Raw genomic sequence first — 72,089 nt, forward strand, 5'->3', positions numbered from 1 at the left:
CACGTCGCGTGCTGCGGTATGCGGAAACACTAAAAGCACCATAGTAGAACACAGAAGAAGCTTCTATGTTGAAGTAATAGCCAGTAAGAAGATGTCTAATTGAAGTTTTAGTTGTCGATTATTCACTTTTTTGCCGGCTTTGGTTTCTTGGACATGACCTAGTACCTTAAGATTTTGCATGAAAGGAGGACTAGGAGCCGCGTTGCATGGGAGAATGTGAAAAGTGTTCATAAGTAGTAAAAACCTGAGAAATCCGTCCATTTTCGTCATTTGTTATCGAATTGACTTCAAGCCAGATCGTCACATTGGCCATTCTTCTCTCTCAAACGGTTACATTTATCGTCTGCAAAGCTATGTCGCGTGCTGCGATATGCCGAAACACTAAAAGCACCATAGTAGAACACAGAAGGAGCTTCTAAGTTGAAGTAATAGCCAGTAAGAAGTAGTAAAATTCAAGTTTTAGTTGTCGATTATTCACTTTTTAGCCGGCTTTGGTGGCTTGGACATGCGGTGGAACCTTAAGATTTTGCATGAAAGGAAGACTAGCAGCCGCGTTGCACGGGAGAATGTGAAAAGTGTTCATATGTAGTAAAAACCTGAGAAATCTGTCCGTTTTCTTCATTTGTTATCGAATCGACTTAAAGCCAGATCGTCTCATTGGCCCCTTTTCTCTCTGAGACGGTTACATTTATCGTCTGCGAAGCTATGTCGCGTGCTACGGTATGCGGAAACACTAAAAGCACCATAGCAGAACACAGAAGAAGCTTCTATGTTCAAGTAATAGTCAGTAAGAAGTAGGACAATTGAAGTTTTAATTGTCGATTATTCACTTTTTTGCCGGCTTTGGTGGCTTGGACATGACCTAGGACCTTAAGATTTTGCATGAAAGGAGGACTAGCAGCCGCGTTGCACACGAGAATGTGAAAAGTGTTCATAAGTAGTAAAATCCTGAGAAATCCGTCCATTTTCGTCATTTGTTATCGAATTGACTTCAAGCCAGATCGTCACATTTTCCATTCTTCTCTCTCAAACGGTTAAATTTAGGGTCTGCAAAGCTATGTCGCGTGCTGCGATATGCCGAAACACTAAATGCACCATAGTAGAACACAGAAGGAGCTTCTAAGTTGAAGTAATAGCCAGTAAGAAGTAGTACAATTCAAGTTTTAGTTGTCGATTATACACTTTTTAGCCGCCTTGGTGGCTTGGACATGACCTAGGACCTTAAGATTTTGCATGAAAGGATGACTAGCAGCCGCGTTGCACGGGAGAATGTGAAAAGTGTTCATATGTAGTAAAAACCTGAGAAATACGTCCGTTTTCGTCATTTGCTATCGAATCGACTTAAAGCCAGATCGTCACATTGGCCGCTTTTCTCTCTGAGACGGTTACATTTATTGTCTGCAAAGCTATGTCGCGTACTGCGGTATGCGGAGACACTAAAAGCACCATAGTAGAACATAGAAGAAGCTTCTAAGTTGAAGTAATATTCAGTAAGAAGTAGTACAATTCAAGTTTTAGTTATCGATTATTCACTTTTTAGCCGGCTTTGGTGGCTTGGACATGACCTAGGGCCTTAAGATTTTGCATGAAAAGAGGTCTAGCAGCCGCGTTGCATGGGAGAATGTGAAAAGTGTTCATATGTAGTAAAAACCTGAGAAATCCGTCCGTTTTCGTCATTTGTTATCGAATCGACTTAAGCCAGATCGTCTCATTTTCCGCTTTACTCTCTGAGACGGTTACATTTGTTGTCTTCAAAGCTATGTCGCGAGCTGCGGTATGCGGAGACACTAAAAGCACCATAGTACAACCCAGAAGAAGCTTCTAAGTTGAAGTAATAGCCAGTAAGAAGTAGTACTATTCAAGTTTTAGTTTTCGAATATTCAATTTTAGCCGGCTTTGGTGGCTTGGACATGGCCTAGGACCTTAAGATTTTGCATGCAAGGAGTACTTGCAGCCGCGTTGCACGGGAGAATGTGAAAAGTGTTCATATGTAGTAAAAACCTGAGAAATCCGTCCGTTTTCGTCATTTGTTATCGAATCGACTTAAAGCCAGATCGTCACTTTGCCGCTTTATTCTCTGAGACGGTTACATTTATCGTCTGCAACGCTATGTCGCGTGCTGCGGTGTGCGGAGACACTAAAAGCACCATAGTAGAACACAGAAGAAGCTTCTATGTTGAAGTAATAGCCAGTAAGAAGTAGTACAATTCAAGTTTTAGTTGTCGATTATTCACTTTTTAGCCGGCTTTGGAGGCTTGGACATGTGGTGGAACCTTAAGATTTTGCATGAAAGGATGACTAGCAGCCGCGTTGCATGGGAGAATGTGAAAAGTGTTCATATGTAGTAAAAACCTGAGAAATCAGTCCGTTTTCGTCATTTGTTATCGAATCGGCTTAAAGCCAGATCGTCACATTGGCCGCCTTTCTCTCTGAGACGGTTACATTTATCGTCTGCAAAGCTATGTCGAGTGCTGCGGTATGCGGAAACACAAAAAGCACCATAGTAGAACACAGAAGAAGCTTCTAAGTTGAAGAAACAGCCAGTAAGAAGTAGTACAATTCAAGTAGTCGATTATTCACTTTATAGCCGGCTTTGGTGGCTTGGACATGACCTAGGACCTTAAGATTTTCCATGGAAGGAGGACTTGCAGCCGCGTTGCACGGGAGAATGTGAAAAGTGTTCATATGTAGTAAAAACCTGAGAAATCCGTCCGTTTTCTTCATTTGTTATCGAATCGACTTAAAGCCAGATCGTCACATTGGCCGCTCTTCTCTCTGAAACGGTTATATTTATCGTCTGCAAAGCTATGTCGCGTGCTGCGGTATGCGGAAACACTAAAAGCACCATAGTAGAACACAGATGGAGCTTCTAAGTTGAAGTAATAGCCAGTAAGAAGTAGTAAAATTCAAGTTTTAGTTGTCGATTATTCACTTTTTAGCCGGCTTTGGTGGCTTGGACATGCGGTGGAACCTTAAGATTTTGCATGAAAGGAAGACTAGCAGCCGCGTTGCATGGGAGAATGTGAAAAGTGTTCATATGTAGTAAAAACCTGAGAAATCTGTCCGTTTTCTTCATTTGTTATCGAATCGACTTAAAGCCAGATCGTCTCATTGGCCCCTTTTCTCTCTGAGACGGTTACATTTATCGTCTGCAAAGCTATGTCGCGTGCTACGGTATGCCAAAACACTAAAAGCACCATAGTAGAACCGAGAAGAAGCTTCTAAGTTGAAGTAATAGCCAGTAAGAAGTAGTACAATTCAAGTTTTAGTTGTCGATTATTCACTTTTTAGCCAGCTTTGGTGGCTTGGACATGACCTAGCACCTTAAGATTTTCCATGAAAGGAGGACTAGCAGCCGCGTTGCACGGGAGAATGTGAAAGGTGTTCATATGTAGTAAAAACCTAAGAAATCCGTCCGTTTTCGCCATTTGTTATCGAATCGCCTTAAAGCCAGATCGTCGCATTGGCCGCTCTTCTCTCTGAAACGGTTACATTTATCGTCTACAAAGCTATGTCGCGTGCTGCGGTATGCGGAAACACTAAAAGCACCATAGCAGAACACAGAAGAAGCTTCTATGTTGAAGTAATAGCCAGTAAGAAGATGTCTAATTGAAGTTTTAGTTGTCGATTATTCACTTTTTTGCCGGCTTTGGTTTCTTGGACATGACCTAGTACCTTAAGATTTTGCATGAAAGGAGGACTAGGAGCCGCGTTGCATGGGAGAATGTGAAAAGTGTTCATAAGTAGTAAAAACCTGAGAAATCCGTCCATTTTCGTCATTTGTTATCGAATTGACTTCAAGCCAGATCGTCACATTGGCCATTCTTCTCTCTCAAACGGTTACATTTATCGTCTGCAAAGCTATGTCGCGTGCTGCGATATGCCGAAACACTAAAAGCACCATAGTAGAACACAGAAGGAGCTTCTAAGTTGAAGTAATAGCCAGTAAGAAGTAGTACAATTCAAGTTTTAATTGTCGATTATTCACTTTTTTGCCGGCTTTGGTGGCTTGGACATGACCTAGGACCTTAAGATTTTGCATGAAAGGAGGACTAGCAGCCGCGTTGCACACGAGAATGTGAAAAGTGTTCATAAGTAGTAAAATCCTGAGAAATCCGTCCATTTTCGTCATTTGTTATCGAATTGACTTCAAGCCAGATCGTCACATTTTCCATTCTTCTCTCTCAAACGGTTAAATTTAGGGTCTGCAAAGCTATGTCGCGTGCTGCGATATGCCGAAACACTAAAAGTACCATAGTAGAACACAGAAGGAGCTTCTAAGTTGAAGTAATAGCCAGTAAGAAGTAGTACAATTCAAGTTTTAGTTGTCGATTATACACTTTTTAGCCGCCTTGGTGGCTTGGACATGACCTAGGACCTTAAGATTTTGCATGAAAGGAGGACTAGCAGCCGCGTTGCACGGGAGAATGTGAAAAGTGTTCATATGTAGTAAAAACCTGAGAAATACGTCCGTTTTCGTCATTTGCTATCGAATCGACTTAAAGCCAGATCGTCACATTGGCCGCTTTTCTCTCTGAGACGGTTACATTTATTGTCTTCAAAGCTATGTCGCGAGCTGCGGTATGCGGAGACACTAAAAGCACCATAGTACAACCCAGAAGAAGCTTCTAAGTTGAAGTAATAGCCAGTAAGAAGTAGTACTATTCAAGTTTTAGTTTTCGAATATTCACTTTTTAGCCGGCTTTGGTGGCTTGGACATGGCCTAGGACCTTAAGATTTTGCATGCAAGGAGTACTTGCAGCCTCGTTGCACGGGAGAATGTGAAAAGTGTTCATATGTAGTAAAAACCTGAGAAATCCGTCCGTTTTCGTCATTTGTTATCGAATCGACTTAAAGCCAGATCGTCACATTTGCCGCTTTATTCTCTGAGACGGTTACATTTATCGTCTGCAACGCTATGTCGCGTGCTGCGGTGTGCGGAGACACTAAAAGCACCATAGTAGAACACAGAAGAAGCTTCTATGTTGAAGTAATAGCCAGTAAGAAGTAGTACAATTCAAGTTTTAGTTGTCGATTATTCACTTTTTAGCCGGCTTTGGAGGCTTGGACATGTGGTGGAACCTTAAGATTTTGCATGAAAGGATGACTAGCAGCCGCGTTGCATGGGAGAATGTGAAAAGTGTTCATATGTAGTAAAAACCTGAGAAATCAGTCCGTTTTCGTCATTTGTTATCGAATCGGCTTAAAGCCAGATCGTCACATTGGCCGCCTTTCTCTCTGAGACGGTTACATTTATCGTCTGCAAAGCTATGTCGAGTGCTGCGGTATGCGGAAACACAAAAAGCACCATAGTAGAACACAGAAGAAGCTTCTAAGTTGAAGAAACAGCCAGTAAGAAGTAGTACAATTCAAGTAGTCGATTATTCACTTTATAGCCGGCTTTGGTGGCTTGGACATGACCTAGGACCTTAAGATTTTCCATGGAAGGAGGACTTGCAGCCGCGTTGCACGGGAGAATGTGAAAAGTGTTCATATGTAGTAAAAACCTGAGAAATTTGTCCGTTTTCTTCATTTGTTATCGAATCGACTTAAAGCCAGATCGTCTCATTGGCCCCTTTTCTCTCTGAGACGGTTACATTTATCGTCTGCAAAGCTATGTCGCGTGCTACGGTATGCCAAAACACTAAAATCACCATAGTAGAACCGAGAAGAAGCTTCTAAGTTGAAGTAATAGCCAGTAAGAAGTAGTACAATTCAAGTTTTAGTTGTCGATTATTCACTTTTTAGCCAGCTTTGGTGGCTTGGACATGACCTAGGACCTTAAGATTTTCCATGGAAGGAGGACTTGCAGCCGCGTTGCACGGGAGAATGTGAAAAGTGTTCATATGTAGTAAAAACCTGAGAAATCCGCCCGTTTTCGTCATTTGTTATCGAATCGACTTAAAGCCAGATCGTCACATTTGCCGCTTTATTCTCTGAGACGGTTACATTTATCGTCTGCAACGCTATGTCGCGTGCTGCGGTGTGCGGAGACACTAAAAGCACCATAGTAGAACACAGAAGAAGCTTCTATGTTGAAGTAATAGCCAGTAAGAAGTAGTACAATTCAAGTTTTAGTTGTCGATTATTCACTTTTTAGCCGGCTTTGGAGGCTTGGACATGTGGTGGAACCTTAAGATTTTGCATGAAAGGATGACTAGCAGCCGCGTTGCATGGGAGAATGTGAAAAGTGTTCATATGTAGTAAAAACCTGAGAAATCAGTCCGTTTTCGTCATTTGTTATCGAATCGGCTTAAAGCCAGATCGTCACATTGGCCGCCTTTCTCTCTGAGACGGTTACATTTATCGTCTGCAAAGCTATGTCGAGTGCTGCGGTATGCGGAAACACAAAAAGCACCATAGTAGAACACAGAAGAAGCTTCTAAGTTGAAGAAACAGCCAGTAAGAAGTAGTACAATTCAAGTAGTCAATTATTCACTTTATAGCCGGCTTTGGTGGCTTGGACATGACCTAGGACCTTAAGATTTTCCATGGAAGGAGGACTTGCAGCCGCGTTGCACGGGAGAATGTGAAAAGTGTTCATATGTAGTAAAAACCTGAGAAATCCGTCCGTTTTCGTCATTTGTTATCGAATCGACTTAAAGCCAGATCGTCACATTGGCCGCTCTTCTCTCTGAAACGGTTATATTTATCGTCTGCAAAGCTATGTCGCGTGCTGCGGTATGCGGAAACACTAAAAGCACCATAGTAGAACACAGAAGAGGCTTCTAAGTCGAAGAAACAGCCAGTAAGATGTAGTACAATTCAAGTTTTAATTATCGATTATTCACTTTTTAGCCGGCTTTGGTGGCTTGGATATGACCTAGGACCTTAAGATTTTGCATGAAAGGAGGACTAGCAGCCGCGTTGCACGGGAGAATGTGAAAAGTGTTCATATGTAGTAAAAACCTGAGAAATCCGTCCGTTTCCGTCATTTGTTATCGAATCGACTTAAAGCCAGATCGTCACATAGGCCGCTTTTCTCTCTGAGACGGTTACATTTATTGTCTGCAAAGCTATGTCGCGTACTGCGGTATGCGGAGACACTAAAAGCACCATAGTAGAACATAGAAGAAGCTTCTAAGTTGAAGTAATATTCAGTAAGAAGTAGTACAATTCAAGTTTTAGTTATCGATTATTCACTTTTTAGCCGGCTTTGGTGGCTTGGACATGACCTAGGGCCTTAAGATTTTGCATGAAAAGAGGTCTAGCAGCCGCGTTGCATGGGAGAATGTGAAAAGTGTTCATATGTAGTAAAAACCTGAGAAATCCGTCCGTTTTCGTCATTTGTTATCGAATCGACTTAAGCCAGATCGTCACATTTTCCGCTTTACTCTCTGAGACGGTTACATTTGTTGTCTTCAAAGCTATGTCGCGAGCTGCGGTATGCGGAGACACTAAAAGCACCATAGTACAACCCAGAAGAAGCTTCTAAGTTGAAGTAATAGCCAGTAAGAAGTAGTACTATTCAAGTTTTAGTTTTCGAATATTCACTTTTTAGCCGGCTTTGGTGGCTTGGACATGGCCTAGGACCTTAAGATTTTGCATGCAAAGAGTACTTGCAGCCGCGTTGCACGGGAGAATGTGAAAAGTGTTCATATGTAGTAAAAACCTGAGAAATCCGTCCGTTTTCGTCATTTGTTATCGAATCGACTTAAAGCCAGATCGTCACATTTGCCGCTTTATTCTCTGAGACGGTTACATTTATCGTCTGCAACGCTATGTCGCGTGCTGCGGTGTGCGGAGACACTAAAAGCACCATAGTAGAACACAGAAGAAGCTTCTATGTTGAAGTAATAGCCAGTAAGAAGTAGTACAATTCAAGTTTTAGTTGTCGATTATTCACTTTTTAGCCGGCTTTGGAGGCTTGGACATGTGGTGGAACCTTAAGATTTTGCATGAAAGGATGACTAGCAGCCGCGTTGCATGGGAGAATGTGAAAAGTGTTCATATGTAGTAAAAACCTGAGAAATCAGTCCGTTTTCGTCATTTGTTATCGAATCGACTTAAAGCCAGATCGTCACATTGGCCGCCTTTCTCTCTGAGACGGTTACATTTATCGTCTGCAAAGCTATGTCGAGTGCTGCGGTATGCGGAAACACAAAAAGCACCATAGTAGAACACAGAAGAAGCTTCTAAGTTGAAGAAACAGCCAGTAAGAAGTAGTACAATTCAAGTAGTCGATTATTCACTTTATAGCCGGCTTTGGTGGCTTGGACATGACCTAGGACCTTAAGATTTTCCATGGAAGGAGGACTTGCAGCCGCGTTGCACGGGAGAATGTGAAATGTGTTCATATGTAGTAAAAACCTGAGAAATTTGTCCGTTTTCTTCATTTGTTATCGAATCGACTTAAAGCCAGATCGTCTCATTGGCCCCTTTTCTCTCTGAGACGGTTACATTTATCGTCTGCAAAGCTATGTCGCGTGCTACGGTATGCCAAAACACTAAAATCACCATAGTAGAACCGAGAAGAAGCTTCTAAGTTGAAGTAATAGCCAGTAAGAAGTAGTACAATACAAGTTTTAGTTGTCGATTATTCACTTTTTAGCCAGCTTTGGTGGCTTGGACATGACCTAGGACCTTAAGATTTTCCATGGAAGGAGGACTTGCAGCCGCGTTGCACGGGAGAATGTGAAAAGTGTTCATATGTAGTAAAAACCTAAGAAATCCGTCCGTTTTCGCCATTTGTTATCGAATCGCCTTAAAGCCAGATCGTCGCATTGGCCGCTCTTCTCTCTGAAACGGTTACATTTATCGTCTACAAAGCTATGTCGCGTGCTGCGGTATGCGGAAACACTAAAAGCACCATAGCAGAACACAGAAGAAGCTACTATGTTCAAGTAATAGTCAGTAAGAAGTAGTACAATTGAAGTTTTAATTGTCGATTATTCACTTTTTTGCCGGCTTTGGTGGCTTGGACATGACCTAGGACCTTAAGATTTTGCATGAAAGGAGGACTAGCAGCCGCGTTGCACACGAGAATGTGAAAAGTGTTCATAAGTAGTAAAATCCTGAGAAATCCGTCCATTTTCGTCATTTGTTATCGAATTGACTTCAAGCCAGATCGTCACATTTTCCATTCTTCTCTCTCAAACGGTTAAATTTAGGGTCTGCAAAGCTATGTCGCGTGCTGCGATATGCCGAAACACTAAAAGTACCATAGTAGAACACAGAAGGAGCTTCTAAGTTGAAGTAATAGCCAGTAAGAAGTAGTACAATTCAAGTTTTAGTTGTCGATTATACACTTTTTAGCCGCCTTGGTGGCTTGGACATGACCTAGGACCTTAAGATTTTGCATGAAAGGAGGACTAGCAGCCGCGTTGCACGGGAGAATGTGAAAAGTGTTCATATGTAGTAAAAACCTGAGAAATACGTCCGTTTTCGTCATTTGCTATCGAATCGACTTAAAGCCAGATCGTCACATTGGCCGCTTTTCTCTCTGAGACGGTTACATTTATTGTCTTCAAAGCTATGTCGCGAGCTGCGGTATGCGGAGACACTAAAAGCACCATAGTACAACCCAGAAGAAGCTTCTAAGTTGAAGTAATAGCCAGTAAGAAGTAGTACTATTCAAGTTTTAGTTTTCGAATATTCACTTTTTAGCCGGCTTTGGTGGCTTGGACATGGCCTAGGACCTTAAGATTTTGCATGCAAGGAGTACTTGCAGCCTCGTTGCACGGGAGAATGTGAAAAGTGTTCATATGTAGTAAAAACCTGAGAAATCCGTCCGTTTTCGTCATTTGTTATCGAATCGACTTAAAGCCAGATCGTCACATTTGCCGCTTTATTCTCTGAGACGGTTACATTTATCGTCTGCAACGCTATGTCGCGTGCTGCGGTGTGCGGAGACACTAAAAGCACCATAGTAGAACACAGAAGAAGCTTCTATGTTGAAGTAATAGCCAGTAAGAAGTAGTACAATTCAAGTTTTAGTTGTCGATTATTCACTTTTTAGCCGGCTTTGGAGGCTTGGACATGTGGTGGAACCTTAAGATTTTGCATGAAAGGATGACTAGCAGCCGCGTTGCATGGGAGAATGTGAAAAGTGTTCATATGTAGTAAAAACCTGAGAAATCAGTCCGTTTTCTTCATTTGTTATCGAATCGGCTTAAAGCCAGATCGTCACATTGGCCGCCTTTCTCTCTGAGACGGTTACATTTATCGTCTGCAAAGCTATGTCGAGTGCTGCGGTATGCGGAAACACAAAAAGCACCATAGTAGAACACAGAAGAAGCTTCTAAGTTGAAGAAACAGCCAGTAAGAAGTAGTACAATTCAAGTAGTCGATTATTCACTTTATAGCCGGCTTTGGTGGCTTGGACATGACCTAGGACCTTAAGATTTTCCATGGAAGGAGGACTTGCAGCCGCGTTGCACGGGAGAATGTGAAAAGTGTTCATATGTAGTAAAAACCTGAGAAATTTGTCCGTTTTCTTCATTTGTTATCGAATCGACTTAAAGCCAGATCGTCTCATTGGCCCCTTTTCTCTCTGAGACGGTTACATTTATCGTCTGCAAAGCTATGTCGCGTGCTACGGTATGCCAAAACACTAAAATCACCATAGTAGAACCGAGAAGAAGCTTCTAAGTTGAAGTAATAGCCAGTAAGAAGTAGTACAATTCAAGTTTTAGTTGTCGATTATTCACTTTTTAGCCAGCTTTGGTGGCTTGGACATGACCTAGGACCTTAAGATTTTCCATGGAAGGAGGACTTGCAGCCGCGTTGCACGGGAGAATGTGAAAAGTGTTCATATGTAGTAATAACCTGAGAAATCCGTCCGTTTTCGTCATTTGTTATCGAATCGACTTAAAGCCAGATCGTCACATTTGCCGCTTTATTCTCTGAGACGGTTACATTTATCGTCTGCAACGCTATGTCGCGTGCTGCGGTGTGCGGAGACACTAAAAGCACCATAGTAGAACACAGAAGAAGCTTCTATGTTGAAGTAATAGCCAGTAAGAAGTAGTACAATTCAAGTTTTAGTTGTCGATTATTCACTTTTTAGCCGGCTTTGGAGGCTTGGACATGTGGTGGAACCTTAAGTTTTTGCATGAAAGGATGACTAGCAGCCGCGTTGCATGGGAGAATGTGAAAAGTGTTCATATGTAGTAAAAACCTGAGAAATCAGTCCGTTTTCGTCATTTGTTATCGAATCGGCTTAAAGCCAGATCGTCACATTGGCCGCCTTTCTCTCTGAGACGGTTACATTTATCGTCTGCAAAGCTATGTCGAGTGCTGCGGTATGCGGAAACACAAAAAGCACCATAGTAGAACACAGAAGAAGCTTCTAAGTTGAAGAAACAGCCAGTAAGAAGTAGTACAATTCAAGTAGTCAATTATTCACTTTATAGCCGGCTTTGGTGGCTTGGACATGACCTAGGACCTTAAGATTTTCCATGGAAGGAGGACTTGCAGCCGCGTTGCACGGGAGAATGTGAAAAGTGTTCATATGTAGTAAAAACCTGAGAAATCCGTCCGTTTTCGTCATTTGTTATCGAATCGACTTAAAGCCAGATCGTCACATTGGCCGCTCTTCTCTCTGAAACGGTTATATTTATCGTCTGCAAAGCTATGTCGCGTGCTGCGGTATGCGGAAACACTAAAAGCACCATAGTAGAACACAGAAGAGGCTTCTAAGTCGAAAAAACAGCCAGTAAGATGTAGTACAATTCAAGTTTTAATTATCGATTATTCACTTTTTAGCCGGCTTTGGTGGCTTGGATATGACCTAGGACCTTAAGATTTTGCATGAAAGGAGGACTAGCAGCCGCGTTGCACGGGAGAATGTGAAAAGTGTTCATATGTAGTAAAAACCTGAGAAATCCGTCCGTTTCCGTCATTTGTTATCGAATCGACTTAAAGCCAGATCGTCACATAGGCCGCTTTTCTCTCTGAGACGGTTACATTTATTGTCTGCAAAGCTATGTCGCGTACTGCGGTATGCGGAGACACTAAAAGCACCATAGTAGAACATAGAAGAAGCTTCTAAGTTGAAGTAATATTCAGTAAGAAGTAGTACAATTCAAGTTTTAGTTATCGATTATTCACTTTTTAGCCGGCTTTGGTGGCTTGGACATGACCTAGGGCCTTAAGATTTTGCATGAAAAGAGGTCTAGCAGCCGCGTTGCATGGGAGAATGTGAAAAGTGTTCATATGTAGTAAAAACCTGAGAAATCCGTCCGTTTTCGTCATTTGTTATCGAATCGACTTAAGCCAGATCGTCACATTTTCCGCTTTACTCTCTGAGACGGTTACATTTGTTGTCTTCAAAGCTATGTCGCGAGCTGCGGTATGCGGAGACACTAAAAGCACCATAGTACAACCCAGAAGAAGCTTCTAAGTTGAAGTAATAGCCAGTAAGAAGTAGTACTATTCAAGTTTTAGTTTTCGAATATTCACTTTTTAGCCGGCTTTGGTGGCTTGGACATGGCCTAGGACCTTAAGATTTTGCATGCAAGGAGTACTTGCAGCCGCGTTGCACGGGAGAATGTGAAAAGTGTTCATATGTAGTAAAAACCTGAGAAATCCGTCCGTTTTCGTCATTTGTTATCGAATCGACTTAAAGCCAGATCGTCACATTTGCCGCTTTATTCTCTGAGACGGTTACATTTATCGTCTGCAACGCTATGTCGCGTGCTGCGGTGTGCGGAGACACTAAAAGCACCATAGTAGAACACAGAAGAAGCTTCTATGTTGAAGTAATAGCCAGTAAGAAGTAGTACAATTCAAGTTTTAGTTGTCGATTATTCACTTTTTAGCCGGCTTTGGAGGCTTGGACATGTGGTGGAACCTTAAGATTTTGCATGAAAGGATGACTAGCAGCCGCGTTGCATGGGAGAATGTGAAAAGTGTTCATATGTAGTAAAAACCTGAGAAATCAGTCCGTTTTCGTCATTTGTTATCGAATCGGCTTAAAGCCAGATCGTCACATTGGCCGCCTTTCTCTCTGAGACGGTTACATTTATCGTCTGCAAAGCTATGTCGAGTGCTGCGGTATGCGGAAACACAAAAAGCACCATAGTAGAACACAGAAGAAGCTTCTAAGTTGAAGAAACAGCCAGTAAGAAGTAGTACAATTCAAGTAGTCGATTATTCACTTTATAGCCGGCTTTGGTGGCTTGGACATGACCTAGGACCTTAAGATTTTCCATGGAAGGAGGACTTGCAGCCGCGTTGCACGGGAGAATGTGAAATGTGTTCATATGTAGTAAAAACCTGAGAAATTTGTCCGTTTTCTTCATTTGTTATCGAATCGACTTAAAGCCAGATCGTCTCATTGGCCCCTTTTCTCTCTGAGACGGTTACATTTATCGTCTGCAAAGCTATGTCGCGTGCTACGGTATGCCAAAACACTAAAATCACCATAGTAGAACCGAGAAGAAGCTTCTAAGTTGAAGTAATAGCCAGTAAGAAGTAGTACAATACAAGTTTTAGTTGTCGATTATTCAATTTTTAGCCAGCTTTGGTGGCTTGGACATGACCTAGGACCTTAAGATTTTCCATGGAAGGAGGCCTTGCAGCCGCGTTGCACGGGAGAATGTGAAAAGTGTTCATATGTAGTAAAAACCTGAGAAATCCGTCCGTTTTCGTCATTTGTTATCGAATCGACTTAAAGCCAGATCGTCACATTTGCCGCTTTATTCTCTGAGACGGTTACATTTATCGTCTGCAACGCTATGTCGCGTGCTGCGGTGTGCGGAGACACTAAAAGCACCATAGTAGAACACAGAAGAAGCTTCTATGTTGAAGTAATAGCCAGTAAATGTAGTACAATTCAAGTTTTAGTTGTCGATTATTCACTTTTTAGCCGGCTTTGGAGGCTTGGACATGTGGTGGAACCTTAAGATTTTGCATGAAAGGATGACTAGCAGCCGCGTTGCATGGGAGAATGTGAAAAGTGTTCATATGTAGTAAAAACCTGAGAAATCAGTCCGTTTTCGTCATTTGTTATCGAATCGGCTTAAAGCCAGATCGTCACATTGGCCGCCTTTCTCTCTGAGACGGTTACATTTATCGTCTGCAAAGCTATGTCGAGTGCTGCGGTATGCGGAAACACAAAAAGCACCATAGTAGAACACAGAAGAATCTTCTAAGTTGAAGAAACAGCCAGTAAGAAGTAGTACAATTCAAGTAGTCAATTATTCACTTTATAGCCGGCTTTGGTGGCTTGGACATGACCTAGGACCTTAAGATTTTCCATGGAAGGAGGACTTGCAGCCGCGTTGCACGGGAGAATGTGAAAAGTGTTCATATGTAGTAAAAACCTGAGAAATCCGTCCGTTTTCGTCATTTGTTATCGAATCGACTTAAAGCCAGATCGTCACATTGGCCGCTCTTCTCTCTGAAACGGTTATATTTATCGTCTGCAAAGCTATGTCGCGTGCTGCGGTATGCGGAAACACTAAAAGCACCATAGTAGAACACAGAAGAGGCTTCTAAGTCAAAGAAACAGCCAGTAAGATGTAGTACAATTCAAGTTTTAATTATCGATTATTCACTTTTTAGCCGGCTTTGGTGGCTTGGATATGACCTAGGACCTTAAGATTTTGCATGAAAGGAGGACTAGCAGCCGCGTTGCACGGGAGAATGTGAAAAGTGTTCATATGTAGTAAAAACCTGAGAAATCCGTCCGTTTCCGTCATTTGTTATCGAATCGACTTAAAGCCAGATCGTCACATAGGCCGCTTTTCTCTCTGAGACGGTTACATTTATCGTCTGCAAAGATTATTCGCGTGCTGCGGTATGCGGAGACTCTAAAAGCACCATAGTAGAACACAGAAGAAGCTTCTAAATTGAAGCAATAGCCAGTAAGAAGTAGTACAATACAAGTTTTAGTTGTCGATTATTCACTTTTTAGCCGGCTTTGGTGGCTTGGACATGACCTAGGTCCTTAAGATTTTGCATGAAAGGAGGACTAGCAGCCGCGTTGTATGGGAGAATGTTAAAAGTGTTCATATGTAGTAAAACCCTGAGAAATCCGTCCGTTTTCGTCATTTGTTATCGAATCGACTTAAAGCCAGATCGTCACATTTTCCGCTTTACTCTCTGAGACGGTTACATTTGTTGTCTTCAAAGCTATGTCGCGAGCTGCAGTATGCGGAGACACTAAAAGCACCATAGTAGAACACAGAAGAAGCTTCTAAGTTGAAGTAATAGCCAGTAAGAAGTAGTACAATTCAAGTTTTAGTTGTCGATTATTCACATTTTAGCCGGCTTTGGTGGCTTGGACATGACCTAGTACCTTAAGATTTTGCATGAAAGGAGGACTAGCAGCCGCGTTCCACGGGAGAATGTGAAAAGTGTTCATATGTAGTAAAAACCTGAGAAATCCGTCCTATTTCGTCATTTGTTATCGAATCGACTTAAAGCCAGATCGTCACATTGGCCGCTTTTCTCTCTGAGACGGTTACATTTATCGTCTGCAACGCTATGTCGCGTGCTGCGGTGTGCGGAGACACTAAAGGCACCATAGTAGAACACAGAAGAAGCTTCTATGTTGAAGTAATAGCCAGTAAGAAGTAGTACAATTCAAGTTTTAGTTGTCGATTATTCACATTTTAGCCGGCTTTGGTGGCTTGGACATGACCTAGGACCTTAAGATTTTGCATGCAAGGAGTACTTGCAGCCGCGTTGCACGGGAGAATGTGAAAAGTGTTCATATGTAGTAAAAACCTGAGAAATCCGTCCGTTTTCGTCATTTGTTATCGAATCGACTTAAAGCCAGATCGTCACATTGGCCGCTTTTCTCTCTGAAACGGTTACATTTATCGTCTGCAACGCTATGTCGCGTGCTGCGGTGTGCGGAGACACTAAAAGCACCATAGTAGAACACAGAAGAAGCTTCTATGTTGAAGTAATAGCCAGAAGAAGTAGTACAATTCAAGTTTTAGTTGTCGATTATTCACTTTTTAGCCGGCTTTTGTGGCTTGGACATTAGGTGGAACCTTAAGATTTTGCATGAAAGGAAGACTAGCAGCTGCGTTGCACGGGAGAATGTGAAAAGTGTTCATATGTAGTAAAAACCTGAGAAATCCGTCCGTTTTCGTAATTTGTTATCGAATCGACTTAAAGCCAGATCATCACATTGGCCGCTCTACTCTCTGAAACGGTTACATTTATCGTCTGCAAAGCTATGTCGCGTGCTGCTGTATGCGGAAACACAAAAAGCACCATAGTAGAACACAGAAGAAGCTTCTAAGTTGAAGTAATAGCCAGTAAGAAGTAGTACAATTCAAGTTTTTTTTGTCGATTATTCACTTTTTAGCCGGCTTTGGTGGCTTGGACATGACCTAGGACCATACGATTTTGCATGAAAGGAGGACTAGCAGCCGCGTTGCACGGGAGAATGTGAAATGTGTTCATATGTAATAAAAACCTGAGAAATCCGTCCGTTTTCGTCATTTGTTATCGAATCGACTTAAAGCCATATCGTCAGATTGGCCGCTTTTCTCTCTGAGACGGTTACATTTATCGTCTGCAAAGCTATGTCGCGTGCTGCGGTATGCGGAGACACTAAAAGCACCATAGTAGAACACAGAAGGAGCTTCTAAGTTGAAGCAATAGCCAGTAAGAAGTAGTACAATTCAAGTTTTAGTTGTCGATTATTCACTTTTTAGCCGGCTTTGGTGGATTGGACATTACCTAGGACGTTAAGAGTTTGCATGAAAGGAGGACTGGCAGCCGCGTTGCACAAGAAAATGTGAAATGTGTTCATATGTGGTAAAAACCTGAGAAATCCGTCCGCTTTCGTCATTTGTTATCGAATCGACTTAAAGCCAGATCGTCACATTGGCCGCTTTTCTCTCTGAAACGGTTACATTTATCGTCTGCAAAGCTATGCCGCGTGCTGCGGTATGCGGAAACACTAAAAGCACCATAGTAGAACACAGAAGAAGCTTCTAAGTTGAAGAAACAGAAAGTAAGAAGTAGTACAATTCAAGTTTTAGTTGTCGATTATTCACTTTATAGCCGGCTTTGGTGGCTTGGACATGAACTAGGACCTTAAGATTTTGCATGAAAGGAGGACTTTTAGCCGCGTTGCACGGGAGAATGTGAAAAGTGTTCATATGTAGTAAAAACCTGAGAAATCCGTCCGTTTTCGTCATTTGTTATCGAATCGACTTAAAGCCAGATCGTCACATTGGCCGTTCTTCTCTCTGAAACGGTTACATTTATCGTCTGAAATGCTATGTCGCGTGCTGCGGTATGCGGAAACACTAAAAGCACCATAGTAGAAAACAGAAGAAGCTTCTAAGTTGAAGAAACAGCCAGTAAGATGTAGTACAATTCAAGTTTTAATTATCGATTATTCACTTTTTAGCCGGCTTTGGTGGCTTGGATATGACCTAGGACCTTAAGATTTTGCATGAAAGGAGGACTACCAGCCGCGTTGCACGGGAGAATGTGAAAAGTGTTCATATGTAGTAAAAACCTGAGAAAACCGTCCGTTTCCGTCATTTGTTATCGAATCGACTTAAAGCCAGATCGTCACATTGGCCGCTTTTCTCTCTGAGACGGTTACACTTATCGTCTGCAAAGCTAAGTCGCGTGCTGCGGTATGCGGAGACACTAAAAGCACCATAGTAGAACACAGAAGAAGCTTCTAAGTTGAAGCAATAGCCAGTAAGAAGTAGTACAATTCAAGTTGTAGTTGTCGATTATTCACTTTTTAGCCGGCTTTGGTGGCTTGGACACCACCTAGGACCTTAAGATTTTGCATGAAAGGAGGACTTGCAGCTGCGTTGCACGGGAGAATGTGAAAAGTGTTCATATGTAGTAAAAACCTGAGAAATCCGTCCGTTTTTGTCATTTGTTATCGAATCGACTTAAAGCCAGATCGTCACGTTGGCCGCTCTTCTCTCTGAAACGGTTACATTTATCGTCTGCAAAGCTATGACGCGTGCTGCAGTATGCGGAAACACTAAAAGCACCACAGTACAACACAGAAGAAGCTTCTAAGTTGAAGTAATAGCCAGTAAGAAGTAGTACAATTCAAGTTTTAGTTGTCGATTATTCACTCTTTAGCCGGCTTTGGTGGCTTGGACATGACCAAGGACCTTAAGATTTTGCATGAAAGGAGGACTAGCAGCCGCGTTCCATGGGATACTGTGAAAAGTGTTCATATGTAGTAAAAACCTTAGAAATCCGTCCGTTTTCGTCATTTGTTATCGAATCGACTTAAAGCAAGATCGTCACATTGGCAGCTTTTCTCTCTGAGACGGTTACATTTATCGTCTGCAAAGCTATGTCGCGTGCTGCGGTGTGCGGAGACACTAAAAGCACCATAGTAGAACACAGAAGAAGCTTCTAAATTGAAGTAATAGCCAGTAAGAAGTAGAAAAATTCAAGTTTTAGTTGTCGATTATTCACTTTTTAGCCGGCTTTGGTGGCTTGGACGTGAACTAGGACCTTAAGATTTTGCATGAAAGGAGTACTTGCAGCCGCGTTGCACGGGAGAATGTGAAATATGTTCATATGTAGTAAAAACCTGAGAAATCCGTCCTTTTTCGTCATTTGTTATCGAATCGACTTGAAGCCAGATCGTCACATTGGCCGCTTTTCTCTCTGAGACGGTTACATTTATCGTCTGCCAAGGTATGTCGCGTGCTGCGGTATGCGGAGACACTAAAAGCACCATAGTAGAACACAGGAGAAGCTTCTAAGTTGAAGTAATAGCCAGTAAGACGTAGTACAATTCAAGTTTTAGTTGTCGATCATTCACTTTTTAGCTGGCTTTGGTGGCTTCGACATGACCTAGGACCTTAAGATTTTGCATGAAAGGAGGACTAGCAGCCGCGTTGCATGGGAGAATGTGAAAAGTGTTCATATGTAGTAAAAACCACAGAAATCCGTCCGTTTTCGTCATTTGTTATCGAATCGACTTAAAGCCAGATCGTCACATCGGCCGCTTTTCTCTATGAGACTGTTACATTTATCGTCTGCAAAGCTATGTAGCGTGCTGCCGTCTGCGGAGACCCTAAAAGCACCATAGGAGAACACAGAAGAAGCTTCTAAGTTGAAGTAATAGCCAGTAAGAAGTAGTACAATTGAAGTTTTAATTGTCGATTATTCACTTTTTAGCCAGCTATGGTGGCTCGGACATGACCTAGGACATTAAGATTTTGCATGAAAGGAGGACTAGCAGCCGCGTTGCACTGGAGAATGTGAAAAGTGTTCATATGTGGTAAAATCCTGAGAAATCCGTCCGTTTTCGTCATTTGTTATCGATTCGACTTAAAGCCAGATCGTCACATTGGCCGCTCTTCTCTCTGAAACGGTTACATTTATCGTCTACAGAGCTGTGTCGCGTGCTGCGGTATGCGGAAACACTAAAAGCACCATAGTAGAGCACAGAAGAAGCTTCTAAGTTGAAGTAATAGCCAGTAAGAAGTAGTACAATTGAAGTTTTAGTTGTCGATCATTCACTTTTTAGCTGGCTTTCGTGGCTTCGACATGACCTAGGACCTTAAGATTTTGCATGAAAGGAGGACTAGCAGCCGCGTTGCATGGGAGAATGTGAAAAGTGTTCATATGTAGTAAAAACCACAGAAATCCGTCCGTTTTCGTCATTTGTTATCGAATCGACTTAAAGCCAGATCGTCACATTGGTCGCTTTTCGCTCTGAGACGGTTACATTTATCGTCTGCAAAGCTATGTCGCGTGCTGCGGTATGCGGAGACACTAAAAGCACCTTAGTAGAACACAGAACAAGCTTCTAAGTTCAAGTAATAGCCAGTAAGAAGTAATACAATTCAAATTTTAGTTGTCGATTATTCACATTTTAGCCGGCTTTGGTGGCTTGCACATGACCTATGACCTTAAGATTTTGCATGAAAGGAGGACTAGCAGCCGCGTTGCATGGGAGAATGTGAAAAGTGTTCATATGTAGTAAAAACCTGAGAAATCCGTCCGTTTTCGTCATTTGTTATCTAATCGACTGAAAGCCAGATCGTCACATTGGCCGCTTTTCTCTCTGAAACGGTTACATTTATCGTCTGCAAAGCTATGCCGCGTGCTGCGGTATGCGGAAACACTAAAAGCACCATAGCAGAACACAGAAGAAGCTTCTAAGTTGAAGAAACAGAAAGTAAGAAGTAGTACAATTCAAGTTTTAGTTGTCGATTATTCACTTTATAGCCGGCTTTGATGGCTTGGACATGAACTAGGACCTTAAGATTTTGCATGAAAGGAGGACTTTTAGCCGCGTTGCACGGGAGAATGTGAAAAGTGTTCATATGTAGTAAAAACCTGAGAAATCCGTCCGTTTTCGTCATTTGTTATCGAATCGACTTAAAGCCAGATCGTCACATTGGCCGTTCTTCTCTCTGAAACGGTTACATTTATCGTCTGAAATGCTATGTCGCGTGCTGCGGTATGCGGAAACACTAAAAGCACCATATTAGAAAACAGAAGAAGCTTCTAAGTTGAAGAAACAGCCAGTAAGATGTAGTACAATTCAAGTTTTAATTATCGATTATTCACTTTTTAGCCGGCTTTGGTGGCTTGGATATGACCTAGGACCTTAAGATTTTGCATGAAAGGAGGACTAGCAGCCGCGTTGCACGGGAGAATGTGAAAAGTGTTCATATGTAGTAAAAACCTGAGAAAACCGTCCGTTTCCGTCATTTGTTATCGAATCGACTTAAAGCCAGATCGTCACATTGGCCGCTTTTCTCTCTGAGACGGTTACACTTATCGTCTGCAAAGCTAAGTCGCGTGCTGCGGTATGCGGAGACACTAAAAGCACCATAGTAGAACACAGAAGAAGCTTCTAAGTTGAAGCAATAGCCAGTAAGAAGTAGTACAATTCAAGTTGTAGTTTTCGATTATTCACTTTTTAGCCGGCTTTGGTGGCTTGGACACCACCTAGGACCTTAAGATTTTGCATGAAAGGAGGACTTGCAGCTGCGTTGCACGGGAGAATGTGAAAAGTGTTCATATGTAGTAAAAACCTGAGAAATCCGTCCGTTTTTGTCATTTGTTATCGAATCGACTTAAAGCCAGATCGTCACGTTGGCCGCTCTTCTCTCTGAAACGGTTACATTTATCGTCTGCAAAGCTATGACGCGTGCTGCAGTATGCGGAAACACTAAAAGCACCACAGTACAACACAGAAGAAGCTTCTAAGTTGAAGTAATAGCCAGTAAGAAGTAGTACAATTCAAGTTTTAGTTGTCGATTATTCACTTTTTAGCCGGCTTTTTTGGCATGGACATGACCTAGGACCTTAGGATTTTGCATGAAAGGAGGACTAGCAGCCGCGTTGCATGGTAGAATGTAATAAGTGTTCATAAGTAGTAAAAACCTGTGAAATCCGTCCGTTTTCGTCATTTGTTATCGAATCGACTTAAAGCCAGATCGTCACATTGGCCGCCTTTCCCTCTGAGACGGTTACATTTATCGTCTGCAAAGCTATGTCGCGTGCTGCGCTATGCGGAAACACTAAAAGCACCATAGTAGAACACAGAAGAAGCTTCTAAGTTGAAGAGACAGCCAGTAAGATGTAGTACAATTCAAGTTTTAACTATCGATTATTCACTTTTTAGCCGGCTTTGGTGGCTTGGATATCACCTAGGACCTTAAGATTTTGCATGAAAGGAGGACTAGCAGCCGTGTTGTATGGGAGAATGTGAAAAGTGTTCATATGTAGTAAAAACCTGAGAAATCAGTCCGTTTTCGTCATTTGTTATCGAATCGACTTAAAGCAAGATCGTCACATTGGCAGCTTTTCTCTCTGAGACGGTTACATTTATCGTCTGCAAAGCTATGTCGCGTGCTGCGGTGTGCGGAGACACTAAAAGCACCATAGTAGAACACAGAAGAAGCTTCTAAATTGAAGTAATAGCCAGTAAGAAGTAGAAAAATTCAAGTTTTAGTTGTCGATTATTCACTTTTTAGCCGGCTTTGGTGGCTTGGACATGAACTAGGACCTTAAGATTTTGCATGAAAGGAGTACTTGCAGCCGCGTTGCACGGGAGAATGTGAAATATGTTCATATGTAGTAAAAACCTGAGAAATCCGTCCTTTTTCGTCATTTGTTATCGAATCGACTTGAAGCCAGATCGTCACATTGGCCGCTTTTCTCTCTGAGACGGTTACATTTATCGTCTGCCAAGGTATGTCGCGTGCTGCGGTATGCGGAGACACTAAAAGCACCATAGTAGAACACAGGAGAAGCTTCTAAGTTGAAGTAATAGCCAGTAAGACGTAGTACAATTCAAGTTTTAGTTGTCGATCATTCACTTTTTAGCTGGCTTTGGTGGCTTCGACATGACCTAGGACCTTAAGATTTTGCATGAAAGGAGGACTAGCAGCCGCGTTGCATGGGAGAATGTGAAAAGTGTTCATATGTAGTAAAAACCACAGAAATCCGTCCGTTTTCGTCATTTGTTATCGAATCGACTTAAAGCCAGATCGTCACATTGGCCGCTTTTCTCTATGAGACTGTTACATTTATCGTCTGCAAAGCTATGTAGCGTGCTGCCGTCTGCGGAGACCCTAAAAGCACCATAGGAGAACAGAGAAGAAGCTTCTAAGTTGAAGTAATAGCCAGTAAGAAGTAGTACAATTGAAGTTTTAATTGTCGATTATTCACTTTTTAGCCAGCTATGGTGGCTCGGACATGACCTAGGACATTAAGATTTTGCATGAAAGGAGGACTAGCAGCCGCGTTGCACTGGAGAATGTGAAAAGTGTTCATATGTGGTAAAATCCTGAGAAATCCGTCCGTTTTCGTCATTTGTTATCGATTCGACTTAAAGCCAGATCGTCACATTGGCCGCTCTTCTCTCTGAAACGGTTACATTTATCGTCTACAGAGCTGTGTCGCGTGCTGCGGTATGCGGAAACACTAAAAGCACCATAGTAGAGCACAGAAGAAGCTTCTAAGTTGAAGTAATAGCCAGTAAGAAGTAGAACAATTGAAGTTTTAGTTGTCGATCATTCACTTTTTAGCTGGCTTTCGTGGCTTCGACATGACCTAGGACCTTAAGATTTTGCATGAAAGGAGGACTAGCAGCCGCGTTGCATGGGAGAATGTGAAAAGTGTTCATATGTAGTAAAAACCACAGAAATCCGTCCGTTTTCGTCGTTTGTTATCGAATCGACTTGAAGCCAGATCGTCACATTGGTCGCTTTTCGCTCTGAGACGGTTACATTTATCGTCTGCAAAGCTATGTCGCGTGCTGCGGTATGCGGAGACACTAAAAGCACCTTACTAGAACACAGAACAAGCTTCTAAGTTCAAGTAATAGCCAGTAAGAAGTAATACAATTCAAATTTTAGTTGTCGATTATTCACATTTTAGCCGGCTTTGGTGGCTTGCACATGACCTATGACCTTAAGATTTTGCATGAAAGGAGGACTAGCAGCCGCGTTGCATGGGAGAATGTGAAAAGTGTTCATATGTAGTAAAAACCTGAGAAATCCGTCCGTTTTCGTCATTTGTTATCTAATCGACTGAAAGCCAGATCGTCACATTGGCCGCTTTTCTCTCTGAAACGGTTACATTTATCGTCTGCAAAGCTATGCCGCGTGCTGCGGTATGCGGAAACACTAAAAGCACCATAGTAGAACACAGAAGAAGCTTCTAAGTTGAAGAAACAGAAAGTAAGAAGTAGTACAATTCAAGTTTTAGTTGTCGATTATTCACTTTATAGCCGGCTTTGGTGGCTTGGACATGAACTAGGACCTTAAGATTTTGCATGAAAGGAGGACTTTTAGCCGCGTTGCACGGGAGAATGTGAAAAGTGTTCATATGTAGTAAAAACCTGAGAAATCCGTCCGTTTTCGTCATTTGTTATCGAATCGACTTAAAGCCAGATCGTCACATTGGCCGTTCTTCTCTCTGAAACGGTTACATTTATCGTCTGAAATGATATGTCGCGTGCTGCGGTATGCGGAAACACTAAAAGCACCATAGTAGAAAACAGAAGAAGCTTCTAAGTTGAAGAAACAGCCAGTAAGATGTAGTACAATTCAAGTTTTAATTATCGATTATTCACTTTTTAGCCGGCTTTGGTGGCTTGGATATGACCTAGGACCTTAAGATTTTGCATGAAAGGAGGACTAGCAGCCGCGTTGCACGGGAGAATGTGAAAAGTGTTCATATGTAGTAAAAACCTGAGAAAACCGTCCGTTTCCGTCATTTGTTATCGAATCGACTTAAAGCCAGATCGTCACATTGGCCGCTTTTCTCTCTGAGACGGTTACACTTATCGTCTGCAAAGCTAAGTCGCGTGCTGCGGTATGCGGAGACACTAAAAGCACCATAGTAGAACACAGAAGAAGCTTCTAAGTTGAAGCAATAGCCAGTAAGAAGTAGTACAATTCAAGTTGTAGTTTTCGATTATTCACTTTTTAGCCGGCTTTGGTGGCTTGGACACCACCTAGGACCTTAAGATTTTGCATGAAAGGAGGACTTGCAGCTGCGTTGCACGGGAGAATGTGAAAAGTGTTCATATGTAGTAAAAACCTGAGAAATCCGTCCGTTTTTGTCATTTGTTATCGAATCGACTTAAAGCCAGATCGTCACGTTGGCCGCTCTTCTCTCTGAAACAGTTACATTTATCGTCTGCAAAGCTATGACGCGTGCTGCAGTATGCGGAAACACTAAAAGCACCACAGTACAACACAGAAGAAGCTTCTAAGTTGAAGTAATAGCCAGTAAGAAGTAGTACAATTCAAGTTTTAGTTGTCGATTATTCACTTTTTAGCCGGCTTTTTTGGCATGGACATGACCTAGGACCTTAGGATTTTGCATGAAAGGAGGACTAGCAGCCGCGTTGCATGGTAGAATGTAATAAGTGTTCATAAGTAGTAAAAACCTGTGAAATCCGTCCGTTTTCGTCATTTGTTATCGAATCGACTTAAAGCCAGATCGTCACATTGGCCGCCTTTCTCTCTGAGACGGTTACATTTATCGTCTGCAAAGCTATGTCGCGTGCTGCGCTATGCGGAAACACTAAAAGCACCATAGTAGAACACAGAAGAAGCTTCTAAGTTGAAGAGACAGCCAGTAAGATGTAGTACAATTCAAGTTTTAACTATCGATTATTCACTTTTTAGCCGGCTTTGGTGGCTTGGATATCACCTAGGACCTTAAGATTTTGCATGAAAGGAGGACTAGCAGCCGCGTTGTATGGGAGAATGTGAAAAGTGTTCATATGTAGTAAAAACCTGAGAAATCAGTCCGTTTTCGTCATTTGTTATCGAATCGACTTAAAGCCAGATCGTCACATTGGCCGAATTTCTCTCTGAGACAGTTACATTTATCGTCTGCAAAGCTATGTCGCGTGCTGCGGTATGCGGAGACACTTAAAGCACCATAGAAGAACACAGAAGAAGCTTCTAAGTTGAAGTAATAGCCTGTAAGAAGTAGTACAATTCAAGTTTTAGCTGTCGATTATTCACTTTTTAGCCGGCTATGGTGGCTTGGACATGACCTAGGACCTTAAGATTTTGCATGGAAGGAGTACTTGCAGCCGCGTTGCACGGGAGAATGTGAAATGTGTTCATATGTAGTAAAAACCTGATAAATCCGTCCGGTTTCGTCATTTGTTATCGAATCGACTTAAAGCTAGATCGTCACATTGGCCGCCCTTCTCTCTGAAACGGTTACATTTATCGTCTACAAAGCTATGTCGCGTGCTGCGGTATGCGGAAACACTAAAAGCACCATAGTAGAACACAGAAGAAGCTTCTATGTTGAAGTAATAGCCAGTAAGACGATGTACAATTGAAGTTTTAGTTGTCGATTATTCACTCTTTAGCCGGCTTTGGTGGCTTGGACATGACCAAGGACCTTAAGATTTTGCATGAAAGGAGGACTAGCAGCCGCGTTCCATGGGATACTGTGAAAAGTGTTCATATGTAGTAAAAACCTTAGAAATCCGTCCGTTTTCGTCATTTGTTATCGAATCGACTTAAAGCAAGATCGTCACATTGGCAGCTTTTCTCTCTGAGACGGTTACATTTATCGTCTGCAAAGCTATGTCGCGTGCTGCGGTGTGCGGAGACACTAAAAGCACCATAGTAGAACACAGAAGAAGCTTCTAAATTGAAGTAATAGCCAGTAAGAAGTAGAAAAATTCAAGTTTTAGTTGTCGATTATTCACTTTTTAGCCGGCTTTGGTGGCTTGGACATGAACTAGGACCTTAAGGTTTTGCATGAAAGGAGTACTTGCAGCCGCGTTGCACGGGAGAATGTGAAATATGTTCATATGTAGTAAAAACCTGAGAAATCCGTCCTTTTTGTCATTTGTTATCGAATCGACTTGAAGCCAGATCGTCACATTGGCCGCTTTTCTCTCTGAGACGGTTACATTTATCGTCTGCCAAGTTATGTCGCGTGCTGCGGTATGCGGAGACACTAAAAGCACCATAGTAGAACACAGGAGAAGCTTCTAAGTTGAAGTAATAGCCAGTAAGACGTAGTACAATTCAAGTTTTAGTTGTCGATCATTCACTTTTTAGCTGGCTTTGGTGGCTTCGACATGACCTAGGACCTTAAGATTTTGCATGAAAGGAGGACTAGCAGCCGCGTTGCATGGGAGAATGTGAAAAGTGTTCATATGTAGTAAAAACCACAGAAATCCGTCCGTTTTCGTCATTTGTTATCGAATCGACTTAAAGCCAGATCGTCACATTGGCCGCTTTTCTCTATGAGACTGTTACATTTATCGTCTGCAAAGCTATGTAGCGTGCTGCCGTCTGCGGAGACCCTAAAAGCACCATAGGAGAACACAGAAGAAGCTTCTAAGTTGAAGTAATAGCCAGTAAGAAGTAGTACAATTGAAGTTTTAATTGTCGATTATTCACTTTTTAGCCAGCTATGGTGGCTCGGACATGACCTAGGACATTAAGATTTTGCATGAAAGGAGGACTAGCAGCCGCGTTGCACTGGAGAATGTGAAAAGTGTTCATATGTGGTAAAATCCTGAGAAATCCGTCCGTTTTCGTCATTTGTTATCGATTCGACTTAAAGCCAGATCGTCACATTGGCCGCTCTTCTCTCCGAAACGGTTACATTTATCGTCTACAGAGCTGTGTCGCGTGCTGCGGTATGCGGAAACACTAAAAGCACCATAGTAGAGCACAGAAGAAGCTTCTAAGTTGAAGTAATAGCCAGTAAGAAGTAGTACAATTGAAGTTTTAGTTGTCGATCATTCACTTTTTAGCTGGCTTTCGTGGCTTCGACATGACCTAGGACCTTAAGATTTTGCATGAAAGGAGGACTAGCAGCCGCGTTGCATGGGAGAATGTGAAAAGTGTTCATATGTAGTAAAAACCACAGAAATCCGTCCGTTTTCGTCATTTGTTATCGAATCGACTTAAAGCCAGATCGTCACATTGGTCGCTTTTCGCTCTGAGACGGTTACATTTATCGTCTGCAAAGCTATGTCGCGTGCTGCGGTATGCGGAGACACTAAAAGCACCTTAGTAGAACAGAGAACAAGCTTCTAAGTTGAAGTAATAGCCAGTAAGAAGTAGTAGAATTCAAGTTTTAGTTGTCGATTATTCACTTTTTAGCCGGCTTTGGTGGCTTTTACATGACCTAGGACCTTAAGATTTTGCATGAAAGGAGGTCTAGCAGCCGCGTTGCATGGGAGAATGTGAAAAGTGTTCATATGTAGTAAAAACCTGAGAAATCCGTCCGTTTTCGTCATTTGTTATCCAATCGCCTTAAAGCCAGATCGTCACATTGGCCGCTCTACTCTCTGAAACGGTTACACTTATCGTCTGCAAAGCTATGTCGCGTGCTGCGGTATGCCGAAACACTAAAAGCACCATAGTAGAACACAGAAGAAGCTTCTAAGTTGAAGTAATAGCCAGTAAGAAATAATACAATTTAAGTTTTAGTTGTCGATTATTCTCATTTTAGCCCGCTTTGGTGGCTTGGACATGACCTAGGACCTTAAGATTTTGCATGAAAGGAGGACTAGCAGCCGCGTTGGACGGGAGAATGTGAAAAGTGTTCATATGTAGTAAAAACCTGAGAAATCCGTCCGTTTTCGTCATTTGTTATCGAATCGTCTTAAAGCCAGATCGTCACATTGGCCGCTCTTCTCTCTGAAACGGTTACATTTATCGTCTGCAAAGCTATGTCGCGTGCTGCGGTATGTTGAAACACTAAAAGAACCATAGTAGAACATTGAAGAAGCTTCTAAGTTGAAGTACTAGCCAGTAAGAAGTACTACAATTCAAGTTTTAGTTGTCGATTATTCACTTTTTAGCCGGGTTTGGTGGCTTGGACATGACCTAGGACCTTAAGATTTTGCATGAAAGGAGTACTTGCAGCCGCGTTGCACGGGAGAATGTGAAATGTGTTCATATGTAGTAAAAACCTGAGAAATCCGTCCGTTTTCGTCATTTGTTATCGAATCGACTTAAAGCCAGATCGTCACATTGGCCGCTCCACTCTCTGCAACGGTTCATTTATCGTCTGCAAAGCTATGTCGCGCGCTGCAGTATGCGGAAACGCTAAAAGCACCATAGTAGAACACAGAAGAAGCTTCTAAGTTGAAGTAATAGCCAGTAAGAGGTAGTACAATTGAAGTTTTAGTTGTCGATTATTCACTTTTTAGCCGGCTTTGGTGGCTTGGACATGACCTAGGACGTTAAGATTTTGCATGAAAGGAGGACTGGCAGCCGCGTTGCACGGGAGAATGTGAAAAGTGTTCATATGTAGTAAAAACCTGAGAAATCCGTCCGTTTTCGTCATCTGTGATCGAATCGCCTTAAAGCCAGATGGTCACATTGCCCGCTCTACTCTCTGAAACGCTTACACTTATCGTCTGCAAAGCTATGTCGCGTGCTGCGGTATGCGGAAACACTAAACGCACCATAGTAGAACACAGAAGAAGCTTCTAAGTTGAAGTAATAGCCAGTAAGAAGTAGTACAATTTAAGTTTTAGTTGTCGATTATTCACATTTTATCCGGCTTTGGTGGCTTGGACATGACCTAGGACCTTAAGATTTTGCATGAAAGGAGGACTAGCAGCCGCGTTGGACGGGAGAATGTGAAAAGTGTTCATATGTAGTAAAAACCTGAGAAATCCGTCCGTTTTCGTCATTTGTTATCGAATCGACTTAAAGCCAGATCGTCACATTGGCCGCTCTTCTCTCTGAAACGGTTACATTTATCGTCTGCAAAGCTATGTCGCGTGCTGCGGTATGCTGAAACACTAAAAGCACCATAGTAGAACACAGAAGAAGCTTCTCAGTTGAAGTAATAGCCAGTAAGAAGTAGTACGATTCAAGTTTTAGTTATCGATTATTCACTTTTTAGCCGGCTTTGGTGGCTTTTACATGACCTAGGACCTTACGATTTTGCATGAAAGGAGGTCTAGCAGCCGCGTTGCATGGGAGAATGTGAAAAGTGTTCATATGTAGTAAAAAACCTGAGAAATCCGTCCGTTTTCGTCATTTGTTAGCGAATCGACTTAAAGCCAGATCGTCACATTGGCCGCTTTTCTCTCTGAGACGGTTACATTTATCGTCTGCAAAGCTATGTCGCGTGCTGCGGTATGCGGAGACACTAAAAGCGCCATAGTAGAACAAAGAAGAAGTTTCTAAGTTGAAGTAATAGCCAGTAAGAAGTAGTACAATTCAAGTTTTAGTTGTCGATTATTCACTTTTTATCCGGCTTTGGTGGCTTGGACATGACCTAGGACCTTACGTATTTGCATGAAAGGAGTACTTGCAGCCGCGTTGCACGGGAGAATGTGAAATGTGTTCATATGTAGTAAAAACCTGAGATATCCGTCCGTTTTCGTCATTTGTTATCGAATCGACTTAAAGCCAGATCGTCACATTGGCCGCTTTTCTCTCTGAGACGGTTACATTTATCGTCTGCAAAGCTATGTCGCGTGCTGCGGTATGCGGAGACACTGAAAGTACCATAGTAGAACACAGAAGAACCTTCTAAGTTGAAGTAATAGCCAGTAAGAAGTTATACGATTCAAGTTTTAGTAGTCGATTACTCACATTTTAGCCGGCTTTGGTGGCTTGGACATGACCTAGGACGTTAAGATTTGCATGAAAGGAGGACTAGCAGCCGCGTTGCACGGGAGAATGTGAAAAGTGTTCATATGTAGTAAAAACTTGCGAAATCCATCCGTTTTCGTCATTTGTTATCGAATCGATTTAAAGCCAGATCGTCACAGTGGCCGCTCTTCTCTCTGAAACGGTTACATTTATCGTCTGCAAAGCTATGTCGCGTGCTGCGGTGTGCGGAGACACTAAAAGCACCATAGTAGAACACAGAAGAAGCTTCTAAGTTGAAGTAATAGTTAGTAAGAAGTAGTACAATTCAAGTTTTAGTTATCGATTATTCACTTTTCAGCCGGCTTTGGTGGCTTGGACTTGACCTAGGACCTTAAGATTTTGCATGAAAGGAGGTCTAGCAGCCGCGTTGCATGGGAGAATGTGAAAAGTGTTCATATGTAGTAAAAACCACAGAAATCCATCCGTTTTCGTCATTTGTTATCGAATCGACTTAAAGCCAGATCGTCACATTGGCCGCTTTTCTCTATGAGACTGTTACATTTATCGTCTGCAAAGCTATGTAGCGTGCTGCCGTCTGCGGAGACCCTAAAAGCACCATAGGAGAACACAGAAGAAGCTTCTAAGTTGAAGTAATAGCCAGTAAGAAGTAGTACAATTGAAGTTTTAATTGTCGATTATTCACTTTTTAGCCGGCTATGGTGGCTCGGACATGACCTAGGACATTAAGATTTTGCATGAAAGGAGGACTAGCAGCCGCGTTGCACTGGAGAATGTGAAAAGTGTTCATATGTGGTAAAATCCTGCGAAATCCGTCCGTTTTCGTCATTTGTTATCGATTCGACTTAAAGCCAGATCGTCACATTGGCCGCTCTTCTCTCTGAAACGGTTACATTTATCGTCTGCAAAGCTATGTCGCGTGCTGCGATATGCGGTAACACTAAAAGCACCATAGTAGAACACAGAAGAAGCTTCTATGTTGAAGAAATAGCCAGTAAGAAGTAGTACAATTCAACTTTTAGTTGTCGATTATTCACTTTTTAGATGACTTTGGTGGCTTGGACATGACCTAGGACCTTAAGATTTTGCATGAAAGGAGGACTGGCAGCCGCGTTGCACAGGAGAATGTGAAAAGTGTTCATATGTAGTAAAAACCTGAGAAACCCGTCCGTTTTCGTCATTTGTTATCGAAACGACTTAAAGCCAGATCGTCACATTGGCCGCCTTTCTCTCTGAGAAGGTTACATTTATCATCTGCAAAACTATGTCGCGTGCTGCGGTATGCGGAGACACTAAAAGCACCATAGTAGAACGCAGAAGAAGCTTCTAAGTTGAAGTAATAGCCAGTAAGAAGTAATACAATTCAAGTTTTAGTTGTCGATTATTCACATTTTAGCCGGCTTTGGTGGCTTGGACATGACCTAGCACCTTAAGATTTTGCATGAAAGGAGGACTAGCTGCCGCGTTGCTCGGGAGAATGTGAAAACTGTTCATATGTAGTAAAAACCTGAGAAATCCGTCAGTTTTCGTCATTTGTTATCGAATCGACTTAAAGCCAGATCGTCAATTTGGCCGCTTTTCTCTCTGAGACGGTTACATTTATCGTCTGCAAAGCTATGTCGCATGCTGCGGTATGCAGAGACACTAAAAGCACCATAGTAGAATACAGAAGAAGCTTCTAAGTTGAAGTAAAAGCCAGTAAGAAGTAGTGCAATTCAAGTTTTAGTTATCGATTATTCACTTATTAGCCGGCTTTGGCGGCTTTTACATGACCTAGGACCTTAAGATTTTGCATGAAAGGAGGTCTAGCAGCCGCGTTGTATGGGAGAATGTGAAAAGTGTTCATATGTAGTAAAAACCTGAGAAATCCGTCCGTTTTCGTCACCTCTTATCGAATCGACTTTAAGCCAGATCGTCACATTGGCCGCTTTTCTCTCTGAGACGGTTACATTTATCGTCTGCAAAGCTATGTCGCGTGCTGCGGTATGCGGAGACACTAAAAGCACCATAGTAGAACACTGAAGAAGCTTCTAAGTTGAAGCAATAGCCAGAAAGAAGTAGTACAATTGGAGTTTTAGTTGTCGATTATTCACTTTTTAGCCGGCTTTGGTGGCTTGGACATGACCTAGGACCATAAGATTTTGCATGAAAGGAGGACTAACAGCCGCGTTGCACGGGAGAATGTGAAAAGTGTTCATATGTAGTAAAAACCTGAGAAATCCGTCCGTTTTCGTCATTTGTTATCGAATCGACTTAAAGGCAGATCGTCACACTGGCCCCTTTTCTCTCTGAGACGGTTACATTTATCGTCTGCAACGCTATGTCGCGTGCTGCGGTATGCGGAGACACTAAAAGCACCATAGTAGAACACAGAAGAAGCTTCTAAGTTGAAGTAATAGCCAGTAAGAAGTAATACAATTCAAGTTTTAGTTGTCGATTATTCACATTTTAGCAGGCTTTGGTGGCTTGGACATGACCTAGGACCTTAGGATTTTGCATGAAAGGAGGACTAGCAGCCGCGTTGCACGGGAGAATGTGAAAAGTGTTCATATGTAGTAAAAACCTGAGAAATCCGTCCGTTTTCGTCATTTGTTATCGAATCGACTTTAAGCCAGATCGTCACATTGGCCGCTCTTCTCTCTGAAACGGTTACATTTATCGTCTACAAAGCTATGTCGCGTGCTGCGTTATACGGAAACACTAAAAGCACCATAATAGAACACAGAAGAAGCTTCTATGTAGAAGTAATAGATAGTAAGAAGTAGTACAATTGAAGTTTTAGTTGTCGATTATTCACTTTTTAGCCGGCTTTGGTGGCTTGGATATGAGGTGGAACCATAAGATTTTGCATGAAAGGAAGACTAGCAGCCACGTTGCACGGGAGAATGTGAAAAGTGGTCATATGTAGTAAAAACCTGAAAAATGCGTCCGTTTTCGTCATTTGTTATCGAATCGAATTAAAGCCACATAGTCACATTGGCTGCTTTTCTCTCTGAGACTGTTACATTTATCGTGTGCAAAGCTATGTCGCGTGCTGCGGTCTGCGGAGACACTAAAAGCACCATAGGAGAACACAGAAGAAGCTTCTAAGTTGAAGTAATAGCCAGTAAGAAGTAGTACAATTTAAGTTTTAGTTGTCGATTATTCACATTTTAGCCGGCTTTGGTGGCTTGGACATGACCTAGGACCATAAGATTTTGCATGAAAGGAGGACTAGTTGCCGCGTTGCATGGGAGAAAGTGAAAAGAGTTCATATGTAGTAAAAACCTGAGAAATCCGTCCGTCTTCGTCATTTGTTATCGAATCGACTTAAAGCCAGTTCGTCACATTGGCCGCTTTTCTCTCTGAGACGGTTACATTTATCGTCTGCATAGCTATGTCGCGTGCTGCGGTATGCGGAGACACTAAAAGCACCATAGTAGAACACAGAAGAAGCTTCTAAGTTGAAGTAATAGCCAGTAAGAAGTAGTACAATTCAAGTTTTAGTTGTCGATTATTCACTTTTTAGCCGGCTTTGGTGGCTTGGACATGACCTAGGACCATAAGATTTTGCATGAAAGGAGGACTAGCAGCCGCGTTGCACGGGAGAATGTGAGAAGTGTTCATATGTAGTAAAAGCCTGAGAAATCCGTCCGTTTTCGTCATTTGTTATCGAATCGACTAAAAGCCAGATCGTCACATTGGCCCCTCTTCTCTCTGAAACGGTTACATTTATCGTCTGCAAATCTATGTCCCGTGCTGCAGTATGCGGAAACCCTAAAAGCACCATAGTAGAACACAGAAGAAGCTTCTAAGTTGAAGTAATAGCCAGTAAGAAGTATTTCAATTCAAATTTAGTTGTCGATTATTCACTTTTTAGGCGGCTTTGGTGGCTTGGACATGACCTAGGACCTTAAGATTTTGCATGAAAGGAGGACTAGCAGCCGCATTGCACGGGAGAATGTGAAAAGTGTTCATATGTAGTAAAAACCTACAAAATCCGTCCGTTTTCGTCATTTGTTATCGAATCGACTTAAAGCCAGATCGTCACATTGGCCCCTCTTCTCTCTGAAACGGTTACATTTATCGTCTGCAAAGCTATGTCGCGTGCTGCGGTATGCGGAAACACTAAAAGCACCATAGTAGAACACAGAAGAAGCTTCTATGTTGATGTGATAGCCAGTAAGAAGTAGTACAATTAAAGTTTTAGTTGTCGATTATTCACTTTTTAGCCGGCTTTGGTGGCTTGGACATGACCTGGGACCATAAGATTTTACATGAAAAGAGGACTGGCAGCCGCGATGCACGGGAGAATGTGAAAAGTGTTCATATGTGGTAAAAACCTGATATATCCGTCCGTTTTCGTCATTTGTTATCGAATCGACTTAAAGGCAGATCGTCACATTGGCCGCTTTTCTCTCTGAGACGGTTACATTTATCGTCTGCAACGCTATGTCGCGTGCTGCGGTATGCGGAGACACTAAAAGCACCATAGTAGAACACAGAAGAAACTTCTAAGTTGAAGTAATAGCCAGTAAGAAGAAATACAATTCAAGTTTTAGTTGTCGATTATTCACATTTTAGCCGGCTTTGGTGGCTTGGACATGACCTAGGACCTTAACATTTTGCCTGAAAGGAGGACTAGCAGCCGCGTTGCACGGGAGAATGTGAAAAGTGTTCATATGTAGTAAAAACCTGAGAAATCCGTCCGTTTTCGTCATTTGTTATCGAATCGACTTAAAGCCAGATCGTCACATTGGCCGCTCTTCTCTCTGAAACGGTTACATTTATCGTCTGCAAAGCTATGTAGCGTGCTGCGGTATGCGGAGACACTAAAAGCACCATAGTAGGACACAGAAGAAACTTCAAAGTTGAAGTAATAGCCAGTAAGAAGTAGTACAATTCAAGTTTTAGTTGTCGATTATTCACTTTTTAGCCGGCTTTGGTGGCTTGGATATGACCTAGGACCATAAGATTTTGCATGAAAGGAGGACTAGCAGACGCGTTGCACGGGAGAATGTGAAAAGTGTTCATATGTAGTAAAAACCTGAGAAATCCGTCCGTTTTCGTCATTTGTTATCGAATCGACTTAAAGCCACATAGTCACATTGGCCGCTCTACTCTCTGAAACGGTTACATTTATCGTCTGCAAAGCTATGTCGCGTGCTGCAGTATACGGAAACACTAAAAGCACCATAGTAGAACACTGAAGAAGCTTCTATGTTGAAGTAATAGCCAGTAAGAAGTAGTGCAATTGAAGTTTTAGTTGTCGATTATTCACATTTTAGCCGGCTTTGGTGGCTTGGACATGAGGTGGAACCATAAAATTTTGCATGAAAGGAAGACTAGCAGCCACGTTGCACCGGAGAATGTGAAAAGTGTTCATATGTAGTAAAAACATGAGAAATCCGTCCGTTTTCGTCATTTGTTATCGTATCGTCTTAAAGCCAGATCGTCACATTGGCCGCTTTTCTCTCTGAGACGGTTACATTTATCGTCTGCAAAGCTATGTCGCGTGCTGCGGTATGCGGAGACACTAAAAGCACCATAGTAGAACACTGAAGAAGCTTCTAAGTTGAAGCAATAGCCAGAAAGAAGTAGTACAATTCAAGTTTTAGTTGTCGATTATTCACTTTTTAGCCGGCTTTGGTGGCTTGGACATGACTTAGGGCCATAAGATTTTGCATGAAAGGAGGACTAACAGCCGCGTTGCACGGGAGAATGTGAAAAGTGTTCATATGTAGTAAAAACCTGAGAAATCCGTCCGTTTTCGTCATTTGTTATCGAATCGACTTAAAGCCAGATCGTCACATTGGCCGCTTTTCTCTCTGGGACCGTTACATTTATCGTCTGCAAAGCTATGTCGCGTGCTGCGGTATGCGGAGACACTAAAAGCACCATAGTAGAACACAGAAGAAACTTCAAAGTTGAATCAATAGCCAGTAAGAAGTAGTACAATTCAAGTTTTAGTTGTCGATTATTCACTTTTTAGCCGGCTTTGGTGGCTTGGATATGACCTAGGACCTTAAGATTTTATATGAAAGGAGGACTAGCAGACGCGTTGCACGGGAGAATGTGAAAAGTGTTCATATGTAGTAAAAACTTGAGAAATCCGTCCGTTTTCGTCATTTGTTATCGAATCGACTTAAAGCCACATAGTCACATTGGCCGCTCTACTCTCTGAAACGGTTACATTTATCGTCTGCAAAGCTATGTCGCGTGCTGCAGTATGCGGAAACACTAAAAGCACCATAGTAGAACACAGAAGAAGCTTCTAAGTTGAAGTAATAGCCAGTAAGAAGTATTTCAATTCAAATTTAGTTGTCGATTATTCACTATTTAGCCGGCTTTGGTGGCTTGGACATGACCTAGGACCTTAAGATTTTGCATGAAAGGAGGACTAGCAGCCGCGTTGCACGGGAGAATGTGAAAAGTGTTCATATGTAGTAAAAACCTGAGAAATTCGTCCGTTTTCGTCATTTGTTATCGAATCGACTTAAAGTCAGATCGTCACATTGGCCCCTCTTCTCTCTGAAACGGTTACATTTATCGTCTACAAAGCTATTTCGCGTGCTGCGGTATGCGGAAACACTAAAAGCACCATAGTAGAACACAGAAGAAGCTTCTAAGTTGAAGTAATAGCCAGTAAGAAGTAGTACAATTCATGTTTTAGTTGTCGATTATTCACTTTTTAGCCGGCTTTGGTGCCTTGGACATGACCTGGGACCTTACGATTTTGCATGAAAGGAGGACTAGCAGCCGCGTTGCATGGGAGAATGTGAAAAGTGTTCATGTGTAGTAAAAACCTGAGAAATCCGTCCGTTTCGTCATTTGTTATCGAATCGACTTAAAGCCAGATCGTCACATTGGCCGCCTTTCTCTCTGAGAAGGTTACACTTATTGTCTGCAAAGCTATGTCGCGTGCTGCAGTATGCGGAGACACGAAAAGCACCATAGAAGAACACAGAAGATGCTTCTAAGTTGAAGTAATAGCCAGTAAGAAGTAGTACAATTGAAGTTTTAGTTGTCGATTATTCACTTTTTAGCCGGCTTTGGTGGCTTGGACATGACCTAGGACCTTAAGATTTTGCATGAAAGGAGGACTAGCAGCCGCGTTGCACGGGAGAATGTGAAAAGTGTTCATATGTAGTAAAAACCTGAAAAATCCGTCCGTTTTCGTCATTTGTTATCGAATCGACTTAAAGCCAGATCGTCACATTGGCTGCTCTTCTCTCTGAAACGGTTACATTTATCGTCTGCAAAGCTATGTCGCGTGCTGCGGTATGCGGAGACACTAAAAGCACCATAGTAGAACACAGAAGAAGCTTCTAAGTTGAAGCAATAGCCAGTAAGAAGTAGTACAATTCAAGTTTTAGTTGTCGATTATTCACTTTTTAGCCGGCTTTGGTGGCTTGGACATGAGGTGGAACCATAAAATTTTGCATGAAAGGAAGACTAGCAGCCACGTTGCACCGGAGAATGTGAAAAGTGTTCACATGTAGTAAAAACCTGAGAAATCCGTCCGTTTTCGTCATTTGTTATCGAATCGACTTAAAGGCAGATCGTCACATTGGCCGCTTTTCTCTCTGAGACGGTTACATTTATCGTCTGCAACGCTATGTCGCGTGCTGCGGTATGCGGAGACACTAAAAGCACCATAGTAGAACACAGAAGAAGCTTCTAAGTTGAAGTAATAGCCAGTAAGAAGTAATACAATTCATGTTTTAGTTGTCGATTATTCACATTTTAGCCGGCTTTGGTGGCTTGGACATGACCTAGGACCTTAAGAGTTTGCATGAAAGGAGGACTAGCAGCCGCGTTGCACGGGAGAATGTGAAAAGTGTTCATATGTAGTAAAAACCTGAGAAATCCGTCCGTTTTCGTCATTTGTTATCTAATCGACTTAAAGCCAAATCGTCACATTGGCCGCTCTTCTCTCTGAAACGGTTACATTTATCGTCTACAAAGCTATGTCGCGTGCTGCGTTATGCGGAAACACTAAAAGCACCATAGTAGAACACTGAAGAAGCTTCTATGTTGAAGTAATAGCCAGTAAGAAGTAGTACAAATGACGTTTTAGTTGTCGATTATTCACTTTTTAGCCGGCTTTGGTTGCTTGGACATGAGGTGGAACCATAAAATTTTGCATGAAAGGAAGGCTAGCAGCCACGTTGCACCGGAGAATGTGAAAAGTGTTCATATGTAGTAAAAACCTGAGAAATCCGTCCGTTTTCGTCATTTGTTATCGAATCGACTTAAAGGCAGATCGTCACACTGGCCCCTTTTCTCTCTGAGACGGTTACATTTATCGTCTGCAACGCTATGTCGCGTGCTGCGGTATGCGGAGACACTAAAAGCACCATAGTAGAACACTGAAGAAGCTTCTAAGTTGAAGCAATAGCCAGTAAGAAGTAGTACAATTGAAGTTTTAGTTGTCGATTATTCACTTTTTAGCCGGCTTTGGTGGCTTGGACATGACATAGGACCATACGATTTTGCATGAAAGGAGGACTAACAGCCGCGTTGCACGGGATAATGTGAAAAGTGTTCATATGTCTTAAAAACCTGAGAAATCCGTCCGTTTTCGTCATTTGTTATCGAATCGTCTTAAAGCCAGATCGTCACATTGGCCGCTTTTCTCTCTGAGACGGTTACATTTATCGTCTGCAAAGCTATGTCGCGTGCTGCGGTATGCGGAGACACTAAAAGCACCATAGTAGAACACTGAAGAAGCTTCTAAGTTGAAGTAATAGCCAGTAAGAAGTAGTGCAATTCAAGTTTTAGTTATCGATTATTCACTTTTTAGCCGGCTTTGGCAGCTTTTACATGACCTAGGACCTTAAGATTTTGCATGAAAGGAGGTCTAGCAGCCGCGTTGTATGGGAGAATGTGAAAAATGTTCATATGTAGTAAAAACCTGAGAAATCCGTCCGTTTTCGTCATTTTTTATCGAATCGACTTAAAGCCAGATCGTCACATTGGCCGCTTTTCTCTCTGAGGCGGTTACATTTATCGTCTGCAAAGCTATGTCGCGTGCTGCGGTCCGCGGAGACACTAAAAGCACCATAGGAGAACACAGAAGAAGCTTTTAAGTTGAAGTAAAAGAAAGTATGAAGTAGCACAATTGAAGTTTTAGTTGTCGTTTATTCACTTTTTAGCCGGCTTTGGTGGCCTGGACATGACCTAGGACCTTAAGATTTTGCATGAAAGGAGGACTAGCAGCCGAGTTGCACGGGAGAAAGTGAAAAGTGTTCATATGTGGTAAAAACCTGAGAAATGCTTGCGTTTTCGTCATTTGTTATCGAATCGACTTGAAGCCAGATCGTCACATTGGCCGCTTTTCTCTCTGAGACGGTTACATTTATCGTCTGCAAAGCTATGTCGTGTGCTGCGGTATGCGGAGACACTAAAAGCACCATAGTAGAACACAGAAGAAGCTTCTAAGTTGAGGTAATAGCCAGTAAGGAGTAGTACAATTCAAGTTTTAGTTGTCGATTATTAACTTTTTAGCCGGCTTTGGTGGCTTGGACATGACCTAGGACCTTAAGATTTTGCATGAAAGGAGGACTAGCAGCCGCGTTGCACGGGAGAATGTGAAAAGTGTTCATATGTGGTAAAAACCTGGGAAATGCGTTCGTTTTCGTCATTTGTTATCGAATCGACTTAAAGGCAGATCGTCACATTGGCCGCTTTTCTCTCTGAGACGGTTACATTTATCGTCTGCAACGCTATGTCGCGTGCTGCGGTATGCGGAGACACTAAAAGCACCATAGTAGAACACAGAAGAAGCTTCTAAGTTGAAGTAATAGCCAGTAAGAAGTAATACAATTCAAGTTTTAGTTGTCGATTATTCACATTTTAGCCGGCTTTGGTGGCTTGGACATGACCTAGGACCTTACGATTTTGCATGAAAGGAGGACTAGCAGCCGCGTTGCACGGGAGAATGTGAAAAGTGTTCATATGTAGCAAAAACCTGAGAATTCCGTCAGTTTTCGTCATTTGGTATCGAATCGACTTAAAGCCAGATCGTCACATTGGCTGCTCTTGTCTCTGAAACGGTTACATTTATCGTCTACAAAGCTATGTCGCGTTCTGCGTTATGCAGAAACACTAAAAGCACCATAGTAGAACACAGAAGAAGCTTCTATGTTGAAGTAATAGCCAGTAAGAAGTAGTACAATTGAAGTTTTAGTTGTCGATTATTCACTTTTTAGCCGGCTTTGGTGGCTTGGACATGAGGTGGAACCATAAGAATTTGCATGAAAGGAAGACTAGCAGCCACGTTGCACGGGAGAAAGTGAAAAGTGTTCATATGTAGTAAAAACCTGAGAAATCCGTCCGTTTTCGTCATTTGTTATCGAATCTACTTAAAGCTTAGATCGTCACATTGGCTGCTTTTCTCTCTGAGACTGTTACATTTATCGTCTGCAAAGCTATGTCGCGTGCTGCGGTCTGCAGAAACACTAAAAGCACCATAGTAGAACACAGAAGAAGCTTCTAAGTTGAAGTAATAGCCAGTAAGAAGTAGTACAATTCAACTTTTAGTTGTCGATTATTCACTTTTTAGATGACTTTGGTGGCTTGGACATGACCTAGGACCTTAAGATTTTGCATGAAAGGAGGACTGGCAGCCGCGTTGCACGGGAGAATGTGAAAAGTGTTCATATGTAGTAAAAACCTGAGAAACCCGTCCGTTTTCGTCATTTGTTAACGAATCGACTTAAAGCCAGATCGTCACATTGGCCGCTTTTCTCTCTGAGAAGGTTACATTTATTGTCTGCATAGCTATGTCGCGTGCTGCGGTATGCGGAGACATTAAAAGCACCATAGTAGAACACAGAAGAAGCTTCTAAGTTGAAGTAATAGCCAGTAAGAAGTAGTACAATTCAAGTTTTAGTTGGTGATTATTCACTTTTTAGCCGGCTTTGGTGGCTTGGACATGACCTAGAACGTTAAGATTTTGCATGAAAGGAGGACTAGCATCCGCGTTGTACGGGAGAATGTGAAAAGTGTTCATATGTAGTAAAAACCTGAGAAATCCGTCCGGGTTCGTCATTTGTTATCGAATCGACTTAAAGCCAGATCGTCACATAACCGCTCTTCTCTCTGAAACGGTTACACTTATCGTCTGCAAATCTATGTCGCCTGCTGTGGTATGCGGAGACACTAAAAGCACCATAGTAGAACACTGAAGAAGCTTCTAAGTTGAAGCAATAGCCAGTAAGAAGAAATACAATTCAAGTTTTAGTTGTCGATTATTCACATTTTAGCCGGCTTTGGTGGCTTGGACATGACCTAGAACCTTAACATTTTGCATGAAAGGAGGACTAGCAGCCGCGTTGCACGGGAGAATGTGAGAAGTGTTCATATGTAGTCAAAACCTGAGAAATCCGTCCGTTTTCGTCACCTCTTATCGAATCGACTTTAAGCCAGATCGTCACATTGGCCGCTTTTCTCTCTGAGACGGTTACATTTATCGTCTGCAAAGCTATGTCGCGTGCTGCGGTATGCGGAGACACTAAAAGCACCATAGTAGAACACTGAAGAAGCTTCTAAGTTGAAGCAATAGCCAGAAAGAAGTAGTACAATTGAAGTTTTAGTTGTCGATTATTCACTTTTTAGCCGGCTTTGGTGGCTTGGACATGACCTAGGACCATAAGATTTTGCATGAAAGGAGGACTAACAGCCGCGTTGCACGGGAGAATGTGAAAAGTGTTCATATGTAGTAAAAACCTGAGAAATCCGTCCGTTTTCGTCATTTGTTATCGAATCGACTTAAAGGCAGATCGTCACACTGGCCCCTTTTCTCTCTGAGACGGTTACATTTATCGTCTGCAACGCTATGTCGCGTGCTGCGGTATGCGGAGACACTAAAAGCACCATAGTAGAACACAGAAGAAGCTCCTAAGTTGAAGTAATAGCCAGTAAGAAGTAATACAATTCAGGTTTTAGTTGTCGATTATTCACATTTTAGCAGGCTTTGGTGGCTTGGACATGACCTAGGACCTTAAGATTTTGCATGAAAGGAGGACTAGTTGCCGCGTTGCATGGGAGAAAGTGAAAAGAGTTCATATGTAGTAAAAACCTGAGAAATCCGTCCGTTTTCGTCATTTGTTATCGAATCGACTTAAAGCCAGTTCGTCACATTGGCCGCTTTTCTCTCTGAGACGGTTACATTTATCGTCTGCAAAGCTATGTCGCGTGCTGCGGTATGCGGAGACACTAAAAGCACCATAGTAGAACACAGAAGAAGCTTCTAAGTTGAAGTAATAGCCAGTAAGAAGTAGTACAATTCAAGTTTTAGTTGTCGATTATTCACTTTTTAGCCGGCTTTGGTGGCTTGGACATGACCTAGGACCATAAGATTTTGCATGAAAGGAGGACTAGCAGCCGCGTTGCACGGGAGAATGTGAGAAGTGTTCATATGTAGTAAAAGCCTGAGAAATCCGTCCGTTTTCGTCATTTGTTATCGAATCGACTAAAAGCCAGATCGTCACATTGGCCCCTCTTCTCTCTGAAACGGTTACATTTATCGTCTGCAAATCTATGTCGCGTGCTGCAGTATGCGGAAACCCTAAAAGCACCATAGTAGAACACAGAAGAAGCTTCTAAGTTGAAGTAATAGCCAGTAAGAAGTATTTCAATTCAAATTTAGTTGTCGATTATTCACTTTTTAGCCGGCTTTGGTGGCTTGGACATGACCTAGGACCTTAAGATTTTGCATGAAAGGAGGACTAGCAGCCGCGTTGCACGGGAGAATGTGAAAAGTGTTCATATGTAGTAAAAACCTAAAAAATCCGTCCGTTTTCGTCATTTGTTATCGAATCGACTTAAAGCCAGATCGTCACATTGGCCCCTCTTCTCTCTGAAACGGTTACATTTATCGTCTGCAAAGCTATGTCGCGTGCTGCGGTATGCGGAAACACTAAAAGCACCATAGTAGAACACAGAAGAAGCTTCTATGTTGATGTGATAGCCAGTAAGAAGTAGTACAATTAAAGTTTTAGTTGTCGATTATTCACTTTTTAGCCGGCTTTGGTGGCTTTTACATGACCTAGGACCTTAAAATTTTGCATGAAAGGAGGTCTAGCAGCCGCGTTGCACGGGAGAATGTGAAAAGTGTTCATATGTAGTAAAAACCTGAGAGATCCGTCCGTTTTCGTCATTTGTTATCGAATCGACTTAAAGCCAGATCGTCACATTGGCCGCTTTTCTCTCTGAGACTGTTACATTTATCTTCTGCAAAGCTATGTCACGTGCTGCGGTCTGCGGAGACACTAAAAGCACCATAGGAGAACACAGAAGAAGCTTCTAAGTTGAAGTAATAGAAAGTAAGAAGTAGTACAATTGAAGTTTTAGTTGTCGAGTATTCACTTTTTAGCCGGCTTTGGTGGCTTGGACATGACCTAGGACCTTAAGATTTTGCATGAAAGGAGGACTAGCAGCCGCGTTGCATGGCAGAATGTGAAAAGTGTTCATATGTGGTAAAAACCAGAGAAATGCGTCCGTTTTCTTCATTTGTTATGGAATTGACTTGAAGCCAGATCGTCACATTGGCCGCTTTTCTCTCTGAGACGGTTACATTTATCGTCTGCAAAGCTATGTCGCGTGCTGCGGTATGCGGAGACACTAAAAGCACCATAGTAGAACACAGAAGAAGCTTCTAAGTTGAAGTAATAGCCAGTAAGAAGTAGTAAAATTGAAGTTTTAGTTGTCGATTATTCACTTTTTAGCCGGCTTTGGTGGCTTGGACATGACCTGGGACCATAAGATTTTACATGAAAAGAGGACTGGCAGCCGCGATGCACGGGAGAATGTGAAAAGTGTTCATATGTGGTAAAAACCTGATATATCCGTCCATTTTCGTCATTTGTTATCGAATCGACTTAAAGGCAGATCGTCACATTGGCCGCTTTTCTCTCTGAGACGGTTACATTTATCGTCTGCAACGCTATGTCGCGTGCTGCGGTATGCGGAGACACTAAAAGCACCATAGTAGAACACAGAAGAAACTTCTAAGTTGAAGTAATAGCCAGTAAGAAGAAATACAATTCAAGTTTTAGTTGTCGATTATTCACATTTTAGCCGGCTTTGGTGGCTTGGACATGACCTAGGACCTTAACATTTTGCCTGAAAGGAGGACTAGCAGCCGCGTTGCACGGGAGAATGTGAAAAGTGTTCATATGTAGTAAAAACCTGAGAAATCCGTCCGTTTTCCTCATTTGTTATCGAATCGACTTAAAGCCAGATCGTCACATTGGCCGCTCTTCTCTCTGAAACGGTTACATTTATCGTCTGCAAAGCTATGTAGCGTGCTGCGGTATGCGGAGACACTAAAAGCACCATAGTAGGACACAGAAGAAACTTCAAAGTTGAAGTAATAGCCAGTAAGAAGTAGTACAATTCAAGTTTTAGTTGTCGATTATTCACTTTTTAGCCGGCTTTGGTGGCTTGGATATGACCTAGGACCATAAGATTTTGCATGAAAGGAGGACTAGCAGACGCGTTGCACGGGAGAATGTGAAAAGTGTTCATATGTAGTAAAAACCTGAGAAATCCGTCCGTTTTCGTCATTTGTTATCGAATCGACTTAAAGCCACATAGTCACATTGGCCGCTCTACTCTCTGAAACGGTTACATTTATCGTCTGCAAAGCTATGTCGCGTGCTGCAGTATGCGGAAACACTAAAAGCACCATAGTAGAACACTGAAGAAGCTTCTATGTTGAAGTAATAGCCAGTAAGAAGTAGTGCAATTGAAGTTTTAGTTGTCGATTATTCACATTTTAGCCGGCTTTGGTGGCTTGGACATGAGGTGGAACCATAAAATTTTGCATGAAAGGAAGACTAGCAGCCACGTTGCACCGGAGAATGTGAAAAGTGTTCATATGTAGTAAAAACCTGAGAAATCCGTCCGTTTTCGTCATTTGTTATCGTATCGTCTTAAAGCCAGATCGTCACATTGGCCGCTTTTCTCTCTGAGACGGTTACATTTATCGTCTGCAAAGCTATGTCGCGTGCTGCGGTATGCGGAGACACTAAAAGCACCATAGTAGAACACTGAAGAAGCTTCTAAGTTGAAGCAATAGCCAGAAAGAAGTAATACAATTGAAGTTTTAGTTGTCGATTATTCACTTTTTAGCCGGCTTTGGTGGCTTGGACATGACTTAGGACCATAAGATTTTGCATGAAAGGAGGACTAACAGCCGCGTTGCACGGGAGAATGTGAAAAGTGTTCATATGTAGTAAAAACCTGAGAAATCCGTCCGTTTTCGTCATTTGTTATCGAATCGACTTAAAGCCAGATCGTCACATTGGCCGCTTTTCTCTCTGGGACCGTTACATTTATCGTCTGCAAAGCTATGTCGCGTGCTGCGGTATGCGGAAACACTAAAAGCACCATAGTAGAACACAGAAGAAACTTCAAAGTTGAATCAATAGCCAGTAAGAAGTAGTACTATTCAAGTTTTAGTTGTCGATTATTCACTTTTTAGCCGGCTTTGGTGGCTTGGATATGACCTAGGACCATAAGATTTTACATGAAAGGAGGACTAGCAGACGCGTTGCACGGGAGAATGTGAAAAGTGTTCATATGTAGTAAAAACCTGAGAAATCCGTCCGTTTTCGTCATTTGTTATCGAATCGACTTAAAGCCACATAGTCACATTGGCCGCTCTACTCTCTGAAACGGTTACATTTATCGTCTGCAAAGCTATGTCGGGTGCTGCAGTATGCGGAAACACTAAAAGCACCATAGTAGAACACAGAAGAAGCTTCTAAGTTGAAGTAATAGCCAGTAAGAAGTATTTCAATTCAAATTTAGTTGTCGATTATTCACTATTTAGCCGGCTTTGGTGGCTTGGACATGACCTAGGACCTTAAGATTTTGCATGAAAGGAGGACTAGCAGCCGCGTTGCACGGGAGAATGTGAAACGTGTTCATATGTAGTAAAAACCTGAGAAATCCGTCCGTTTTCGTCATTTGTTATCGAATCGACTTAAAGTCAGATCGTCACATTGGCCCCTCTTCTCTCTGAAACGGTTACATTTATCGTCTACAAAGCTATGTCGCGTGCTGCGGTATGCGGAGACACTAAAAGCACCATTGTAGAACACAGAAGAAACTTCAAAGTTAAAGTATTAGCCAGTAAGAAGTAGTGCAATTCAAGTTTTAGTTATCGATTATTCACTTTTTAGCCGGCTTTGGCGGCTTTTACATGACCTAGGACCTTAAGATTTTGCATGAAAGGAGGTCTAGCAGCCGCGTTGTATGGGAGAATGTGAAAAGTGTTCATATGTAGTAAAAACCTGAGAAATCCGTCCGTTTTCGTCATTTGTTATCGAATCGACTTAAAGCCACATAGTCACATTGGCCGCTCTACTCTCTGAAACGTTTACATTTATCGTCTGCAAAGCTATGTCGCGTGCTGCAGTATGCGGAAACACTAAAAGCACCATAGTAGAACACAGAAGAAGCTTCTAAGTTGAAGTAATAGCCAGTAAGAAGTATTTCAATTCAAATTTTTTTGTCGATTATTCGCTATTTAGCCGGCTTTGGTGGCTTGGACATGACCTAGGACCTTAAGATTTTGCATGAAAGGAGGACTAGCAGCCGCGTTGCACGGGAGAATGTGAAACGTGTTCATATGTAGTAAAAACCTGAGAAATCCGTCCGTTTTCGTCATTTGTTATCGAATCGACTTAAAGTCAGATCGTCACATTGGCCCCTCTTCTCTCTGAAACGGTTACATTTATCGTCTACAAAGCTATGTCGCGTGCTGCGGTATGCGGAAACACTACAAGCACCATAGTAGAACACAGAAGAAGCTTCTAAGTTGAAGTAATAGCCAGTAAGAAGTAGTACAATTCATGTTTTAGTTGTCGATTATTCACTTTTTAGCCGGCTTTGGTGCCTTGGACATGACCTGGGACCTTACGATTTTGCATGAAAGGAGGACTAGCAGCCGCGTTGCATGGGAGAATGTGAAAAGTGTTCATGTGTAGTAAAAACCTGAGAAATCCGTCCGTTTCGTCATTTGTTATCGAATCGACTTAAAGCCAGATCGTCACATTGGCCGCCTTTCTCTCTGAGAAGGTTACACTTATTGTCTGCAAAGCTATGTCGCGTGCTGCAGTATGCGGAGACACGAAAAGCACCATAGAAGAACACAGAAGATGCTTCTAAGTTGAAGTAATAGCCAGTAAGAAGTAGTACAATTGAAGTTTTAGTTGTCGATTATTCACTTTTTAGCCGGCTTTGGTGGCTTGGACATGACCTAGGACCTTAAGTTTTTGCATGAAAGGAGGACTAGCAGCCGCGTTGCACGGGAGAATGTGAAAAGTGTTCATATGTAGTAAAAACCTGAGAAATCCGTCCGTTTTCGTCATTTGTTATCGAATCGACTTAAAGCCAGATCGTCACATTGGCTGCTCTTCTCTCTGAAACGGTTACATTTATCGTCTGCAAAGCTATGTCGCGTGCTGCGGTATGCGGAGACACTAAAAGCACCATAGTAGAACACAGAAGAAGCTTCTAAGTTGAAGCAATAGCCAGTAAGAAGTAGTACAATTCAAGTTTTAGTTGTCGATTATTCACTTTTTAGCCGGCTTTGGTGGCTTGGACATGAGGTGGAACCATAAAATTTTGCATGAAAGGAAGACTAGCAGCCACGTTGCACCGGAGAATGTGAAAAGTGTTCACATGTAGTAAAAACCTGAGAAATCCGTCCGTTTTCGTCATTTGTTATCGAATCGACTTAAAGGCAGATCGTCACATTGGCCGATTTTCTCTCTGAGACGGTTACATTTATCGTCTGCAACGCTATGTCGCGTGCTGCGGTATGCGGAGACACTAAAAGCACCATAGTAGAACACAGAAGAAGCTTCTAAGTTGAAGTAATAGCCAGTAAGAAGTAATACAATTCAAGTTTTAGTTGTCGATTATTCACATTTTAGCCGGCTTTGGTGGCTTGGACATGACCTAGGACCTTAAGAGTTTGCATGAAAGGAGGACTAGCAGCCGCGTTGCACGGGAGAATGTGAAAAGTGTTCATATGTAGTAAAAACCTGAGAAATCCGTCCGTTTTCGTCATTTGTTATCGAATCGACTTAAAGCCAAATCGTCACATTGGCCGCTCTTCTCTCTGAAACGGTTACATTTATCGTCTACAAAGCTATGTCGCGTGCTGCGTTATGCGGAAACACTAAAAGCACCATAGTAGAACACTGAAGAAGCTTCTATGTTGAAGTAATAGCCAGTAAGAAGTAGTACAAATGACGTTTTAGTTGTCGATTATTCACTTTTTAGCCGGCTTTGGTTGCTTGGACATGAGGTGGAACCATAAAATTTTGCATGAAAGGAAGACTAGCAGCCACGTTGCACCGGAGAATGTGAAAAGTGTTCATATGTAGTAAAAACCTGAGAAATCCGTCCGTTTTCGTCATTTGTTATCGAATCGTCTTAAAGCCAGATCGTCACATTGGGTGCTATTCTTTCTGAGACGGTTACATTTATCGTCTGCAAATCTATGTCGCGTGCTGCGGTATGCGGAGACACTAAAAGCACCATAGTAGAACACTGAAGAAGCTTCTAAGTTGAAGCAATAGCCAGTAAGAAGTAGTACAATTGAAGTTTTAGTTGTCGATTATTCACTTTTTAGCCGGCTTTGGTGGCTTGGACATGACATAGGACCATACGATTTTGCATGAAAGGAGGACTAACAGCCGCGTTGCACGGGATAATGTGAAAAGTGTTCATATGTATTAAAAACCTGAGAAATCCGTCCGTTTTCGTCATTTGTTATCGAATCGTCTTAAAGCCAGATCGTCACATTGGCCGCTTTTCTCTCTGAGACGGTTACATTTATCGTCTGCAAAGCTATGTCGCGTGCTGCGGTATGCGGAAACACTAAAAGCACCATAGTAGAACACTGAAGAAGCTACTAAGTTGAAGCAATAGCCGTCCGTTTTCGTCATTTGTTATCGAATCGACTTAAAGCCAGATCGTCACATTGGCCGCTTTTCTCTCTGAGACGGTTACATTTATCGTCTGCAAAGCTATGTCGCGTGCTGCGGTATGCGGAGACACTAAAAGCACCATAGTAGAACACAGAAGAAACTTCAAAGTTGAAGTAATAGCCAGTAAGAAGTAGTACAATTCAAGTTTTAGTTGTCGATTGTTCACTTTTTAGCCGGCTTTGGTTGCTTGGACATGACCTAGGACTATAAGATTTTGCATGAAAGGAGGACTGGCAGCCGCGTTGCACGGGGGAATATAAAAAGTGTTCATATGTAATAAAAACCTGAGAAATCCGTCCGTTTTCGTCATTTGCTATCGAATCGACTTAAAGCCAGATCGTCACATAACCGCTCTTCTCTCTGAAACGGTTACACTTATCGTTTGCAAAGCAATGTCGGGTGCTAGGGTATGCCGAAACACTAAAAGCACCATAGTAGAACACAGAAGAAGCTTCTAAGTTAAAGTAATAGCCAGTAAGAAGTAGTACAATTCAAGTTTTAGTTGTCGATTATTCACTTTTTAGCCGGCTTTGGTGGCTTGGACATGACCTAGCACCTTATGATTTTGCATGAAAGGAGGACTAGCACCCGCGTTGCTCGGGAGAATGTGAAAACTGTTCATATGTAGTAAAAACCTGAGAAATCCGTCAGTTTTCGTCATTTGTTATCGAATCGACTTGAACCCAGATCGTCAATTTGGCCGCTTTTCTCTCTGAGACGGTTACATTTATCGTCTGCAAAGCTATGTCGCATGCTGCGGTATGCGGAGACACTAAAAGCACCATAGTAGAACACTGAAGAAGCTTCTAAGTTGAAGCAATAGCCGTCCGTTTTCGTAATTTGTTATCGAATCGATTTAAAGCCAGATCGTCACATTGGCCGCTTTTCTCTCTGAGACGGTTACAGTTATCGTCTGCAAAGCTATGTCGCGTGCTGCGGTATGCGGAGACACTAAAAGCACCATAGTAGAACGCAGAAGAAGCTTCTAAGTTGAAGTAATAGCCAGTAAGAAGTAATACAATACAAGTTTTAGTTGTCGATTATTCACCTTTTAGCCGGCTTTGGTGGCTTGGACATCACCTAGGACGTTAAGATTATGCATGAAAGGAGGACTGGCAGCCGCGTTGCACGGGAGAATGTGAAAAGTGTTCATATGTGGTAAAAACCTGAGAAATGCTTGCGTTTTCGTCATTTGTTATTATATCGACTTAAAGGCAGATCGTCACATTGGCCGCTTTTCTCTCTGAGACGGTTACATTTATCGTCTGCAACGCTATGTCGCGTGCTGCGGTATGCGGAGACACTAAAAGCACCATAGTAGAACACAGAAGAAACTTCAAAGTTGAAGTAATAGCCAGTAAGAAGTAGTACAATTCAAGTTTTAGTTGTCGATTATTCACTTTTTAGCCGGCTTTGGTGGCTTGGATATGACCTAGGACCATAAGATTTTGCATGAAAGGAGGACTAGCAGACGCGTTGCACGGGAGAATGTGAAAAGTGTTCATATGTAGTAAAAACCTGAGAAATCCGTCCGTTTTCGTCATTTGTTATCGAATCGACTTAAAGCCACATAGTCACATTGGCCGCTCTACTCTCTGAAACGGTTACATTTATCGTCTGCAAAGCTATGTCGCGTGCTGCAGTATGCGGAAACACTAAAAGCACCATAGTAGAACACTGAAGAAGCTTCTATGTTGAAGTAATAGCCAGTAAGAAGTAGTGCAATTGAAGTTTTAGTTGTCGATTATTCACATTTTAGCCGGCTTTGGTGGCTTGGACATGAGGTGGAACCATAAAATTTTGCATGAAAGGAAGACCAGCAGCCACGTTGCACCGGAGAATGTGAAAAGTGTTCATATGTAGTAAAAACCTGAGAAATCCATCGTTTTCGTCATTTGTTATCAAATCGTCTTAAAGCCAGATCGTCACATTGGCTGCTTTTCTCTCTGAGACGGTTACATTTATCGTCTGCAAATCTATGTCGCCTGCTGTGGTATGCGGAGACACTAAAAGCACCATAGTGGAACACTGAAGAAGCTTCTAAGTTGAAGCAATAGCCAGTAATAAGTAGTACAATTGAAGTTTTAGTTGTCGATTATTCACTTTTTAGCCGGCTTTGGTGGCTTGGACATGACCTAGGATAATAAGATTTTGCATGAAAGGAGGACTAACAGCCGCGTTGCACGGGAGAATGTGAAAAGTGTTCATATGTAGTAAAAACCTGAGAAATCCGTCCGTTTTCGTCATTTGTTATCGAATCGTGTTAAAGCCAGATCGTCACATTGGCCGCTTTTCTCTCTGAGACGGTTACATTTATCGTCTGCAAAGCTATGTCGCGTGCTGCGGTATGCGGAGACACTAAAAGCACCATAGTAGAACACTGAAGAAGCTTCTAAGTTGAAGCAATAGCCAGAAAGAAGTAGTACAATTGAAGTTTTAGTTGTCGATTATTCACTTTTTAGCCGGCTTTGGTGGCTTGGACATGACTTAGGACCATAAGATTTTGCATGAAAGGAGGACTAACAGCCGCGTTGCACGGGAGAATGTGAAAAGTGTTCATATGTAGTAAAAACCTGAGAAATCCGTCTGTTTTCGTCATTTGTTATCGAATCGACTTAAAGCCAGATCGTCACATTGGCCGCTTTTCTCTCTGGGACCGTTACATTTATCGTCTGCAAAGCTATGTCGCGTGCTGCGGTATGCGGAGACACTAAAAGCACCATAGTAGAACACAGAAGAAACTTCAAAGTTGAATCAATAGCCAGTAAGAAGTAGTACAATTCAAGTTTTAGTTGTCGATTATTCACTTTTTAGCCGGCTTTGGTGACTTGGATATCACCTAGAACCATAAGATTTTACAGGAAAGGAGGACTAGCAGACGCGTTGCACGGGAGAATGTGAAAAGTGTTCATATGTAGTAAAAACCTGAGAAATCCGTCCGTTTTCGTCATTTGTTATCGAATCGACTTAAAGCCACATAGTCACATTGGCCGCTCTACTCTCTGAAACGGTTACATTTATCGTCTGCAAAGCTATGTCGCGTGCTGCAGTATGCGGAAACACTAAAAGCACCATAGTAGAACACAGAAGAAGCTTCTAAGTTGAAGTAATAGCCAGTAAGAAGTATTTCAATTCAAATTTAGTTGTCGATTATTCACTATTTAGCCGGCTTTGGTAGCTTGGACATGACCTAGGACCTTAAGATTTTGCATGAAAGGAGGACTAGCAGCCGCGTTGCACGGGAGAATGTGAAAAGTGTTCATATGTAGTAAAAACCTGAGAAATCCGTCCGTTTTCGTCATTTGTTATCGAATCGACTTAAAGTCAGATCGTCACATTGGCCCCTCTTCTCTCTGAAACGGTTACATTTATCGTCTACAAAGCTAAGTCGCGTGCTGCGGTATGCGGAAACACTAAAAGCACCATAGTAGAACACAGAAGAAGCTTCTAAGTTGAAGTAATAGCCAGTAAGAATTAGTACAATTCATGTTTTAGTTGTCGATTATTCACTTTTTAGCCGGCTTTGGTGCCTTGGACATGACCTGGGACCTTACGATTTTGCATGAAAGGAGGACTAGCAGCCGCGTTGCATGGGAGAATGTGAAAAGTGTTCATGTGTAGTAAAAACCTGAGAAATCCGTCCGTTTCGTCATTTGTTATCGAATCGACTTAAAGGCAGATCGTCACATTGGCCCCTCTTCTCTCTGAAACGGTTACATTTATCGTCTACAAAGCTAAGTCGCGTGCTGCGGTATGCGGAAACACTAAAAGCACCATAGTAGAACACAGAAGAAGCTTCTAAGTTGAAGTAATAGCCAGTAAGAATTAGTACAATTCATGTTTTAGTTGTCGATTATTCACTTTTTAGCCGGCTTTGGTGCCTTGGACATGACCTGGGACCTTACGATTTTGCATGAAAGGAGGACTAGCAGCCGCGTTGCATGGGAGAATGTGAAAAGTGTTCATGTGTAGTAAAAACCTGAGAAATCCGTCCGTTTCGTCATTTGTTATCGAATCGACTTAAAGCCAGATCGTCACATTTGCCGCCTTTCTCTCTGAGAAGGTTACACTTATTGTCTGCAAAGCTATGTCGCGTGCTGCAGTATGCGGAGACACGAAAAGCACCATAGAAGAACACAGAAGATGCTTCTAAGTTGAAGTAATAGCCAGTAAGAAGTAGTACAATTGAAGTTTTAGTTGTCGATTATTCACTTTTAGCCGGCTTTGGTGGCTTGGACATGACCTAGGACCTTAAGATTTTGCATGAAAGGAGGACTAGCAGCCGCGTTGCACGGGAGAATGTGAAAAGTGTTCATATGTAGTAAAAACCTGAGAAATCCGTCCGTTTTCGTAATTTGTTATCGAATCGACTTAAAGCCAGATCGTCACATTGGCTGCTCTTCTCTCTGAAACGGTTACATTTATCGTCTGCAAAGCTATGTCGCGTGCTGCGGTATGCGGAGACACTAAAAGCACCATAGTAGAACACAGAAGAAGCTTCTAAGTTGAAGCAATAGCCAGTAAGAAGTAGTACAATTCAAGTTTTAGTTGTCGATTATTCACTTTTTAGCCGGCTTTGGTGGCTTGGACATGAGGTGGAACCATAAAATTTTGCATGAAAGGAAGACTAGCAGCCACGTTGCACCGGAGAATGTGAAAAGTGTTCACATGTAGTAAAAACCTGAGAAATCCGTCCGTTTTCGTCATTTGTTATCGAATCGACTTAAAGGCAGATCGTCACATTGGCCGCTTTTCTCTCTGAGACGGTTACATTTATCGTCTGCAACGCTATGTCGCGTGCTGCGGTATGCGGAGACACTAAAAGCACCATAGTAGAACACAGAAGAAGCTTCTAAGTTGAAGTAATAGCCAGTAAGATGTAATACAATTCAAGTTTTAGTTGTCGATTATTCACATTTTAGCCGGCTTTGGTGGCTTGGACATGACCTAGGACCTTAAGAGTTTGCATGAAAGGAGGACTAGCAGCCGCGTTGCACGGGAGAATGTGAAAAGTGTTCATATGTAGTAAAAACCTGAGAAATCCGTCCGTTTTCGTCATTTGTTATCGAATCGACTTAAAGCCAGATCGTCACATTGGCCGCTCTTCTTTCTGAAACGGTTACATTTATCGTCTACAAAGCTATGTCGCGTGCTGCGTTATGCGGAAACACTAAAAGCACCATAGTAGAACACTGAAGAAGCTTCTATGTTGAAGTAATAGCCAGTAAGAAGTAGTACAAATGACGTTTTAGTTGTCGATTATTCACTTTTTAGCCGGCTTTGGTTGCTTGGACATGAGGTGGAACCATAAAATTTTGCATGAAAGGAAGACTAGCAGCCACGTTGCACCGGAGAATGTGAAAAGTGTTCATATGTAGTAAAAACCTGAGAAATCCGTCCGTTTTCGTCATTTGTTATCGAATCGTCTTAAAGCCAGATCGTCACATTGGGTGCTATTCTTTCTGAGACGGTTACATTTATCGTCTGCAAATCTATGTCGCGTGCTGCGGTATGCGGAGACACTAAAAGCACCATAGTAGAACACTGAAGAAGCTTCTAAGTTGAAGCAATAGCCAGTGAGAAGTAGTACAATTGAAGTTTTAGTTGTCGATTATTCACTTTTTAGCCGGTTTTGGTGGCTTGGACATGACATAGGACCATACGATTTTGCATGAAAGGAGGACTAACAGCCGCGTTGCACGGGATAATGTGAAAAGTGTTCATATGTATTAAAAACCTGAGAAATCCGTCCGTTTTCGTCATTTGTTATCGAATCGTCTTAAAGCCAGATCGTCACATTGGCCGCTTTTCTCTCTGAGACGGTTACATTTATCGTCTGCAAAGCTATGTCGCGTGCTGCGGTATGCGGAGACACTAAAAGCACCATAGTAGAACACTGAAGAAGCTACTAAGTTGAAGCAATAGCCGTCCGTTTTCGTCATTTGTTATCGAATCGACTTAAAGCCAGATCGTCACATTGGCCGCTTTTCTCTCTGAGACGGTTACATTTATCGTCTGCAAAGCTATGTCGCGTGCTGCGGTATGCGGAGACACTAAAAGCACCATTGTAGAACACAGAAGAAACTTCAAAGTTGAAGTAATAGCCAGTAAGAAGTAGTGCAATTCAAGTTTTAGTTATCGATTATTCACTTTTTAGCCGGCTTTGGCGGCTTTTACATGACCTAGGACCTTAAGATTTTGCATGAAAGGAGGTCTAGCAGCCGCGTTATATGGGAGAATGTGAAAAGTGTTCATATGTAGTAAAAACCTGAGAAATCCGTCCGTTTTCGTCATTTTTTATCGAATTGACTTAAAGCCAGATCGTCACATTGGCCGCTTTTCTCTCTGAGACGGTTACATTTATCGTCTGCAAAGCTATGTCGCGTGCTGCGGTATGCGGAGACACTAAAAGCACCATAGTAGAACACTGAAGAAGCTTCTAAGTTGAAGTAATAGCCAGTAAGAAGTAATACAATTCAAGTTTTAGTTGTCGATTATTCACCTTTTAGCCGGCTTTGGTGGCTTGGACATCACCTAGGACGTTAAGATTATGCATGAAAGGAGGACTGGCAGCCGCGTTGCACGGGAGAATGTGAAAAGTGTTCATATGTGGTAAAAACCTGAGAAATGCTTGCGTTTTCGTCATTTGTTATCGAATCGACTTAAAGGCAGATCGTCACATTGGCCGCTTTTCTCTCTGAGACGGTTACATTTATCGTCTGCAAAGCTATGTCGTGTGCTGCGGTATGCGGAGACACTAAAAGCACCATAGTAGAACACAGAAGAAGCTTCTAAGTTGAAGTAATAGCCAGTAAGAAGTAGTACAATTGAAGTTTTAGTTGTCGATTATTCACTTTTTAGCCGGCTTTGGTGGCTTGGACATGACCTAGGACCTTAAGATTTTGCATGAAAGGAGGACTAGCAGCCGCGTTGCACGGGAGAATGTGAAAAGTGTTCATATGTGGTAAAAACCTGAGAAATGCGTCCGTTTTCGTCATTTGTTATAGAATCGACTTAAAGGCAGATCGTCACATTGGCCGCTTTTCTCTCTGAGACGGTTACATTTATCGTCTGCAACGCTATGTCGCGTGCTGCGGTATGGGGAGACACTAAAAGCACCATAGTAGAACACAGAAGAAGCTTCTAAGTTGAAGTAATAGCCAGTAAGAAGTAATACAATTCAAGTTTTAGTTGTCGATTATTCACATTTTAGCCGGCTTTGGTGGCTTGGACATGACCTAGGACCTTAAGATTTTGCATGAAAGGAGGACTAGCAGCCGCGTTGCACGGGAGAATGTGAAAAGTGTTCATATGTAGCAAAAACGTGAGAAATCCGTCAGTTTTCGTCATTTGGTATCGAATCGACTTAAAGCCAGATCGTCACATTGGCCGCTCTTCTCTCTGAAACGGTTACATTTATCGTCTACAAAGCTATGTCGCGTGCTGCGTTATGCGGAAACACTAAAAGCACCATAATAGAACACAGAAGAAGCTTCTATGTTGAAGTAATAGATAGTAAGAAGTAGTACAATTGAAGTTTTAGTTGTCGATTATTCACTTTTTAGCCGGCTTTGGTGGCTTGGATATGAGGTGGAACCATAAGATTTTGCATGAAAGGAAGACTAGCAGCCACGTTGCACGGGAGAATGTGAAAAGTGGTCATATGTAGTAAAAACCTGAAAAATGCGTCCGTTTTCGTCATTTGTTATCGAATCGACTTAAAGCCAGATCGTCACATTGGCTGCTTTTCTCTCTGAGACTGTTACATTTATCGTCTGCAAAGCTATGTCGCGTGCTGCGGTCTGCGGAGACACTAAAAGCACCATAGAAGAACACAGAAGATGCTTCTAAGTTGAAGTAATAGCCAGTAAGAAGTAGTAAAATTTAAGTTTTAGTTGTCGATTATTCACATTTTAGCCGGCTTTGGTGGCTTGGACATGACCTAGGACCATAAGATTTTGCATGAAAGGAGGACTAGTTGCCGCATTGCATGGGAGAAAGTGAAAAGAGTTCATATGTAGTAAAAACCTGAGAAATCCGTCCGTTTTCGTCATTTGTTATCGAATCGACTTAAAGCCAGTTCGTCACATTGGCCGCTTTTCTCTCTGAGACGGTTACATTTATCGTCTGCAAAGCTATGTCGCGTGATGCGGTATGCGGAGACACTAAAAGCACCATAGTAGAACACAGAAGAAGCTTCTAAGTTGAAGTAATAGCCAGTAAGAAGTAGTACAATTCAAGTTTTAGTTGTCGATTATTCACTTTTTAGCCGGCTTTGGTGGCTTGGACATGACCTAGGACCATAAGATTTTGCATGAAAGGAGGACTAGCAGCCGCGTTGCACGGGTGAATGTGAAAAGTGTTCATATGTAGTAAAAATCTGAGAAATCCGTCCGTTTTCGTCATTTGTTATCGAATCGACTTAAAGCCAGATCGTCACATTGGCCCCTCTTCTCTCTGAAACGGTTACATTTATCGTCTGCAAAGCTATGTCGCGTTCTGCAGTATGCGGAACCCCTAGAAGCACCATAGTAGAACACAGAAGAAGCTTCTAAGTTGAAGTAATAGCGAGTAAGAAGTATTTCAATTCAAATTTAGTTGTCGATTATTCACTTTTTAGCCGGCTTTGGTGGCTTGGACATGACCTAGGACCTTAAGATTTTGCATGAAAGGAGGACTAGCAGCCGCGTCTCACGGGAGAATGTGAAAAGTGTTCATATGTAGTAAAAACCTGAGAAATCCGTCCGTTTTCGTCATTTGTTATCGAATCGACTTAAAGCCAGATCGTCACATTGGCCCCTCTTCTCTCTGAAACGGTTACATTTATCGTCTGCAAAGCTATGTCGCGTGCTGCGGTATGCGGAAACACTAAAAGCACCATAGTAGAACACAGAAGAAGCTTCTATGTTGAAGTAATAGCCAGTAAGAAGTAGTACAATTAAAGTTTTAGTTGTCGATTATTCACTTTTTAGCCGGCTTTTTTGGCTTTTACATGACCTAGGACCTTAAGATTTTGCATGAAAGGAGCTCTAGCAGCCGCGTTGCACGGGAGAATGTGAAAAGTGTTCATATGTAGTAAAAACCTGAGAAATCCGTCCGTTTTCGTCATTTGTTATCGAATCGACTTAAAGCCAGATCATCACATTGGCCGCTTTTCTCTCTGAGACTGTTACATTTATCGTCTGCAAAGCTATGTCACGTCCTGTGGTCTGCGGAGACACTAAAAGCACCATAGGAGAACACAGAAGAAGCTTCTAAGTTGAAGTAATAGAAAGTAAGAAGTAGTACAATTGAAGTTTTAGTTGTCGATTATTCACTTTTTAGCCGGCTTTGGTGGCTTGGACATGACCTAGGACCTTAAGATTTTGCATGAAAGGAGGACTAGCAGCCGCGTTGCATGGCAGAATGTGAAAAGTGTTCATATGTGGTAAAAACCTGAGAAATGCGTCCGTTTTCGTCATTTGTTATCGAATTGACTTAAAGCCAGATCGTCACATTGGCCGCTTTTCTCTCTGAGACGGTTACATTTATCGTCTGCAAAGCTATGTCGCGTGCTGCGGTATGCGGAGACACTAAAAGCACCATAGTAGAACACAGAAGAAGCTTCTAAGTTGAAGTAATAGCCAGTAAGAAGTAGTACAATTGAAGTTTTAGTTGTCGATTATTCACTTTTTAGCCGGCTTTGGTGGCTTGGACATGACCTGGGACCATAAGATTTTACATGAAAAGAGGACTGGCAGCCGCGTTGCACGGGAGAATGTGAAAAGTGTTCATATGTAGTAAAAACCTGAGAAATCCGTCCGTTTTCGTCATTTGTTATCGAATCGTCTTAAAGCCACATAGTCACATTGGCCGCTCTACTCTCTGAAACGGTTACATTTATCGTCTGCAAAGCTATGTCGCGTGCTGCAGTATGCGGAAACACTAAAAGCACCATAGTAGAACACTGAAGAAGCTTCTATGTTGAAGTAATAGCCAGTAAGAAGTAGTGCAATTGAAGTTTTAGTTGTCGATTATTCACTTTTTAGCCGGCTTTGGTGGCTTGGACATGAGGTGGAACCATAAAATTTTGCAGGAAAGGAAGACTAGCAGCCACGTTGCACCGGAGAATGTGAAAAGTGTTCATATGTAGTAAAAACCTGAGAAATCCATCGTTTTCGTCATTTGTTATCAAATCGTCTTAAAGCCAGATCCTCACATTGGCTGCTTTACTCTCTGAGACGGTTACAATTATCGTCTGCAAATCTATGTCGCCTGCTGCGGTATGCGGAGACACTAAAAGCACCATAGTAGAACACTGAAGAAGCTTCTAAGTTGAAGCAATAGCCAGTAAGAAGTAGTACAATTGAAATTTTAGTTGTCGATTATTCACTTTTTAGCCGGCTTTGGTGGCTTGGACATGACCTAGGACCATAAGATTTTGCATGAAAGGACGACTAGCAGCCGCGTTGCACGGGAGAATGTGAAAAGTGTTCATATGTAGCAAAAACGTGAGAAATCCGTCGGTTTTCGTCATTTGGTATCGAATCGACTTAAAGCCAGATCGTCACATTGGCCGCTCTTCTCTTTGAAACGGTTACATTTATCGTCTACAAAGCTATGTCGCGTGCTGCGTTATGTGGAAACACTAAAAGCACCATAGTAGAACACTGAAGAAGCTTCTATGTTGAAGTAATAGCCAGTAAGAAGTAGTACAATTGAAGTTTTAGTTGTCGATTATTCACTTTTTAGCCGGCTTTGGTGGCTTGGACATGAGGTGGAACCATAAAATTTTGCATGAAAGGAAGACTAGCAGCCACGTTGCAGTGGAGAATGTGAAAAGTGTTCATATGTAGTAAAAACCTGAGAGATCCATCGTTTTCGTCATTTGGTATCGAATCGACTTAAAGCCAGATCGTCACATTGGCCGCTCTTCTCTCTGAAACGGTTACATTTATCGTCTACAAAGCTATGTCGCGTGCTGCGGTATGCGGAAACACTAAAAGCACCATAGAAGAACACAGAAGATGCTTCTAAGTTGAAGTAATAGCCAGTAAGAAGTAGTACAATTGAAGTTTTAGTTGTCGATTATTCACTTTTTAGCCGGCTTTGGTGGCTTGGACATGACCTAGGACCTTAAGATTTTGCATGAAAGGAGGACTAGCAGCCGCGTTGCACGGGAGAATGTGAAAAGTGTTCATATGTAGCAAAAACGTGAGAAATCCGTCAGTTTTCGTCATTTGGTATCGAATCGACTTAAAGCCAGATCGTCACATTGGCCGCTCTTCTCTCTGAAACGGTTACATTTATCGTCTACAAAGCTATGTCGCGTGCTGCGTTATGCGGAAACACTAAAAGCACCATAATAGAACACAGAAGAAGCTTCTATGTTGAAGTAATAGATAGTAAGAAGTAGTACAATTGAAGTTTTAGTTGTCGATTATTCACTTTTTAGCCGGCTTTGGTGGCTTGGATATGAGGTGGAACCATAAGATTTTGCATGAAAGGAAGACTAGCAGCCACGTTGCACGGGAGAATGTGAAAAGTGGTCATATGTAGTAAAAACCTGAAAAATGCGTCCGTTTTCGTCATTTGTTATCGAATCGACTTAAAGCCAGATCGTCACATTGGCTGCTTTTCTCTCTGAGACTGTTACATTTATCGTCTGCAAAGCTATGTCGCGTGCTGCGGTCTGCGGAGACACTAAAAGCACCATAGGAGAACACAGAAGAAGCTTCTAAGTTGAAGTAATAGCCGGTAAGAAGTAGTAAAATTTAAGTTTTAGTTGTCGATTATTCACATTTTTGCCGGCTTTGGTGGCTTGGACATGACCTAGGACCATAAGATTTTGCATGAAAGGAGGACTAGTTGCCGCGTTGCATGGGAGAAAGTGAAAAGAGTTCATATGTAGTAAAAACCTGAGAAATCCGTCCGTTTTCGTCATTTGTTATCGAATCGACTTAAAGCCAGTTCGTCACATTGGCCGCTTTTCTCTCTGAGACGGTTACATTTATCGTCTGCAAAGCTATGTCGCGTGCTGCGGTATGCGGAGACACTAAAAGCACCATAGTAGAACACAGAAGAAGCTTCTAAGTTGAAGTAATAGCCAGTAAGAAGTAGTACAATTCAAGTTTTAGTTGTCGATTATTCACTTTTTAGCCGGCTTTTGTGGCTTGGACATGACCTAGGACCATAAGATTTTGCATGAAAGGAGGACTAGCAGCCGCGTTGCACGGGTGAATGTGAAAAGTGTTCATATGTAGTAAAAACCTGAGAAATCCGTCCGTTTTCGTCATTTGTTATCGAATCGACTTAAAGCCAGATTGTCACATTGGCCCCTCTTCTCTCTGAAACGGTTACATTTATCGTCTGCAAAGCTATGTCGCGTGCTGCAGTATGCGGAACCCCTAGAAGCACCATAGTAGAACACAGAAGAGGCTTCTAAGTTGAAGTAATAGCGAGTAAGAAGTATTTCAATTCAAATTTAGTTGTCGATTATTCACTTTTTAGCCGGCTTTGGTGGCTTGGACATGACCTAGGACCTTAAGATTATGCATGAAAGGAGGACTAGCAGCCGCGTCTGACGGGAGAATGTGAAAAGTGTTCATATGTAGTAAAAACCTGAGAAATCCGTCCGTTTTCGTCATTTGTTATCGAATCGACTTAAAGCCAGATCGTCACATTGGCCCCTCTTCTCTCTGAAACGGTTACATTTATCGTCTGCAAAGCTATGTCGCGTGCTGCGGTATGCGGAAACACTAAAAGCACCATAGTAGAACACAGAAGAAGCTTCTTTGTTGCAGTAATAGCCAGTAAGAAGTAGTACAATTAAAGTTTTAGTTGTCGATTATTCACTTTTTAGCCGGCTTTTTTGGCTTTTACATGACCTAGGACCTTAAGATTTTGCATGAAAGGAGCTCTAGCAGCCGCGTTGCACGGGAGAATGTGAAAAGTGTTCATATGTAGTAAAAACCTGAGAAATCCGTCCGTTTTCGTCATTTGTTATCGAATCGACAAAGCCAGATCATCACATTGGCCGCTTTTCTCTCTGAGACTGTTACATTTATCGTCTGCAAAGCTATGTCACGTGCTGCGGTCTGCGGAGACACTAAAAGCACCATAGGAGAACACAGAAGAAGCTTCTAAGTTGAAGTAATAGAAAGTAAGAAGTAGTACAATTGAAGTTTTAGTTGTCGATTATTCACTTTTTAGCCGGCTTTGGTGGCTTGGACATGACCTAGGACCTTAAGATTTTGCATGAAAGGAGGACTAGCAGCCGCGTTGCATGGCAGAATGTGAAAGGTGTTCATATGTGGTAAAAACCTGAGAAATGCGTCCGTTTTCGTCATTTGTTATCGAATTGACTTAAAGCCAGATCGTCACATTGGCCGCTTTTCTCTCTGAGACGGTTACATTTATCGTCTGCAAAGCTATGTCGCGTGCTGCGGTATGCGGAGACACTAAAAGCACCATAGTAGAACACAGAAGAAGCTTCTAAGTTGAAGTAATAGCCAGTAAGAAGTAGTACAATTGAAGTTTTAGTTGTCGATTATTCACTTTTTAGCCGGCTTTGGTGGCTTGGACATGACCTGGGATCATAAGATTTTACATGAAAAGAGGACTGGCAGCCGCGTTGCACGGGAGAATGTGAAAAGTGTTCATATGTGGTAAAAACCTGATAAATCCGTCCGTTTTCGTCATTTGTTTTTGAATCGACTTAAAGGCAGATCGTCACATTGGCCGCTTTTCTCTCTGAGACGGTTACATTTATCGTCTGCAACGCTATGTCGCGTGCTTCGGTATGCGGAGACACTAAAAGCACCATAGTAGAACACAGAAGAAGCTTCTAAGTTGAAGTAATAGCCAGTAAGAAGAAATACAATTCAAGTTTTAGTTGTCGATTATTCACATTTTAGCCGGCTTTGGTGGCTTGGACATGACCTAGGACCTTAACATTTTGCATGAAAGGAGGACTAGCAGACGCGTTGCACGGGAGAATGTGAAAAGTGTTCATATGTAGTAAAAACCTGAGAAAACCGTCCGTTTTCGTCATTTGTTATCGAATCGACTTAAAGCCAGATCGTCACATTGGCCGCTCTTCTCTCTGAAACGGTTACATTTATCGTCTACAAAGCTATGTCGCGTGCTGCGTTATGTGGAAACACTAAAAGCACCATAGTAGAACACTGAAGAAGCTTCTATGTTGAAGTAATAGCCAGTAAGAAGTAGTACAATTGAAGTTTTAGTTGTCGATTATTCACTTTTTAGCCGGCTTTGGTGGCTTGGACATGAGGTGGAACAATAAAATTTTGCATGAAAGGAAGACTAGCAGCCACGTTGCAGTGGAGAATGTGAAAAGTGTTCATATGTAGTAAAAACCTGAGAGATCCATCGTTTTCGTCATTTGTTATCAAATCGTCTTAAAGCCAGATCGTCACATTGGCTGCTTTTCTCGCTGAGACGGTTACATTTATCGTCTGCAAAGCTATGTCGCGTGCTGCGGTATGCGGAGACACTAAAAGCACCATAGTAGAACACTGAAGAAGCTTCTAAGTTGAAGTAATAGCCAGTAAGAAGTAATACAATTCAAGTTTTAGTTGTCGATTATTCACATTTTAGCAGGCTTTGGTGGCTTGGACATGACCTAGGACCTTAAGATTTTGCATGAAAGGAGGACTAGCAGCCGCGTTGCACGGGAGAATGTGAAAAGTGTTCATATGTAGTAAAAACCTGAGAAATCCGTCCGTTTTCGTCATTTGTTATCGAATCGACTTAAAGCCAGATCGTCACATTGGCCGCTCTTCTCTCTGAAACGGTTACATTTATCGTCTACAAAGCTATGTCGCGTGCTGCGTTATGCGGAAACACTAAAAGCACCATAATAGAACACAGAAGAAGCTTCTATGTTGAAGTAATAGATAGTAAGAAGTAGTACAATTGAAGTTTTAGTTGTCGATTATTCACTTTTTAGCCGGCTTTGGTGGCTTGGACATGACCTAGGACCATAAGATTTTGCATGAAAGGAGGACTAGTTGCCGCGTTGCATGGGAGAAAGTGAAAAGAGTTCATATGTAGTAAAAACCTGAGAAATCCGTCCGTTTTCGTCATTTGTTATCGAATCGACTTAAAGCCAGTTCGTCACATTGGCCGCTTTTCTCTCTGGGACGGTTACATTTATCGTCTGCAAAGCTATGTCGCGTGCTGCGGTATGCGGAGACACTAAAAGCACCATAGTAGAACACAGAAGAAGCTTCTAAGTTGAAGTAATAGCCAGTAAGAAGTAGTACAATTCAAGTATTAGTTGTCGATTATTCACTTTTTAGCCGGCTTTGGTGGCTTGGACATGACCTAGGACCATACGATTTTGCATGAAAGGAGGACTAGCAGCCGCGTTGCACGGGAGAATGTGAAAAGTGTTCATATGTAGTAAAAACCTGAGAAATCCATCCGTTTTTGTCATTTGTTATCGAATCGACTTAAAGCCAGATCGTCACATTGGCCTCTCTTCTCTCTGAAACGGTTACAGTTATCGTCTGCAAAGCTATGTCGCGTGCTGCGGTATGCGGAAACCCTAAAAGCACCATAGTAGAACACAGAAGAAGCTTCTAAATTGAAGTAATAGCCAGTAAGAGGTATTTCAATTCAAATTTAGTTGTCGATTATTCACTTTTTAGCCGGCTTTGGTGGCTTGGACATGACCTAGGACCTTAAGATTTTGCATGAAAGGAGGACTAGCAGCCGCGTTGCACGGGAGAATGTGAAAAGTGTTCATATGTAGTAAAAACCTGAGAAATCCGTCCGTTTTCGTCATTTGTTATCGAATCGACTTAAAGCCAGATCGTCACATTGGCCGCTTTTCTCTCTGAGACTGTTACATATATCGTCTGCAAAGCTATGTCACGTGCTGCGGTCTGCGGAGACACTAAAAGCACCATAGGAGAACACAGAAGAAGCTTCTAAGTTGAAGTAATAGAAAGTAAGAAGTAGTACAATTGAAGTTTTAGTTGTCGATTATTCACTTTTTAGCCGGCTTTGGTGGCTTGGACATGACCTAGGACCTTAAGATTTTGCATGAAAGGAGGACTAGCAGCCGCGTTGCATGGCAGAATGCGAAAAGTGTTCATATGTGGTAAAAACCTGAGAAATGCGTCCTTTTTCGTCATTTGTTATCGAATTGACTTAAAGCCAGATCGTCACATTGGCCGCTTTTCTCTCTGAGACGGTTACATTTATCGTCTGCAAAGCTATGTCGCGTGCTGCGGTATGCGGAGACACTAAAAGCACCATAGTAGAACACAGAAGAAGCTTCTAAGTTGAAGTAATAGCCAGTAAGAAGTAGTACAATTGAAGTTTTAGTTGTCGATTATTCACTTTTTAGCCGGCTTTGGTGGCTTGGACATGACCTGGGACCATAAGATTTTACATGAAAAGAGGACTGGCAGCAGCGTTGCACGGGAGAATGTGAAAAGTGTTCATATGTGGTAAAAACCTGAGAAATGCGTCCGTTTTCGTCATTTGTTATCGAATTGACTTAAAGCCAGATCGTCACATTGGCCGCTTTTCTCTCTGAGACGGTTACATTTATCGTCTGCAACGCTATGTCGCGTGCTGCGGTATGCGGAGACACTAAAAGCACCATAGGAGAACACAGAAGAAGCTTCTAAGTTGAAGTAATAGCCAGTAAGAAGTAGTACAATTGAAGTTTTAGTTGTCGATTATTCACTTTTTAGCCGGCTTTGGTGGCTTGGACATGACCTGTGACCATAAGATTTTACATGAAAAGAGGACTGGCAGCCGCGTTGCACGGGAGAATGTGATAAGTGTTCATATGTGGTAAAAACCTGATAAATCCGTCCGTTTTCGTCATTTGTTTTTGAATCGACTTAAAGGCAGATCGTCACATTGGCCGCTTTTCTCTCTGAGACGGTTACATTTATCGTCTGCAACCCTATGTCGCGTGCTGCGGTATGCGGAGACACTAAAAGCACCATAGTAGAACACAGAAGAAGCTTCTAAGTTGAAGTAATAGCCAGTAAGAAGAAATACAATTCAAGTTTTAGTTGTCGATTATTCACATTTTAGCCGGCTTTGGTGGCTTGGACATGACCTAGGACCTTAAGATTTTGCATGAAAGGAGGACTAGCAGCCGCGTTGCACGGGAGAATGTGAAAAGTGTTCATATGTAGTAAAAACCTGAGAAATCCGTCCGTTTTCGTCATTTGTTATCGAATCGACTTTAAGCCAGATCGTCACATTGGCCGCTCTTCTCTCTGAAACGGTTACATTTATCGTCTACAAAGCTATGTCGCGTGCTGCGTTATGTGGAAACACTAAAAGCACCATAGTAGAACACTGAAGAAGCTTCTATGTTGAAGTAATAGCCAGTAAGAAGTAGTACAATTGAAGTTTTAGTTGTCGATTATTCACTTTTTAGCCGGCTTTGGTGGCTTGGACATGAGGTGGAACCATAAAATTTTGCATGAAAGGAAGACTAGCAGCCACGTTGCAGCGGAGAATGTGAAAAGTGTTCATATGTAGTAAAAACCTGAGAGATCCATCGTTTTCGTCATTTGTTATCAAATCGTCTTAAAGCCAGATCGTCACATTGGCTGCTTTTCTCGCTGAGACGGTTACATTTATCGTCTGCAAATCTATGTCGCCTGCTGCGGTATGCGGAGACACTAAAAGCACCATAGTAGGACACTGAAGAGGCTTCTAAGTTGAGGCAATAGCCAGTAAGAAGTAGTACATTTCAAGTTTTAGTTGTCGATTATTCACTTTTTAGCCGGCTTTGGTGGCCTGGACATGACCTAGGACCATTAGATTTTGCATGAAAGGAGGACTAACAGCCGCGTTGCACGGGAGAATGTGAAAAGTGTTCATATGTAGTAAAAACCTGAGAAATCCGTCCGTTTTCGTCACCTCTTATCGAATCGACTTTAAGCCAGATCGTCACATTGGCCGCTTTTCTCTCTGAGACGGTTACATTTATCGTCTGCAAAGCTATGTCGCGTGCTGCGGTGTGCGGAGACACTAAAAGCACCATAGTAGAACACTGAAGAAGCTTCTAAGTTGAAGTAATAGCCAGTAAGAAGTAATACAATTCAAGTTTTAGTTGTCGATTATTCACATTTTAGCAGGCTTTGGTGGCTTGGACATGACCTAGGACCTTAAGATTTTGCATGAAAGGAGGACTAGCAGCCGCGTTGCACGGGAGAATGTGAAAAGTGTTCATATGTAGTAAAAACCTGAGAAATCCGTCCGTTTTCGTCATTTGTTATCGAATCGACTTAAAGCCAGATCGTCACATTGGCCGCTCTTCTCTCTGAAACGGTTACATTTATCGTCTATAAAGCTATGTCGCGTGCTGCGTTATGCGGAAACTCTAAAAGCACCATAATAGAACACAGAAGAAGCTTCTATGTTGAAGTAATAGATAGTAAGAGGTAGTACAATTGAAGTTTTAGTTGTCGATTATTCACTTTTTAGCCGGCTTTGGTGGCTTGGACATGACCTAGGACCATAAGATTTTGCATGAAAGGAGGACTAGTTGCCGCGTTGCATGGGAGAAAGTGAAAAGAGTTCATATGTACTAAAAACCTGAGAAATCCGTCCGTTTTCGTCATTTGTTATCGAATCGACTTAAAGCCAGTTCGTCACGTTGGCCGCTTTTCTCTCTGAGACGGTTACATTTATCGTCTGCAAAGCTATGTCGCGTGCTGCGGTATGCGGAGACACTAAAAGCACCATAGTAGAACACAGAAGAAGCTTCTAAGTTGAAGTAATAGCCAGTAAGAAGTAGTACAATTCAAGTATTAGTTGTCGATTATTCACTTTTTAGCCGGCTTTGGTGGCTTGGACATGACCTAGGACCATAAGATTTTGCATGAAAGGAGGACTAGCAGCCGCGTTGCACGGGAGAATGTGAAAAGTGTTCATATGTAGTAAAAACCTGAGAAATCCGTCCGTTTTTGTCATTTGTTATCGAATCGACTTAAAGCCAGGTCGTCACATTGGCCTCTCTTCTCTCTGAAACGGTTACAGTTATCGTCTGCAAAGCTATGTCGCGTGCTGCAGTATGCGGAAACCCTAAAAGCACCATAGTAGAACACAGAAGAAGCTTCTAAGTTGAAGTAATAGCCAGTAAGAAGTATTTCAATTCAAATTTAGTTGTCGATTATTCACTTTTTAGCCGGCTTTGGTGGCTTGGACATGACCTAGGACCTTAAGATTTTGCATGAAAGGAGGACTAGCAGCCGCGTTGCACGGGAGAATGTGAAAAGTGTTCATATGTAGTAAAAACCTGAGAAATCCGTCCGTTTTCGTCATTTGTTATCGATTCGACTTAAAGCCAGATAGTCACATTGTCCCCTCTTCTCTCTGAAACGGTTACATTTATCGTCTGCAAAGCTATGTCGCGTGCTGCGGTATGCGGAAACACTAAAAGCACCATAGTAGAACACAGAAGAAGCTTCTATGTTGAAGTAATAGCTAGTAAGAAGTAGTACAATTAAAGTTTTAGTTGTCGATTATTCACTTTTTAGCCGGCTTTGGTGGCTTTTACATGACCTAGGACCTTAAGATTTTGTATGAAAGGAGGTCTAGCAGCCGCGTAGCACGGGAGAATGTGAAAAGTGTTCATATGTAGTAAAAACCTGAGAAATCCGTCCGTTTTCGTCATTTGTTATCGAATCGACTTAAAGCCAGATCGTCACATTGGCCGCTTTTCTCTCTGAGACTGTTACATATATCGTCTGCAAAGCTATGTCACGTGCTGCGGTCTGCGGAGACACTAAAAGCACCATAGGAGAACACAGAAGAAGCTTCTAAGTTGAAGTAATAGAAAGTAAGAAGTAGTACAATTGAAGTTTTAGTTGTCGATTATTCACTTTTTAGCCGGCTTTGGTGGCTTGGACATGACCTAGGACCTTAAGATTTTGCATGAAAGGAGGACTAGCAGCCGCGTTTTATGGCAGAATGTGAAAAGTGTTCATATGTGGTAAAAACCTGATAAATCCGTCCGTTTTCGTCATTTGTTATCGAATCGACTTAAAGCCAGATCGTCACATTGGCCGCCTTTCTCTCTGAGACTGTTACATATATCGTCTGCAAAGCTATGTCACGTGCTGCGGTCTGCGGACACACTAAAAGCACCATAGGAGAACACAGAAGAAGCTTCTAAGTTGAAGTAATAGAAAGTAAGAAGTAGTACAATTGAAGTTTTAGTTCTCGATTATTCACTTTTTAGCCGGCTTTGGTGGCTTGGACATGACCTAGGACCTTAAGATTTTGCATGAAAGGAGGACTAGCAGCCGCGTTGCATGGCAGAATGTGAAAAGTGTTCATATGTGGTAAAAACCTGAGAAATGCGTCCGTTTTCGTCATTTGTTATCGAATTGACTTCAAGCCAGATCGTCACATTGGCCGCTTTTCTCTCTGAGACGGTTACATTTATCGTCTGCAAAGCTATGTCGCGTGCTGCGATCGGCGGAGACACTAAAAGCACCATAGTATAACACAGAAGAAACTTCAAAGTTGAAGTAATAGCCAGTAAGAAGTATTTCAATTCAAATTTAGTTGTCGATTATTCACTATTTAGCCGGCTTTGGTGGCTTGGACATGACCTAGGACCTTAAGATTTTGCATGAAAGGAGGACTAGCAGACGCGTTGCACGGGAGAATGTGAAAAGTGTTCATATGTAGTAAAAACCTGAGAAATCCGTCCGTTTTCGTCATTTGTTATCGAATCGACTTAAAGCCACATAGTCACATTGGCCGCTCTACTCTCTGAAACGGTTACATTTATCGTCTGCAAAGCTATGTCGCGTGCTGCAGTATGCGGAAACACTAAAAGCACCATAGTAGAACACTGAAGAAGCTTCTATGTTGAAGTAATAGCCAGTAAGAAGTAGTGCAATTGAAGTTTTAGTTGTCGATTATTCACTTTTTAGCCGGCTTTGGTGGCTTGGACATGAGGTGGAACCATAAAATTTTGCAGGAAAGGAAGACTAGCAGCCACGTTGCACCGGAGAATGTGAAAAGTGTTCATATGTAGTAAAAACCTGAGAAATCCATCGTTTTCGTCATTTGTTATCAAATCGTCTTAAAGCCAGATCCTCACATTGGCTGCTTTTCTCTCTGAGACTGTTACATTTATCGTCTGCAAAGCTATGTCACGTGCTGCGGTCTGCGGAGACACTAAAAGCACCATAGGAGAACACAGAAGAAGCTTCTAAGTTGAAGTAATAGAAAGTAAGAAGTAGTACAATTGAAGTTTTAGTTGTCGATTATTCACTATTTAGCCGGCTTTGGTGGCTTGGACATGACCTAGGACCTTAAGATTTTGCATGAAAGGAGGACTAGCAGCCGCGTTGCATGGCAGAATGTGAAAAGTGTTCATATGTGGTAAAAACCTGATAAATCCGTCCGTTTTCGTCATTTGTTATCGAATCGACTTAAAGCCAGATCGTCACATTGGCCGCTTTTCTCTCTGAGACTGTTACATATATCGTCTGCAAAGCTATGTCACGTGCTGCGGTCTGCGGAGACACTAAAAGCACCATAGGAGAACACAGAAGAAGCTTCTAAGTTGAAGTAATAGAAAGTAAGAAGTAGTACAATTGAAGTTTTAGTTCTCGATTATTCACTTTTTAGCCGGCTTTGGTGGCTTGGACATGACCTAGGACCTTAACATTTTGCATGAAAGGAGGACTAGCAGCCGCGTTGCACGGGAGAATGTGAAAAGTGTTCATATGTAGTCAAAACCTGAGAAATCCGTCCGTTTTCGTCACCTCTTATCGAATCGACTTTAAGCCAGATCGTCACATTGGCCGCTTTTCTCTCTGAGACGGTCACATTTATCTTCTGCAAAGCTATGTCGCGTGCTGCGGTATGCGGAGACACTAAAAGCACCATAGTAGAACACTGAAGAAGCTTCTAAGTTGAAGCAATAGCCAGAAAGAAGTAGTACAATTGAAGTTTTAGTTGTCGATTATTCACTTTTTAGCCGGCTTTATTGGCTTGGACATGACCTAGGACCATAAGATTTTGCATGAAAGGAGGACTAACAGCCGCGTTGCACGGGAGAATGTGAAAAGTGTTCATATGTAGTAAAAACCTGAGAAATCCGTCCGTTTTCGTCACCTCTTATCGAATCGACTTTAAGCCAGATCGTCACATTGGCCGCTTTTCTCTCTGGGACGGTTACATTTATCGTCTGCAAAGCTATGTCGCGTGCTGCGGTATGCGGAGACACTAAAAGCACCATAGTATAACACAGAAGAAACTTCAAAGTTGAAGTAATAGCCAGTAAGAAGTATTTCAATTCAAATTTAGTTGTCGATTATTCACTATTTAGCCGGCTATGGTGGCTTGGACATGACCTAGGACCTTAAGATTTTGCATGAAAGGAGGACTAGCAGACGCGTTGCACGGGAGAATGTGAAAAGTGTTCATATGTAGTAAAAACCTGAGAAATCCGTCCGTTTTCGTCATTTGTTATCGAATCGACTTAAAGCCACATAGTCACATTGGCCGCTCTACTCTCTGAAACGGTTACATTTATCGTCTGCAAAGCTATGTCGCGTGCTGCAGTATGCGGAAACACTAAAAGCACCATAGTAGAACACTGAAGAAGCTTCTATGTTGAAGTAATAGCCAGTAAGAAGTAGTGCAATTGAAGTTTTAGTTGTCGATTATTCACTTTTTAGCCGGCTTTGGTGGCTTGGACATGAGGTGGAACCATAAAATTTTGCAGGAAAGGAAGACTAGCAGCCACGTTGCACCGGAGAATGTGAAAAGTGTTCATATGTAGTAAAAACCTGAGAAATCCATCGTTTTCGTCATTTGTTATCAAATCGTCTTAAAGCCAGATCCTCACATTGGCTGCTTTTCTCTCTGAGACTGTTACATTTATCGTCTGCAAAGCTATGTCATGTGCTGCGGTCTGCGGAGACACTAAAAGCACCATAGGAGAACACAGAAGAAGCTTCTAAGTTGAAGTAATAGAAAGTAAGAAGTAGTACAATTGAAGTTTTAGTTGTCGATTATTCACTATTTAGCCGGCTTTGGTGGCTTGGACATGACCTAGGACCTTAAGATTTTGCATGAA

The sequence above is a fragment of the Schistocerca gregaria genome, unplaced genomic scaffold, assembly GCF_023897955.1.
Source record: "Schistocerca gregaria isolate iqSchGreg1 unplaced genomic scaffold, iqSchGreg1.2 ptg000553l, whole genome shotgun sequence".
Classification (NCBI taxonomy): domain Eukaryota; kingdom Metazoa; phylum Arthropoda; class Insecta; order Orthoptera; family Acrididae; genus Schistocerca; species Schistocerca gregaria.